The 72,089-nt window shown below is 34.1% G+C and overlaps 3 protein-coding genes and 1 long non-coding RNA gene across 9 annotated transcripts; 3 read left to right on the forward strand and 1 right to left on the reverse strand.

Annotated features, from left to right (window-relative positions):
- The first annotated feature begins 17,117 nt into the window (after positions 1 to 17,117).
- Positions 17,118 to 19,895, forward strand: LOC100787523 (probable E3 ubiquitin-protein ligase RHC1A). 4 transcript variants are annotated; one of them, XM_006575092.3, is made up of 3 exons: positions 17,118 to 17,526; positions 17,608 to 17,656; positions 18,675 to 19,895. In XM_006575092.3, the coding sequence occupies exon 3, from the start codon at positions 18,776 to 18,778 to the stop codon at positions 19,703 to 19,705; it is 930 nt and encodes a 309-aa protein (XP_006575155.1). In that variant the 5' UTR covers positions 17,118 to 17,526; positions 17,608 to 17,656; positions 18,675 to 18,775; the 3' UTR covers positions 19,706 to 19,895. The 4 variants fall into 4 exon arrangements, with proteins under 4 accessions (XP_006575155.1, XP_003518992.1, XP_040863145.1 ...); XM_003518944.5 differs by lacking the exon at positions 17,608 to 17,656 and having other exon boundaries at positions 17,254 to 17,526; XM_041007211.1 differs by lacking the exons at positions 17,118 to 17,526; positions 17,608 to 17,656 and adding an exon at positions 17,761 to 17,783.
- Positions 19,896 to 23,148: 3,253 nt separating this feature from the next.
- On the forward strand, positions 23,149 to 24,591 carry LOC106796084 (uncharacterized). The gene is made up of 2 exons (XR_001384972.3): positions 23,149 to 24,069; positions 24,195 to 24,591. It is a non-coding gene; the product is annotated as an uncharacterized lncRNA (long non-coding RNA).
- A 23,007-nt stretch (positions 24,592 to 47,598) lies between these two features.
- On the reverse strand, positions 47,599 to 48,781 carry LOC121174153 (uncharacterized). Its single transcript, XM_041012794.1, has 7 exons — positions 48,641 to 48,781; positions 48,487 to 48,554; positions 48,289 to 48,383; positions 48,109 to 48,193; positions 47,875 to 48,002; positions 47,706 to 47,796; positions 47,599 to 47,629 (listed from the first exon to the last, which is right to left on the reverse strand). Exons 1-7 carry the CDS (start codon positions 48,779 to 48,781, stop codon positions 47,599 to 47,601), a joined length of 639 nt encoding a protein of 212 aa, XP_040868728.1.
- A 1,307-nt stretch (positions 48,782 to 50,088) lies between these two features.
- On the forward strand, positions 50,089 to 58,279 carry LOC100786981 (uncharacterized). 3 transcript variants are annotated; one of them, XR_005890383.1, is made up of 7 exons: positions 50,141 to 50,698; positions 52,196 to 52,233; positions 53,540 to 53,620; positions 53,697 to 54,068; positions 54,553 to 55,237; positions 56,695 to 56,905; positions 57,954 to 58,279. XR_005890383.1 is itself a non-coding variant. In XM_014767570.3 (6 exons), exons 1-6 carry the CDS (start codon positions 50,488 to 50,490, stop codon positions 56,763 to 56,765), a joined length of 1,458 nt encoding a protein of 485 aa, XP_014623056.1. In that variant the 5' UTR covers positions 50,141 to 50,487; the 3' UTR covers positions 56,766 to 56,948. The 3 variants fall into 3 exon arrangements, 2 of the variants coding, with proteins under 2 accessions (XP_003518991.1, XP_014623056.1); XM_014767570.3 differs by lacking the exon at positions 57,954 to 58,279 and having other exon boundaries at positions 56,695 to 56,948; XM_003518943.5 differs by lacking the exons at positions 52,196 to 52,233; positions 57,954 to 58,279 and having other exon boundaries at positions 50,089 to 50,698; positions 53,508 to 53,620; positions 56,695 to 56,948.
- The last annotated feature ends 13,810 nt before the right edge of the window (positions 58,280 to 72,089 follow it).

Consider the following 72,089-nt stretch of genomic DNA (forward strand, 5'->3'; position numbering starts at 1 on the left):
CCTTTTTGATGATGACAATCAAGTGATTTCTTTTCAACATCATCAAGATATGCATGATTCACATTCTCCCCCTTTTTGATGATGACAACCATTATCCAAGGCTTGATCTTTTTGACATCATCAAAATCTTCATGATTTACATTCTCCCCCTTTTTGATGATGACAACTACCTGTAGGTTAGGAGCAACAACAAAAAAATATCTATTTGCATATAGTTTACTCCCCCTTGGTTTTGCAATGTTTGCTTATATGAGACAGTTGAAGATTTCATATTTTTCATATATAAAAAGTTGTCTCATAAAGAATAGATAATTTTTCCTTACTATTTTATCTTTTATCTTTCTCTCCCCCTTTGTCAACATCAAAAACAAATCATGAATAGAGAGGAGAAAAATGTTACCACTTGTTGCAATGTATAAGAATCAAGTGATACCAAAAGGCATTAAAATAATAATTCAATATTAATCAAGCAAAAACAAGTACAATAACACATCAATCAAAAAATACAATCAATCAAACACATAATCAAAAGCAATCAACAAAACACAATCAAAAACAATTATTAAAGACAATCAACATAACTATCAATCATAATCATCAATGACAATAAAAAAATTTAAGCACAAAACAAGCATTAAAACTCAATCAAAAGTTATCAATCATAGACAAAAATCATCAAAAGTAATCAATCAAAGACAAGTGACCTGTCGGTATCATTTGATATTACTTGTTGGGCTTGTTGATCAAGTGGCCTTTGCTTGTTGTCTCCATAAATCACATATTCACTATCTTAGGGAGAAATATGAATAATCTTTGATGCATGCCATGTGTTTGGAGAAATTGCTATCATTGTATCGACTTTGCTCTTCTACGTTTTCATAGTCTTTCATCATGATACTCAGACTTATGATTTTATTCTCTGAATCACTTGAAGAATTTATGACATATCTTCCCAAGTGATGTATCCTTTCTTTTCTTTCTTCTCTTTGAAATTCCTTTTGTCAGATTTTTCATTCTTCTTTTGAAGATAGGACAATTGAATCTCATGTGCCCATAATGATCGCATTCAGCATTTTGGGGCTAAGGAAGAATCTTCTTCTTTCTTCTTTCATCATCATCTTCTTTCTTCTGTAGTTTTTTTATATGTAGTTGCATTTCTCTCTACCATTATAGGAATAAAGGAATCAAATTCAATGGCTTCCCATATCTTTAAATCTATGGCTTCTTTAAAGATCTACATTCGAGTTTCCCAATAATGATAACCCTCACCATTGAACATAAGAGCCTATTGATAGAATTACCCTCAGGAAATGGAAAGTTGGATGAGGTCATATCTATTCTTGAAGTTTTTAAACTTTATACAATAATCCTTCTTTGATACCACTTGTTGGACAAGTGGCCTCGGATATCTTAAGAATGGGGGATTGAATTAAGATATCACAGACTATTCCCCAATTAAAAATTCTACTTTTAGTTTAACCCAACAACCCAAGATTCCTTTTAAACAAGAACTCCTAGATAATAATGCAAATTAATCTTACTAAATAGAAATAATAAGCAATAAACAATAAAGGAGTTTAAGGGAAGAGAAAAAGCAAACTCAGATTTATACTGGTTCGGCCACACCCTTGTGCCTACGTCCAGTCCCCAAGCAACCCGCTTGAGAGTTCCACTATCTTGTAAAATCCCTTTACAAGTTCTGAACCACACAAGGACAACCCTTCCTTTGTGTTCAGATTTCTTTACAACAAGAGATCCTCGGTCTCTTAATCCCTTTTGAGAAATAGAAAGAAGAGAAGAAGAAATCTCTCTTGAAAGAGATAGATTGTACAATTGAGCACTCAATTAATTCCTTATTGAATTGCAAGTGTGTTGGCCAAGGAATTCATAAAAGGATAAAATGATTTTGCCTTTTGAGAGGATAAAACTTTTTGTTATGAAAAACTCTAAGCAAATTCGTGTTCCAAGTCACATATAAATAGACCTTTGATGGCCATGTAAAAACCATTTGAAAAGTTGTGACTCTTGGAAATAATTTTCTGAAAATCTCCTCTGGTAATCGATTACAAGACTTATGTAATCGATTGTAGGCTTTAAAATTTGAATCAAAACGTTTAGTAACTACTGGTAATCGATTACCATCCATGTGTAATCGATTTCACAGTGTAAAATTTGAATTCAAATTTCTAATAGCTGTTATAAATCATTTTGGCCACTGGTAATCGATTACATCCTCTAGTAATCGATTACCAGAGAGTAAATCTCTTGAAAAGGACATTTTAGCTTAAATTTCTTGGCCAAACCTTTTGCAATTTCAATTTGGAATTCCCTTCCTAAAACACTAGAGATCTTCTTGATGTTGTATCTTGTATTCTTGGATTTTTGTCTTGAATTTAAACTTAAAAAGCGCATTTTCATAAGGCATCAAAACATCACGATCATATGGCATCATCAAAACATCAAAGGCAAAGTCTTTGCTTCTACATAAGGTGTCATACAAAAAAGCTTGGATGGCGAAACAAAAAGCCATTGCAATTGAATATGGTGATTGGGAAGAGTCATATGCGAAACTTTCGTCGTGGCTAACACACATGCAAAATCATTCTCCTAGATCCTATTTTCAAATACTACATGACGATTTTATTGTTGGGAATAGAGTTAGTCGCGAACACCGTCAGTTTCATAGAGTATTTTGGACTTTTGGTCAATGTAAAGAGGCTTTCAAGTATTGTAAGCCAATCATACAAGTTGACGGCACACATTTATACGGCAAATATCGTGGGACCCTCTTAATGGCCACATCACAAGATGGAAATGGTGGTATTCTTCCTCTAGCATTCATCGTGGTCGAAGGTGAAACGTTAATAGCGTGGTCATGGTTTTTGGCACACTTGCGTGAACACGTCACAGATAAAAATGGTATTTGTCTCATATCTGATCGTCACACGAGTATAAAGTCTGTTGTGGCTAACGAAGCACTTGGTTGGCAACCTCCCCACGATTATCATGTTTACTGTGTCTGACACATAGCAAGCAATTTCAATCGCAAATTCAACAATGCCAAACAAAAAGAAATGTTGAAGAAATTGGGTAAGATTTAACTTATCATGGTCACGTTAATTTAAGTTTCATATATACTTAAAATTGTTGTTGCTAACTAATTTCATGCAGGCTACACTCCTTCCAGGCATATTTTTTATCAAAATTTAGAAAGATTTCATCAACTGAGTCCAGCCATAGCAACATGGATTGATCGCATTTCAAAGGAAAAATGGACCATGGCCTATGATACAGAAGGGCGTCGATATGGCCACATGACAACCAACCTCTTTGAATGTATAAATAAGGTATTGAAGGATTGTCGCAACATATCGATAACAGCATTAGTGAAATCAACATATAGTAGGTGCCGAAAGTACTTTGTTGATTGTGGTCACCAAGCCCAACGAAAATTAAATGAAGGACAAGTATATTGTTCTAAGATTGTTAAAGAACTTAGAAAAAATCAAGAACAAGCTTGTTCGCACATCATTCGTGTCTATGATATCTAGTCGATAAGGTTTGAAGTAGAGGAGACCTTCAATCCTATAACGCAATGTGGCGGACAAAAGTGGGCAGTTAACTTGAATGGTCATTATTGTCAATGCAGAAAGTATTTTGTGCTTCACTATCCATGTTCACACATTATTGCAGCTTGTGGTTACGTGAGCATGAACTACTACTAATATATAGATGTTGTTTACACAAATGAGCACATCTTAAAAGCTTACTCCGCAGAATGGTGGTCTCTTAGGAATGAAGCGGCAATTCCTCCTTCTGATGACGCATGGACACTTATCCCTGATCCAACTACAATTCATGTGAAAGGTCGGCCAAAATCAACAAGGATAAGGAATGAAATGGATTGGCTCGAACCATCTGAGCACCGACAAAAATGTAGTAGATGTGGAGCAGAAGGGCGCAACAGGCGTCAATGTCAAATGCAATCTGACCATGGGAGTTGTTCATTTAATTGATTTATGTATGTTAGACAAGTGACCTCAGATATCTGAGACAAGTAACTTGTATTGGTTGAAGTTCTCTTGAATGTATTTAGTTTGTGGTGTTCAATGAAATCGTTAGTAACATTAGTTATTTTGGTTTGTGTACTTTAGTTTTTGTTAACATTATTTATTATTATATTTTTATGCCCGACATAAACTGTATCCATTAGTAAGCCTTCATAAACTGCATACGATAGGTTAAGTGTCAAATTCAAATGAGAAACACACAACAACATATTTAAACAGAGACATGAAAATCATGGATTATGATGTCTGTGATGACGTGAGGATGTGCCACATGGTCGATCCCATCTTCGTGCTTGCCTATCAGGATTTCTTCTGCCCAGATGTCTCCCTGCTTCTAGTTGGTCAGCCTCAGCAGAAAATTGGTAACGCAAACCAACACCTAATAAGTCACCCATATCAGGTATTGCTCCGGGTACATTCCATTGCGTACCTAATGGGGCATTAGGTGTTGGAATTAGGGCACCATGTTGCTGTGAAGGGGTCATAGTAGGCCATGAAAAATTAGGATGTGTTTTTGCAATACCACCGAACGAATGTTCACTTGCAGAAGTATCAGTGTGATGACCTTCGAAAGGATACTGATACATCTGTGTCGGATACTGACAAAAATGTTGGTGGTGTGTAATACATTCCATGGCCACGCTCCTCCATTTATTGGGAATATTCTTCCGCTTTGATAGCCTTCCTTCGTCTGCCTATGCCTTGAGTTTCAACACTTGAGTGGAGAATATGAAACTGTTGAGTTGGAAATTGATGCTCTGTTGTTGGATCATGTGACACAGGCTTAGTGATTCACTCTTGCTCTTCCGATAAAATTGTTATTTTCTCCACATAAGGCACGAGATCATCAACTGTCCATGTATTCCTCCCTTGTGGAGACACCATGTACTGTAATGTCTCCGTAACTTCAGCCTGCAATTATTAGGGTGAGCAAATTAATGGCCATGATTTAAAAAAAATTTTGAAGTTAAATATTCAAAAAACAAAAAAAATACCAATGTAGTTGTGTTTGCATTTTTAGGGTCAACAAACATCTTTGTTTTTCGCCTATTCCAAACCACGTAGTCGGAGTTAAAGCTCAATAGGCCCTCTTGTTTAGGATAACTGTCGACCCTAAAATTAGCTCGATTGTTCCATTGACTGATCATTGGGGCGAACAGTTGCCCCCAATTTTCATATTGTTTTCCTTTCAGCGTTATGCCATGAATATTCAGGGGTTGCGAAGGACACCCTGGAATTGGTTATTGCATTCCAAATTGTCTCAATACTCTATCGGGTTGGTGTCACTCAATAACTTGAAAACAAATTAGTGGCACCACTGCACACCACGCTACACTTCCAACCAAACAAATTGGAGGCAACACTAACATAACATTTGTTGTGTAAGGCTCCCACAGAAACTGCATATAACAACACACTTGTTTATTTTCAGTGAAATATGACATATTATTTATTATTTAAGCAATACATTAACATGTTGTTACCTCATGTCGTTTCATAATATCCAATTTGGATCGAAAAACTAACAAATCATCATTGCCGATATGTTGATTTCCACGTCGTAGCCACCTAAAAAAAATTATCAAATCATCATTGTCGATATGTTACATTATTAATTATTTTCAAATGAAATCTAATTTTTTAAATGACTAACCTGTGTCCGAGTGGTTTATTTTCTATTACAGGAGGAGTCCTCTTTGGAGCCAAACTTGTGCGTCGTTCCCATGCCCACATTTGTATTAAGATGCACATAACTCCGATTGATTTAGTTTTATAATCGGTGGTACTGCACATTTCTCTATATAAATAAGCAAGAACGGAAGGTCCCCATGCATGCGTGCTGCACTCTCTAAAGTCACGTAAAAATTGCAGGTACCTTAGGAAAACTTTGCTACTGCCTTTGTCAACAAATAGGACATCTCCTATGAATTTAAGGATCCATGCACGGGTAAACCTTTATAGTTGTTGTAGGTTACCGTCATGGTTATTTAATTATGGAAAATGGTGAGCCAACTAACTTAATTTAATCGTACTACCTTGAAGTTCACCTTCTTGTGGTCTGACTCCTAACAATTCTTCACATAAATCAGCCCAATCAAGATTTGTTGGACCAATTAATGGTGACCCATCCACACGGAGACCTAATAAAACAGAGACATCTTGAAGAGTAATAGTACACTCTCCGCATCTCATGTGAAACGAATGTGTTTCGGGCCTCCATCTTTCAATCAAGGCACTAATTAATGTTGCATTTATTTTTAAGTATCTCATCTTCATAATCCAGTAAAAATCATATTGCCGAAGTAGAGGAATAATTTCCTCTGGTATTTCTTCTTGACCTTGATACGTGGGGACAGCTCGTCTGATGTGTAATTTTCTGTCTTCTTCCCCATTCCAAATATGTTCTGAAACATGCTTAGCTTGCATCCATAAAACGTCACCATCAATTGGACCAGACTTAATTTGTATATTTGATGAACATGACGAGGAAGATGTCATTGATACTGCAAAATAAAATATAATACAATAAATTGACAAAAAAAATTACATAATTTGTACATAAAATAAAAAAAATTACGTACATTAATAAAAACTTAATTAAATATATATACAAAATAAATTTAAATATATTCTACATATAAATTAAAATTTTGGATCAAGTGGCCTCGAAATAATTAAGAAGGGGGGTTGAATTAATTATTAATGTGTCTTGACTAATTAAATATTATCCTTCTTCATATTACTAGATTCAATTAGGCTTTTATTACTAAGTTAAGAAAGTAAAGAACAGAAATAATAACTTAACCAAAAGTAAAAGCGACAATTGAAAGTACACAGCGGAAATTAAAGAGTGTAGGGAAGAAGAAGACAAACACAAGATTTATACTGGTTCGGCCACAACCTATGCCTACATCCAGTCCCCAAGCAACCAATGGTTCTTGAGATTTCTTTCAACCTTGTAAAATCCTTTACAAGCCAAAGATCCACAAGGGATGTACCCTCCCTTGTTCTCTTTCAACAACCAAGTGGATGTACCCTCCACTTCAACTGATCCATAAGAGATGTACCCTCTCTTGTTCTTAGTATAAAAACCCAAGTAGATGTACCCTCCAATGTGTTAGGACAAAGAATTCTCAGACGGTTAGTCCTTTGAATCTTTGTAAGGGGAAACAAAAGATATCTCAGGCGGTTAGTCATTTGAAATCTTTTGTTTAAGGGGAAGGGAAGAATCAAAAGAATTCTAAGGCGATTAGTCCTTTGAATTTTCTTGGAAGAAGGAGAAGGGAGACACAAAAGAACTCAGGCGATTAGTCCTTCGATTCTTTTGGCAAGAGGGAGAAGGAATGAAGAAAAAGAATAGCACAAGTTTTTGGTCAATGAACATTTCTTGAAAGAGAAAGTATTGAACAAAAACTTTTAGAAAGATGAAGAGAAATGAATCAGAAAGTTCTATAAAAACGTTATTGAAATTCATGCCATGGTCACATATTTATAATCATTTGATGACTCAAGTTAAAGTTTGTGACTCTTTGGAAATTTCTTTAAAACTAGTCACCTTTTAAAAATTGTGACTCTTTTGAAAACTAGTCACTTAAAAAGTTGTGACTTTTGAAAAAATCTTCAGAAACAAGTCACATTAAGAATTGTGACTTTTGGAAATTTATTTTTCGAAATCAGACACTGGTAATCGATTACCATTATAGTGTAATTGATTATGCATCAAAAGATGTGACTCTTCATGTTTAAATTTGAAAATCAAAATGTTTAGAAACACTGGTAATCGATTACAAGTATTGTGTAATCGATTACACAAGTTTAAAATGATTTGAAAATGTTTTATCACAAGTTGTGACTCTTGAAATTTGAAATCTAACGTTTTAAAACATTGGTAATCGATTACATGATTATGGTAATCGATTACAACTTTGTAAATCAGTTTTAGTTTTGAAAACAATGTTGGCTACTGGTAATCGATTACTACATTCTGGTAATCAATTACCAGAGAGTAAAACTCTTTGGTAAAAGATTTTGTGAAAAATTTCTTGTGCTACTCAATGTTTTGAAAAAATGTTTTAGTACTTATCTTGATAGAGTCTTCTCTTGATTCTTGAATCTTGAGTCTTGAATTTTGATCTTGATTATTCTTGAATCTTGATTCTTGAAACTTGATTGAATCTTGATTATTCTTGAATCTTGATTCTTTGAAACTTAATTCTTGAAGCTTTTTGATTCCTGATTCTTTGGAACTTGCTTAACTCTTGATTCTTTGGTATCATCAAAAATAATCTTGGAAGATATTGCTTCCGCATAAAATACATGCAAACACAACTTTAAATAAATAACAGAATATATATATATATATATATATATATATATATATATATATATATATATATATATTTGAATAAAAAAATATAAATATATTATACAAATGACAAAATTTAAATATATTCTATAAATAAATTAAAATACATGCAAACACAAATTTAAATAAATAACACAATATATATTTTAATAATATAAATTAATATGCGAACAAAAATTTTAACAATATATATATATATATATCAAATTATTACAAACTAACGTACCATATATTTGAATAATAACTTAAAATGCCTAAAACAAATAAGAGAACACAAAAAATATTAACTACGTACTAAGTTTGAGAAGAACAATATGGGCGGGAGAACACGCAGCTCACAAGCTTTTTGCAACCACCAAAACATAACGTAACAGCACCAAATATAAATTTAAATAAATAACACAATATATATTTTAATAACAAAAGAAAAATTTAAACAATATATATACCAAATTCATACAAACTAATGTACCATATATTTGAATAATAACTTAGAATACCTAAAATAAATATAGCATCCAAACTTTATAATACCTAAAACTGAAACAAATAATTTAATTATGACCAACAGAAAAAATAGAACACAAAAAATTTTAACTGCGTTCCAAGTTTGAAAAAACCAAATATGGGCGGGAGAACACGCACCTCACAAGCATTTTGTCACCACCAAAGCGTAACGTAACAACACCAAACACAAATTTAAATAAATAACACAATGTATATTTTAATAACAAAAGAAAAATTTAAACAACATATATACCAAATTAATACAAACTAACATACCATATATTTTAATAATATCTTAGAATACCTAAAAAAAAATATTAACCTACAAATTATTTGTGTTAATATATATATATATATATATATATATATATATATATATATATATATATAACATAGAATATCTAAAACAAATATAACATACAAACTTTATAATACCTAAAACTAAAACAAATAATTTAATTATCAAGCAACAGAAAAAAAATTAATACAACAAATATTAACTACTTACCAAGTTTGAGAAACCAGCTCAGGCTTTTTGCCACCAGCACAAGCTCAACAAGCACCAACCACCAGGAAATTCACCAGAATACGCAATTGTTTCCATTCATTCGTGTATGGGCGTTTTATAGGGGAGAAGCTTATTCCGCCACTCCCACTTGCGAAACCCTTTCTGAAAAGGTTTTTGGGAAAGCTTGCTTCCTATACGCTGCTACCTACGTTCAGTCTGCATGCATGCGCGCAATGTAGGCACCTTTCTTGCCAGAAGTAATGGCGAGATACTTTCAAAGCAAACTCGCCAGCCATGTTAGTGAAACCACCCTAAACCACTGCACCCCTACTCTGCCTAGTTGCCCTAGCCTCACGTGTTTCGCCAGTGCTGCTGGCTAGACCCACCTCCACGTCACGTGTTTCGCCAGTGCCAAAGGCGAAACACCTCCACGTTAGCACCATCCCGCCAGTGCCAATGGCGACTCAGTTGTATCGCCAGTTTCATTGGCGACATCCATTAGAAAACAGACCCCCCTCGTCAATAGTTTTAAAACAGACCCTATTTGGGAATTAGTTTGTAAAACTAACCCCATTAGGTCAATTTTCCGCCTCATGACACCTAAACATTCTTAGTGGAGAATCTTGGACTTGATCTTGGATTAGTGGGCTGAACCATAGCTAAAATTCACTAATCATAATTAGTGAAATTTTGACTCCACAAATTCAATTTCAAATTCAAGTGAAATTTGAATAGAAATTCAAATTTCCCTCCAATTTTGTGTGATATTTAGGCTATATATAGAGGTCATGTGTGTGCATTTTTTCAACTTCGATCATTTGAGAATTATACTTCAAAGTTCAGACCTTATTTGAGGCACACAATTTCATGCCCATTCTCTCCCTCTCCCTCCACTCATCTTCTCCTACCTTCAAGCTCTTATCCATAGCTTCCTATGGTAGTTAGCTTCTTCTTGAATCATCTTCTCCTTGAAGTGACATCTCCAATCATCTTTCTTCTATCTCCACTTTGCTGCCATTGATCTTCAAGAAGCAAAGGATTCCATTGATGAAGAAGATCCAAGCCCTACAAGCTCCACATAGAAGCTACATCACATTCTCTATGTCCAAGATGTAGAAATTTGCTAGAAAAATCAAACATTAACTCACACAAGCACATCTTCAAGGACTCCAAGTAGAAGTTCGACACTCCTGTTGGCTAACTGAATGACAACACTAGTTGGTTTTAAATCACCAAGATGTAGTGATTTGTAAACTAATGTAGTCTTGACATTAATTGATGCTCCCAGGTCAAGCATGGCATCTGTAAAAGTGCAGTCTATGATAATGTAAGGGACAGTGAAAGTGCCAAGGTCTTTGCACTTTTCTGGCAAGGTAGATGGTGCAATGGCAGAAACAATTTTGCTCTATATAAGTGCAGGAACATTTCTGCCCATCTTCACTTGCTCATTCCCCTTTAGCTTCCTCTTATGGGTGCACAAATCCTTCAAGAACTTTGCATATTTTCAAATCTATTTGATGGCATCCAAGAGGGGAATGTTGACTTCCACCCTCCTGAAAGTCTCAAGAAGATCAAAATCAAGCTCCACTTTCTTTGCAGGAATGGATCTAGAAGGAAAGGGCAGGGAAATCTGTTTTGGTGCAAATTTTGTTTTGGCACCATCATCAATTTTGGCACTAGCATTTGTTGGATTTAGAAGCTCCTTGCCACTCCTCAAGGTAATAGCACTCACATTCCCCTTTGGATTAATGATCATCTGTGCAGGAATGTTGTTAGAACCTTGTTGCTGCATCTGGTTAACAGTTGTAGTTAACTGTCCAATCTGAGTCTGAAGGTCTTGGATGGTGGCATGCACATTTTGTTGAAATTGAATGTTGTTGGTTGTCATTTGTTTCATCAGCTCCTCCAAAGAAGGTCCATAACTATTCTACACATGTTGGGTAAGTGTAGGTTGTTGGAATTATTGTTGTTGTTTGAATAGGGGAGCTTGGTATTTGCTGGTGGAGGGTTGGTATTATTGTTGTCTGAAAGGTTGTTGCAATGCCCTGAAATTTTGATAATTGAAAATAAATGTTTGATGTATTTCTTCATTTTCTTGTATTATTTGATTAATTTTGATTAGTTGAAGTGTTGTGTGAATTATTCTTGTGCAACTACTTGGTGTGGATGTTAGGTTGTGTGGAGTTTGATTAATCTGTGTTGAAATTGTGAGATTTCAAAATTTACCCAAAACTTGTTTCAGTAAAACCATGATTGCGGACTCGCTAACCATTGGATCACCTTCAAACATGGACTATATAGGTTTATAGCCCAAGTTTGCATGTTTTGACCATTGGGATTTGCGAAATAACATCTTTGGTCAGCTCACTTAGCATGACCAGCGCGCTAAGTTCAATTCCACCTAAAGGAAATAATTTGCTCAGTGCGAAATGTCGCGCTCAACTCGAAATTTCACACTTTTTTCCAAAAGTTGAATTTCGATTAGCGATACAAGCTGTAGATTATAAATATGTCCATCAATGCAAGAAAATGTGTTTTTCTTTCTCTTTTCCCAAAACCCTCGCCCAAAGCCCTAACCCACATCCTCCACCACCCATAACCACCGGCGACCGCCACAAGCTGTCGCTGCTTTCTATAAGACCACCGAACAAAGAGGAACACTTTAATCGAAGCAGAATCTTCAAAACTCACCTCAAGGATTTGGTAGAGAATGAAGCTCTCAACCCTCCTTTTGTGGTTTCTTCGAGGTAACTGTGTGTGTTTGTTATAAAATTGATGTGGAATCAAAAACACCATTTTAATCCCTTTTAAATTTGAGTGGATATTTGACCTCAAATGTTAAATTCCACCCTGTCTTTGAAATATATATTGAATTGTCTTTGATTTGGTATATAGAGCTCTGCGTTTAAACTAATGGATGTGAACATGAGAGATCTTCAAACGACGCAGAGAGGAGCTAACAAAGAGATATCGATAAGTGAGAGGAGTTTATTATTTGTTTACAACTTTTGATACCATAGTTGGGGTTAGGGAACCCAATTATGGAGATGTATATCTATCCTTATTGCATGTTGGTTTTCAAGAAAAATTGTGTTTTAAACTAATGGGATGCGAAATAGTTTCTATTAATGAATGAAAATTGTGAATGATGTTGTTGTTGTAATGATTGGAATTTTTGGGAAAAATCTTAATTACAGAAGAGACTCTGTCCAAAATTTTGTATTTTTTCTTTCGTTTACTTCTTTATTAAATTTTAAATGGGCATAAGCCAAAGTAAAAAAAATTACATTTGACATTATGATTACTCAAACAAAAACTGCCAAGCCCCAACTAACGATCATAAGCCAATAAATGGGAAAATAATTACACGGTAGAGTAAAAAATTAACGCTACGATTGACAAAAGGAAAAGGGTTCATAGTGAACCCTATGTGTTGCAACAGAGAATAGGGACTTTAAACACGGGTGCCACCACGCATTGGTGGCGGTTAGAGGCCAAACACGTGAGTGAAGGCACTACACAATTATGGTGGTTTTCGTGGTGGTAGAAAATGCCCGCGAGAAAGAAAGAATCGTGTGTGAATGCTTTCGCAACAATGTTGTCGCAGACCATGCAAGTGTCATTCTTGGGCATATTCTTGTGTCCATTGATGGATGCGCAAAGCAGGATGCCAACACACATATCACCCCCATTTTTCCGTTGTTTATGCTTTTTTTTTCTATCAGTGCAAAATTAAGGAACCCAAAAATGCTAATTTCATATTTTAGATCTTAATGTTTTGTACTAGGATTTGGGTGTTTGAGGGTTGTGGTGCACGATTCACTGTCGAACAAGAGTGGGACTCGGAGCAGAACCGGGTTGAGTTTAAATTTGATTTTTTTTTCTTCTTACTTTTGGTTAATTTTGAGGGAGTTTTTTTGTTTTAGTTTTGAGTGATTAGTTTGTTTCTTCTTTCTTAGTGTTGATAGTTTTGTATTTTGATTTAAATTTCTTGCGTGTGTAGTTAGTTGATGGAAATTGAAAAATAGAAGTAATCCAATTTATGGCCGCTAAAATTACACACAATAGTTACCTTTAAATAATTATTGAATAAGATTTTTAGGGGTTTTAAACGCTCAAGAATTATATTTAAATTGCCACAAATCGTAACATCAGTAGCAAAGCTAACTTCATCAATGTGTTGTAGAAGCAAGCTTCATGATGATGAATCAAGATGATTCAAGTAGTTTTGATAATGACAAAGATGATGACAAAAAGCCCAAAGAATGATTTCAAGATTGAGTCAACAAGTTCAAGATCAAGTTTAATTTCAAGTTTCATGAGAAGAAATCAAGAAGATTCAAGAATCAAGAGAAGTTTGATTTCAAGATTCAAGAGAAGATGAATTGAAGATTCAAGAGAAGAAATCAAGAAGACTTCACAAGGGAAGTATTGAAAATATTTTTCAAAAAACAAACATAGCACAATTTTGTTTTTCAAAAGAGTTTTTCTCAAAATTCTCTAAGTTACCAGAGTTTTTACCCTCTGGTAATCGATTACCAGTGGCAAAGTTTGATTTCAAAAGCTTTTAAGTAAATTTCCAACGTTCCAATTGATTTCAAAATGGTGTAATCGATTACAAGATATTGGTAATCGATTACCAGTGTATCTGAACATTGAAATTCAAAATCAATTGTGAAGAGTCATATCCTTTCATAAAAAGCTTTGTGTAATCGATTACATGGTTTTGGTAATCGATTACCAGTGACAAGTTTTGAATGAAAAGTCAAGAGATGTAACTCTTCCAATGGTTTTCAGGTTTTTTTCAAGGTTATAACTCTTCCAATGGTTTTCTTGACCAGACATGAAGAGTCTATAAAAGCAAGACCTTGACTTGCATTTTAATTAACTTTTCCAATTTACTTTTGAATATTTTTTTCTTCTTCTTCTTTTGCCAAAAGCTTTCTGAGTTTTCTGGTATCTAAACTTTGATTCACAAAAAACAAAAGTGTGTTATTCATCTTTTTCATTCCCTTCTCCCTTTGCCAAAAAGAATTCGTCAAGGACTAACCGCCTGAATTCTTTTTGTGTCTCTCTTCTCTCTTTTTCCAAAAGAATGAAGGACTAACCGCCTGAATTCTTTTGTGTCTCCCTTCTCCCTTTTCAAAGAATTCAAAATGATAGAGTCTGAGAATTCTTCCCTTTCCCTTAAACAAAAGATTTCAAAGGACTAACCGCCTGAGATATCTTTTGTTTCCCCTTCACAAAGTTTCAAAGGACTAACCGCCTGAGAACTTTATCTTAACACATTGGAGGGTACATCCTTTGTGGTACAAGTAGAGGGTACATCTACTTGGGTTGTTGTAACTGAGAACAAGAGAAGGTACATCTCTTGTGGATCAGTTCAAGTGGAGGGTACATCCACTTGGTTGTTTAAAGAGAACAAGGGAGGGTACATCCCTTGTGGATCTTTGCTTGTAAAGGCTTTTACAAGGTTGAAAAGAAATCTCAAGGACCGCAAGTCGCTTGGGGACTGGATGTAGGCACGGGTTGTTGCCGAACCAGTATAAAACTCTTGTGTTTGTCTTCTTCTTCCCTACACTCTTTAATTTCCACTGTGCACTTTAATTATCGCTTTTACTTTTGGTTAAGTTTCTATTTCTGTTCTTTACTTTCTTAACATTATAGTAAAAGCCTAATTGAATTTAGTAATATTAAGAAGGATAAATTTTTAATTAGTAAAGGTTCATTAATAATTAATTCAACCCCCCCTTCTTAATTATTCCGAGGCCACTTGATCCAACATGTGCAAGGACTAAATCCACAAATTGTTTAAAGTATAAGGACTAAAATTACACTTTGCAAGTAGGTGAACTAAATTCATGATTGACTAAAAGTATAGGGACCAAAAAACATATTTTTTTCCTTTCTTTATTATTGACTAAAATTTATTAGAAATCACAAATTTTGGTGGGTCTCACTATTCATTTAATAAGTTTTTCTCCTAATTTAGAAATGAAATCCATATGTAATTTTCAAGTCAATAGTAGATAGTGTTAAAGTAAAATATTGCTAACATTCCTCTAGGAAATTAATATTCTCAATCTAAGATTTTTGAAAAACTTAAAAGAATACTCCTATCAAACACTTTCTTATAATAATTATCTTAAAAACCATATTATCATGATTTTTTTGAAAAAATATTATCATAAATTCTAATTGGTTGATTAGGTAAAATAAGTTATACACTTAGAAATTAAACTCATAAATTTATTAAGAGTAAATTGCATTAACTTCCTAGAGGGTTTTTAAATTACACACAATATCTCTCATTGTTTAATGTTTACAACAACCTCTTTTGTAATATATAAGAGGTTTCAGTGTAATATACTCAAACATTAACGAGGGTCAGTGTCTTGTCCCACCCGTTAAAGACCTAATTCGTGAAGCCCACGTTTCATATGGATCAGGCAAGTCCGGTCCACTAAATAAATGATCTTATTTTTTTGGTCCGCATCCTGTCTTCGAAGCTCATGGATAAACAGGTCAATCCAAGGACTCAAATGAAAATAAAAACACTTTTAAAAATAAAAAATTATTAAATTAAAATATTTTTTTCTTCATTTTTTTAAGTTATGAAAACATGGAAATGGAAATGAATAAAAATAAAAATAATATAAATATAAGCATTAAATTAAATATTAAACATTTAATTCTAATCATTGACTTATTGTCAACATGTTTAAATGTTGAAGTACACACACACATTGGTCTCAGAGATTAAACCTCACAAGTTTCATAGACTAGGCCCAAAATTTGCTATAGCTAGGTATGTTTAAAAAAAGAGATATGTTACTCACACGATCCGCGAGCTTAACAGGTCAATTCATGAACCTTGACTCGTACACCCACCCTTATCCATTACGATAGAGAGCACCATGTATGATATAGTATTTTTCAAACAACTAAATGGTTTATATAACTTATAAGGGGTATCAAATGTATTTTTAAGGAATTATGAAGATAAGTATAATAAGAGTAGATAAAAACAATAAGAGTTTGTGTAATTTTACTATGTAAAAAACTCATATACAAATACTTAGGGTGTGTTTGGTTTGCATTTTCATTTTCTGTTTTCATTTTCTGAAAACTGTTTTTATTTTCAAAATATTAGAATTCTAAAAATATGTTTAGTTTGACTTCTTGTTTTCTACTTTCAATAAATAAAAATACGCATTTTCAAAAGGAAATGTATTTTTATATTTTTTTTAAAATTACATTTATTGTCACCGCATTTTCATTTAACCCAAAATGAGGTTTTTGGTTTTAACTGAAAACACTGAAAACGAGATTTTATTGTTTTTAGTTTTTGGTTCGTTTGGGAAAATATTTTCACTGAAAATGAAAATAAAAATTCAACCAAACATATTTCTATCACCATTTTTTATTTCTAGTAAAAATGAAAATATAAAACAACCAAACCAAACACTCTTAATTACTTTGTTATTGTTTTCTACAAATAGAATCAGAGTTTCACTTTAATAGGCATGCAGACATTTATCGTATCATTTATCATATTACCAATGTGAAACTCCAACTCTCATTGGAAAACACAAGTTTTGTCCTTTTACATATTTCATACATAGTTTATATAATTTACCTAATCATTCAACATATCAATTGAGATAAGGTTGTTTCAGCTTAATTGAAGATCTTAAGAAATTTGATTCCTATTATATAACTGTGTTCAATTTATAGAAATTTTTTTTATCTCTCATAATTATTATATTCAGCTAAAACAAGATTATCATTAATGTTATTAAAAGAAAATAATACATAGAAACCAACCACACTATGCAGACGCAGTAGGACTGTAGAGGAAAGAATGAAGCATGCGGTGCCAGCTAAGCTGTATGTCGGTTCCTCCTCAATAATCGTCTTTCCCTGCCCCATGCCATCATCCAGTGGTTAGGGTTGGAGAACTTGCCCTCACTTTTTTCTTCCTTCTTCACTCTTAGTCTCACTCACTCACCATTCACCATTGTCCTTTGCATCGCTCTAAGCAACACGTCCTTTTCTTCACATATTCCAGTGTGGTACGCTGTTTTCTTTCTTTTCTTTTCTTTTTTTCTGAAAAGCCTTAGCATTTTATTTTGTTTGTCTTTTGTTCTCATTAGCTGTTCTGAGATTCGGAGAGATGGGTTTGGAAGAAGCTTCCAGAAACTGGTGCGTTCACACTTCCCCATTTCTCACGAAGAAGCTAAAGATCTTACTTTCTTCACTTGTTTTTTAAGTTGTTTTTTTCCCAACATTTGAAGATTGCAAAACAAGATTTTCCCCTCAACCTAAATCCGTAATTCTTTTCCTCTTAGTGTAAAATAATTAAATAACAAACACATTTAAAACCAACGGAATCTGGGGAACTTTCCAAAACTATTCCTTACAAACAACAACGCATTCTCATCACTGTGCATGTAATTTTACATAATCATAGTTTTTTTTTCGCCAATAATGCTTAGTTCTTCACAGTTAAAACCATCTTATTATGTGCTGTTTTACTTTTAACAGAGAAATGATATGTATGCTAGTTGCATCTAATTTAATAACTATGCATGCTTCAAATTTCCTTTACCATTGTAAGTTCAATTAAAATTTCAATTTTGTATTACTTTTGAATCTGGTAAATGAGTTGTTTGTGCTTGTGTCCATTGTTTTTGCTTCTTAGGTGGTAAGTCAAAATGAATAAGTTTATTGTAGGATTGGAAGCATAGTAGTGTGTAAATCTTCTTAAATTTGGGGAATCTTAAGTGGAAGATTGATGATTACTTATTATAATGGAAATAAACAATATAGAAGGTTTAAGGTGAAATGTGTGAATCCATCTATACTTTTTTTACTTATGTCTATTCCTTGTCATTTTAGAATGTTTGCTTAAGAGTTACAAATCAGAGATAAATTTTATAGATGTTTCTTATATGAGCGTTGAAGCTTGCAAGTGATTAATACACTACTTCATACAGACAATTAAAATAGTATTTTGTTGTGCAGAGCAGCATAGCATTTAGTTCAATTGGTGTTTAATGTCTAAATATAACTGAGCCGAATGACATTGTGTGATCCATGAAGCTGATCTTATCTAGTAGGATAAGGCTTTTGTTGGTAGTGGTGATGGCGTTTAATATCTAAATCTGAGTGATATGATGATATCCAATGTTCCTTGACTGTTATCAAATTTCTTTTGCAGTATATAAGTCATCATGCTGTTGTGACAGTTAAAGGTAGTGTGGTGTGGGGAAGGAGCCTAGTGATTAGTTGTTTGAGACCACTAAGGAAGTGAACAAGAGGATGTCAAACAGTAGGAACACTCATTGGTGTTATAGTTGCAGGAGGCCAGTTTGGCTGGGACGGCGAGATGCGGTTTGTCCTAGCTGTAACGAGGGATTTGTTCATGAACTTAATGATATGGTGCATGTTAATCCTTTTGACTTATTTGAAATGGACAACAATGAAGAACGAGATCAAAGGCTTGGACTCATGGAAACATTCTCTGCCTTTATGAGGCATCAAATGGCAGATAGGGGCAGAAGCCATGACATCAGGGCGCAAACAGATTCAAATCCTGAACACAGTGCAGGGTTTGCTCCTCTGTTGATCTTTGGTGGCCAAATACCTTTTAGATTGTCTGGACATGGTGGCTTTGAAGCTCTCTTTAACGGGGCACCAGGAATTGGTCTAACACGAGGTAACACAGGCGATTATTTTATTGGTCCTGGACTAGAAGAACTGTTTGAACAGCTTTCAGCTAATAACAGGCAAGGTCCCCCGCCAGCATCAAGATCATCAATCGATGCAATGCCTACCATTAAGATCACGCAGAGGCATCTTCGATCAGATTCACATTGTCCAGTGTGCAAAGATAAATTTGAAGTGGGGTCTGAAGCAAGACAAATGCCATGCAACCATTTATATCACTCGGATTGTATTGTTCCATGGTTGGTCCAGCATAACTCCTGCCCCGTTTGTCGTCAGGAACTGCTGCCACAAGGATTGAGTAGTAGTAACCGCAGCACAAATGGTAGAAGTAGAAGTGCAAGTTTAAGTAGTAGTGGTAGGGAGAGCCATGGAAGGAGAAATCCATTTTCCTTTTTGTGGCCTTTTCGTTCTTCTCATTCTAGCAGTAATGATGAAGCAACAGGAAGCAGCTCACCGACACCAACTATCCCTGAGAACAGCCATCATCATCATGCAGGGTATTCTGGGTGGCCATTTGAATGACTTAGTGTGAGTAGAACATTTTCTTTTGTTTATTAAATCTGCTCCTGTTGATTGAAAAATCTTATGGACTGATGCTGCTTGCTTGGGGTGAAAACGGTTTGAGACCTGAGTCTACCAGTCTGGATTTGCTTTCTAAAGTTGTGAACTATTTTGTATAAATGGTTATTTATGCATAATTGTTTGAATCTAATATTCAATATAACAAGTTTTCTTTGTTTAATAGATAATATATCATATAATCTTGAACAAGTAACTTTTAAGAAAAGCTTATAGTTAATTCTTTTGATGTGAATTTTGTTTAAAATGAATTTGGGATAAACGTACATTTGGGATAATTCTACCAGTCTTGTTTACATTCCCATAGGAATATCACTTTCCCACCCCTCCTCATGGGAACATAAATGTTGAAAAACATTGTAAAAAGAAAATTGTAACATTCCCAGGAATCAATAATACCTAGGAATGTTTTTTTTCAAAACTTGTCACAAATATGGGAATATTAGGTGGTCCTAGGTTTCAGTGTTTATTTTCTGTTTTCATTTTTCATTTTCTGAAAATAATTTTCATTTTCAAATTTTCAAGATTTAGAAAACATGTATGGAGAAGAAAGTGTTCTAGGTGTACTATGTTTTCACTTCTTCAGAAAAGGCTGAAAAAGAAAGTGTTCTAGGTGTACTATGTTTTCACTTCTCCAGAAAAGGCTGAGAAAACGTGGATTTGTTGTTTTGAGTTTTGGATTTGTTTTTGAAAATATTTTCAGAGAAAATGTCTTCTAAATTTTAAGCAAACATTTCTTCTAAATTTTAAGCAAACATATTTCTTTGTAAATGAAAACAGAAATCACTCAAATCAAGTGCTATCTTATATTCCCATCTCCACATTCCTGGAAATCTGTTGAGATTCCGTGAAACAAATGTTGTTCCCTAGTTTTGCATTAGTACTCTGATCTACTCGTTGATAAAATGTGGTTAGTCTTCTTATCTATTGAGAAAATGTTATCAACCCCTAAAATCAAGTTATGTGAAAAATGCATAATCAAATGAAGGGACTTGACCTTTCTAATATTATTCAAAAGGTTGATTTCCTCCATTTCCATTTAATTAGACATGCATTTTTCATACAACTCAATCTTGTTAGGGGATATTACACTGATATTTTTTAATTGAGAAATTAAAAGATTAACCCAAAATTAATGGGTGGAGGAAAAAAATAGGTAGGAAAATGAAAAAATCGATTATTATTCCACCAATATTTTGATCATTTTCATTCTTTATGATGTGATAATCACACATGTGTATCTAATTGGTTGTGACTCGGACACTTAACGTATCAATCATCATTTTCAAGGGCATTATATAACACAAGCTAATAATAGAGAAAATTAATTGATTGATAATTAATAATTTTATATATCATTTCACTATTTCATTAATTTTAGAGACTAGTTTGATTGATTATTATAATTCCATAAATTAAATTAGCAATTTATTCTGTAAAAACATATTGAATGATTTTTATATTTTTATTTTTAATCAAAAATATATTTTAAACGTTTTTTTTTATAATGCACTCGTAATTTCATGATAAAAAATCTCTACTAAAAACCAGAACACGCTTGACTATTTTATTATAAGTTGTGAGAATCAAAATTCGTTTTACTATTTTAATGAAAAAATAAATAATGATTTTTTATCATTAGGAATCAAAGATATCAAGAAGTTTATAATAATTCATTCACTTAATTTAACCAAATGAGTTATACTTTCATAATAAATTAATAATGAATTACATATTATTTTAATGCAATTTTAATTAATACTGACACTTATATAATTTTCAATATCTACGTCAGTTTCTGCATATTATTCAAGGACTTTTATGTAATGTATATATTGCATGCACTATAGCTTGTCTATTGTGTAAAATTTTACCCACCATTGCAAGTTCAAAGCTTAAAGTTTTTTCATTTAGAGACAAACAAATTAAGTCGCTCGTTCACTTATTAAAGTATTTAAATTTCATGTTAGTTATTGTATTTTTAATGTAGTCCCTTCATGTATTGATTTTATTATCTTCGATGAAATGATATAGGCATCTTTGAGTTAAAAAAAAGTTAAATTAGTTTGCACATCCCCGAATTATTTGATAATTTTTAATTAAGTTTTTAATAAAAAAAATCAATTGAGTCCCTAACTTATATTTTTTTTTCTTTAATTAGGTCCTTGTTAAATATGTTGACTATGGTCAATGACAAATTTAATTAAAAATAAACAGAAGTTCAGGGCCTAATTGAAAAAAAAAATTTAGGAACTTTTCAAGGACATGTTTGAGTAACTCTCTAATTCGATTCAACTTTCACTATATTTTTTCAAGCTTCTATACACTACTTCTAAATCTAGTATTGTCAACTCTATATATTTGCACATAGTATTCTTACCTCTCTAGATCACTATTGTCATATCTCTACTCTAGTATTCTCACCTTTATGGTTCTAAGCTCATTATTCTCAAACCTCTTTAGGCTCTTCAACAAATATTCTCAAACATTGGAAATGTTAATTCCTTGACTTACAAGATTTGTTTGGACAGAACTAATATACTCTTTCTAAATACATTCTTCAAGTATCTATTTTTTTTTATGATTTTTAATTTTCTTTTAGGACTCCAAGGACTCCAAGGAATACCAACAATGTAAAATTAAGTTACTAAATAGAATTAATTTATAAAACAATTAGTTTTTTTTTATCTGGGGAAATAGAATATAGTGTTAGGAAGTTTATGTTTATAATAACTTATGCATTATGATCAACCAACCGAATTAAATTCTTTGAGTGAATCGATCATAATATGAATTAGTGAATTGAGATTGTGAGAAAATAATCCTCTTTTCATTAAAAAAAAAAAAGGAAATTGAGAGAAAATCTCTTCCTTTCTCATGTGAGTATACAATGACAAAAAAAACATTTTTTTCTCTCTCTTGGGTTTTCTATCGGATTGATAGTGATGATTTTTTTCTTCCTTACTTGTGTAGAAAGATAACGTCTTATGATTATTTTTAATTATCATTCTGTTAAAATTATTAATGTCATTATCATAAAGTAACAATGATTAATTTAACTTGCTTTTAAAAAATAAAAGATTAAATCAAAATTTTTAGAAGATTAAAAACCAAATTGAATCTAATTTGAAAAGATAAATAATTAAACGGTAAATATTTATTTTGATCCTAAAAATATCAACCGGTGATACTTTAGTTATTAAAGGATAGAAAATTTAAATTTAATTTTTAAAAATAAAAAATATAATAAATTAATCTTATTGTTAATTTTGTCTGTTATTTCTATAATGTATGCGTATGTGACATCTTTAGACTAAAATATCATTAGAAAGAGTTTCACCTGTTGCTTACTTAGCAGGACTAAATTGCCAATAAGTTTTGTTTTCCTTACTAATTGGTAAAAAAAAAATTTATTTTCTCTTTCTATTCCTCTTTCTCCAAATTACCCTTCTCTCTACAACACATTCCACACCAAACGTCTTGCTGCCACTACGGACATTCCAAACCATGAGTAATAGAGTACCCCCATTAACACCGACCTCAATCACATTCCTATGTACCACCTTCCCTTGCCTCAACCAAATCGCTGTCCCTCGAAGGTATTGATAAAAGATAGTCTTCCCATACTTCCGCTAATTCTCCTCTGACACCGCCTCCTTCCGTCGTCGTGTTTTGTCGCACCATGGGCGGAGGCCTCAGCCGCGAAGTCTGCCAGTGGTGTCACACCATGGAGGCGCGGAGTGCGCGATATGTCCAGAGGAATTGCAAGATGGCGAAAGATGAAGATGATTCCATACTGCAAGCACGTGTTCCACCCGCTTCTCTTACCCAAACCAAACTTTCAACCTTGTGGTTCGAATCGCGATTTGTGCTATCGTGGAGTTATTCACTGAAGGAACAAATTTGTGTTGTTCTTCTTTGACTCAATTCGATTGCGCTATTTTGCTCTAATTGTTGCTATGGCTTTTCTTTGGATTTTTTATTTGAGAGGGCTTTGCTTCGCCTGATTCGGATTTATTTGATTTGCATCCTCAATCACCTGAAATATTTGGATTCTATGTGCGCTAAGATTTTTGCAACGAAATCAACTCAGAGATGGGCACTTAGCGTCCGACGAGAGGTTGGTGTTGGCGGTGAGGGACAACAAATTGCATGAGGCAGGGGACAGTCTTTTCTGAAACTGTTTACCGGATAGGGAGAAGAAGGTATTGATGATTGTGATTCCGCTTCAGGTTCTGGCTAACTTGGCTTCCGTTGTGATTGGGGAAACCGGACCTTTTATCAAATATTGGGTTACTTGGAATCAGGTGTTTTTGCTTGTTGATATTATCTGTTCTGTGCTATTATTTTCCCTATTGTTTGATCTATAAGGTCTGAGTTGGGGGATCTAAAATTAATTGTGTTGTGTGAACGGTTAATTTGTTTTGGTTAGGTTCTTGTGTTAAGAGGTGTGGTTGGAGATGGGGGGTTTGCCAGCGGCAAAGGTGGAGATGACGGAGCGGTGAGGCGGAAAGAGTGACAGTGGTGGAATGCTTGACCGAGAAGAAGAGGGATAATATGGGAACGATCAATAATAATGGCCTGCTGTAAAAAAAAAAATTTAAAACCATCAATATTGACAAATTACTCCATCGTGAATTAGCTGACAAATTACTCCATTAGACTAGTCAATGTCGTGGCAACTAATTTGCACACATGGAGTGTGACGTAAGTTAGTCTTATACTCTTATGTCATGGTACAAACACCTTAGAGTATAAGGAAGAGAATTAAGGGTATGATTAATTTATTGTATTTTTTTACTTTCAATGATTAAATTTAATTTTTTTTTATCTTTTAGAAATTAAAATGTTATGTGTTGATTTTTCAAGGATCAAAATGAGTATTTGAGATATTTTTGGGTTCAACCTTAGATGAAGTTATAGGCTATCACTTATTATTTTATGGGTAATTGCTTTGGACATTTAGTATTTTTGTTGGAACATCCAGTAACACAATGTAAGGACTAAAATGTCTTTTTTTTTTTTTCGGATCGATGATCTGTATGATTCATATGGATTGACGATCCGCATGATTCATACGGATTGACAATTCGTATGAGTTTTTTTTAACTCATACACATGAATTATTGATCCATGTGAGTTTTTTTAAAAAAAAATAATAATAAGAAAAACAAAAAAAAACTCATAAGAATTGGTAATCCGTATGAGTTTTTTTAACTCATATGAATTGTTGATCCGTATGAGTCATACGGATTATCAATCCGTATAGTCATACGGATTGTCAATCCATATGTTTTAATTTTTTTAAAATTATTTTTTTAGAAATTTTTTATTCATTTAATTTATTTACAAAATTTGATAATTAAACAAATTTGATATTTAATTAAATGGTGTATTTAGATGTTTATTATAATGATTAAAAATTAAATAAATATGATATTTAATTAAATAATGCATTTAGATATTTTTTATAGTAATTGATAATTAAATAAATTTGATATTTTTTTACATATGTAAATACTTATTAAACCTATGATTTTTATTTATAATTTATATATGTAAACAAATTAATTATTAGATAAAAAATAATCATCACAAAATTTATTATGTAAATTAAATATAAATTAGAATTTTTAGTGTTATATATAGCGACACTATTTATTTATAACATAATGAGCCTATTAGTTCAGTTGGTTTGAGTATTTTATTAATAATGTGAAAGACACAAGTTTGATTCTTGCTTGAACCATTAATTTTAAATTAAATCGTAAATTATATTTTTGAAAAAAAAATGGATTGACAATCCATAGGCCCATATAGATTGACAATTCGTATTAGAACTATGAAAAGGTAAAATTGGAATTGCACATTTTATGTTGGGTGTACTAGCAAAACGATGGGTGTCCCTAGAAATTTCCTATTTTATGTGGACTTGGATTCATGATGAGGATTTTGTTAAGGCTTGTAGGCCTTGGGAATTTATTAGAGATAGATGGAAGGAATACTCAAGAAGAAAGGAGGAAATCAATATTGGTTGGGAGCCTCCTACTGTTGGTTGGATTTGTTTGAACACTGATGGGGCGACTAAATTCCATTATGATGTTTCAGGATATGGAGGTTTGTTCAGGGACCAGGGGGGAGATTGATTTGTGGTTATGCTAGACATTTAGGTAAGGGCAATGCTTTTGTGGTAGAATTATGGTGCGTTTTGTAGGGGCTTAAGGTGGCTCAGGAGAACCATTTTACTGAATTGATTATCAGGATGGATTCTCATGTAGTAGTAAAAGCCATTAAGGGTAATAGAATTAGGAGTACTGGTGGTTGGAGGTTGGTGCAAGCTATTCAAAGAATTTTGGTGGCCAATCCTAATTTTAGTGTGATGAGCATCTTTCACGAGGGTAATAGATGTGCAGATACTTTGGCAGATTATGTCTGCACCATAGAAAGGGTGATTTTGAAGATGCAACAACAACCTTCTTTCTTGAGGCAACAATTGCGTAGGGACAATTTAGGAGTTTAATCTCCCTATCTTGTTTTATTGTAATTTTTTCCTTGGGTCTTTTTTGCAAAAAAAATAGTATCATTTAACCTAACTCTAACTTTATATGGTTACTAGTCGGTAACCCGTGCATACACACGGGTCTTTCGCTAAATGATTTTCGATGGAAGAATAAAAAGAAAGATATTGTAAAAAGACAAAGGGACTAACATTCATATTAAAGAGTTCTATATAGTAGAGTAGATTGATTGCCAAATTGATAGAAGATAAACATAAAGATGTTGGAAACAAAGGTAACTAACATTGTTTTCCAAAATAACAAAATAGGTTGAATAACAATTGTAAAACCTAATCTATGTCGTTGTCGTCCCAATCTATTGCACGTCTAATAACAACTTCCCAGATTTTTTCAACACGCCTATAGTAGAATGACAGTTCATCTCCATGGCTAAAATCACCTTCTTGAAGGAATTTATACCAAGGCTGAGTGATATACTTATCACCAATTCCCTTGTCAAGCACAACTACATTCCATTGTAGTGGAGGTCCGAATCTTCTCAGGATTGTCATGTGGTCACCACAGTGGATTAGGCATTCTGTGACAGAGGGTGGAAGTTGCTATAGGGAAAAAAAAGAGTTAGGCATTGAAATTAATATTTGTATAGAAGATATAAACAGATATGAATATTTTACCAGTGGATATGGTGCCCTTAGCATTGATTGGGTGATTTCATAGGTCCAGATATGTTTCCTTGGCGCGCGGCGTCTTTTGCATGTTTGCTAGTGTAATGGTGGAGTGAAGTGGAGGTCAAATTTTGAGTGGCGGTCACAGGCTAGGAAATTTATGATCACTGATTCATAAATCTGCAATTCTGTCCTCAGTCTTGTTAGGCCATCAGCAAAGAAAAGTTTTCCCTTGTGTTGCCTGACTTGAATTTCGTAGGTGGCCCCATCATATTTAAACTCAACAATTTCTGGATAATTTGGTTGCCATTGCCGTTAATAAAAACCTGGTATTTCTATGGCATCCTGAAGGGGAAAAAGTGTTTTAAAAAGGAAAAACAATATGAAAAGAAGCAAAAGAAAAAGTATGGAAAGGAAGAATTTGATTTTACTTTGTCACAATGGAACGCAGCTTTAAATTGCAATATTAATGGCTGCCTGATAGCAGGGAATCTCAACTGCAGTGCAATGAAAAAAAAGTGGAGTTAGCATTTAAAGAACATGTATATTGACCAATTTAATTGTCTGCAGCTCTAAATTGGGGTGTTGCTGCAATGTAATAGTAATTGGATTTAAGAGTTCTAAATTAGGATAATCAAAATAACATAAGAGAAGATGCATATAATATAACACCTAAGAAATTGAATCCAAGACATGAAATAAGCAATACAGAACATGTGTAATTCATGCAGACTAACGAAAGTAAAAGATCAAACCATGGGTCAATGGATTGAAGCATGGATTAAATGGAAGAAAGTTTGAAAAGGTAGAATCAGCATCATAAAAAGAACATAACAGATGATGTATATAACTGAACAACTCAGAAGCTTAATATAATACTTGGAAATAATGGTAATAGGACGCTACAAAATTTAATAGGCACTTAAAAAGTTTTAACTTAATGTTCTTTCTGTTTTGTTTAGGCTAGAGCATAATCGAACAGGATACTGATAGGCTGTTTTTGCGTACATGCATGATTCAAATGTTATTCTAGATGACATGCTACCTAGGGTCCATTGACAGTGGCAATATAGTAGCATCAGTTTAAATTATTGGATAATTTTCACCACTCGTTAGCAATGAAGAAAACTAAATTAATATTTAAAGAATTTAATAGTGTTGGTGGTGTTAAAGAACACTTATTTCTTACTATCTATTTAACAATAGAATATCAGAACCACTGGAACAGGTTTTTGAATTAGTATCAACAAAATGTCAAAATAGAACATGCATTGCCATAAAAAGACAACATGAATGCAAAAAGTGTGAGGGGCAAAAATGTGGATTTAAACATTGCTGATATCTAAATAGTAAGGTAGATGATAATGTAGTATGTAAGAAACCTAAGACAATGGGTGCAAATAAATGAAGTAGAAGCTGGGAAAAATGAATTAAGGGTTTGGCACATGAAAGAAGGTAGAGTGAGACAATCATGGATTCAAAGCTAGAATTGTTCAATATGTCTGTCCTAGATTGCAATTGCAAAAGTCACAAATACAGATGGCAAGATGTTGAATTTTGGTTCGGGATATCAATGAAAAATCTAAGCAAAGGCAAGGAAAAAATCACGAAATGAATAGACATGCAGTGAGGTATTGGGTTTAGACTTACCTTGCTTGAGGCAGTTGATGAAGCGGAACTCATGGTGCTAGTTGCTTTGAGAGAATGATTTGCTTAGAATTGAAGTGGAGGTGGTAGAAAAAGGAACAATGGTTTAATGATGTGAGGTAGTGGGTGATGGAAGGGTCATTGCTTTTTGGTGGTTGTAACTGGCGGCAAGTTAAGTGGTTTAGGAACTGTGGAGCATTGAATGTTACATGCAAAGATTGGACGTGAATGAGCAGAATAATGAGTATGAAGGTCTGTGGTGGTGGAGGCAGGTGAAGAGGTATTTTTATTGTTGAATATAACAAAGATTTTGACACAATTTTTTTATTGTTATAAATATAATTTCCATTATCAAATGAATGACATGTCTAATGCTGAAATCGATAATGATTTGGCAGAGATAATATTTTCCAAGGGCAATTGATTATCTAACAAAAGAGAAATGGTTCTACTAAAAGAATAATAATAAGTGTATTATCCTAGGAAAAGAGCCAGAATAACATATAGAGTTCATTTGCTGAATGGTAGTATTTAAATTGAGATAAGCATTTTAGTTTTCTTTCTTGCAATTCATGAAAGAAATGGTTAATTTGGAGTTCATGAAAAGGGATGGAAATTTAAAATGCAGCAAATAAGAAAATGCACTTCATAACAGAAGAGTGGTTATTTGAAGTTGATGAATTATAGATTGGCTCATTTGATGATGTTTTAACTGTATATCAGAGATCATATGAGTAAGAAGCAAATACAGTTGTGCATAGAATTAAATTTGGAATCGCAAATAAATTGGATTTACCTTTTAATATTTGTAAAGACCTCTTTGAAAACCACATTCGTGGTTGAAGTCATTTTTTTTTGTTCTGATCATGTATTAAAATTCGAAGTCCTTTCTTTGACTTGACCCTTGATAATGCAACATATAATTGGCCATGTGAAAAAACTGGTTTTGGCAAGTAAAGTCCAACTGAAGATATGGATTGTCCTTGGGATTTATTAATTGTCATTGCATAAGAAAGCATTATTGGAAATTGTCTCCTCAATAGCTTAAAAGGCCATGGTAACTGTGAAGGCGACATAGACATTCGTGGGATATAAACATTGTCGCAACCTACCCTTCGGCGGGAGGGCGACGCGTGACTCGCGGGATGCGTGTTCCACGAAAGGAATACGCGCGGAGTCGCCACCAACGTTTATTTGAGGAAAACGTCGGAAAAACCGGAAAAGACGCGATCTACGAACTTTTAAGTGAAAGGTTCGGGAGTTGTATTTACGCACGGGGAAGGTATTAGCACCCCACACGTCCGCCCCAAGGGACGGCAGCCTTTAATCGAATGTGCAAACATGACTTTGATTTTTTATGTTCCCTTTTTATGTCTCTATATCCTTTATACCCTTTTTATATTTTCTCTTTTTGTGGTCGACAAGGGTGTTTCCCTTTGCTCCTACGTATTCCTCAATTTGGGATGAGAAAATCAGACCTACGTAGTTCTTTTTTATCAAGTGATTCTTTTTTACTTTAAGAGGTGATCATTTTAAGGCGTTGGACCTTAAAAATGATCCATTTTACTTAGTGAGAAAATGAAATGACAAACTTCAAAAGCCTATTTTTATGGACGAGCTTGACTAGGCGAATTGATTTTAGCCTTTAGTTTCACTTTAGTTATTAATCAATTCGATTAAGAATGAGAAATCCCAAAGAGAAAACGTCCGATTGATTTTCCGCTTTATTTTACTAAAAGATGTCTTTTTGATTATTATATTATTTTTTACCCTTTTTTGATTTCCAACGTGGTTACGGCACGACCGAACGGTCGGAATTTATTTTAACCGAAGTTAATGGATAATACAATTCAAACGTTCGGTGGAAATTTATTTTATTTTTAAGTTAAGCGAGAAATGACTTAAGTAAAATGGCTTAAGCACGTCAACAGGGGGTATAAAAAGTAAACAAAACGAGAATAAAAATGCACGAAACACAATGTGGACCACTACGGGTACATAGAATGAATCGAAAAGCTTGGTTCGAGGTACTTACCCGTTGAAGATCGAAGAGCGATGAAGAACGAATGAAGAACGTCGAAGAACGGTTGAAACCTTTGCGAAATTCTTCACGGAAAACGTTACGGAAACGTTTCGGAAGCGCCTCGGCTTAGATTTTCTTCACGGAAACGATTTTTCCAAGCAAATTCGAAAGAGAGAGAAGTGCCAAAGGGGCTGAACCCTTTTCTTCTTCACTTCCTCCCCTATTTATAGCAAAATAGGGGAGGTGGTTGCCGCCCAGCTCGCCCAGGCGAGCTCAGCTCGCCCAGGCGAGCCAGGTTGCTTCCTCCAGAAGCAACAGCCTTCTGGAGGAATATTCTGGAGGGCCCAAGTGGGCCTGGGTGCTATTTGCACCCCCATTTTTACTAAGTACACCCCCTCTGCTTTTTTTGGTGATTCTTTTTTCGTAAATTTACGGAAACTTACGAATTTTGTAACGATACTCGTTTTCTTTCCGTAATGTTACGGAACCTTGCGGATTACATAATCATCCCCTTTTTGACTTACGGAATGTTACGGAACCTCACTTAATTATGCAACGATGCTTCCATTTGATTTCCGGTGTGTCACGGAAACTTACGAATTGTGCATCAATATTTTTTTGGTTTTTCGGCATGTCCTGGAATTTCAGAAATTGCCTAATGATGGGTACCAAGCACCTCACAAGGACCAAAGAAAGGTCGCATGTCATCAAGCAAAGGTCCCCGGACGAAATTAGGGTATGACAAACATGATCTCCGATATTTGTCCTAGAAATTATGTCAGCTACAATAACATGTTTTGCTAGTCTTGTGACAATTAACCTAGTACCGTTACACAACCCTTGAGTTTGGTCTAAGTTCCTTAATAGCATTATAGGTGTTCCAATTTTGAGTTTGAGACAATGATTGGGTAAGCCAGATGTTGTCAATGAATTAAGAAATTCAGTTGTGAGTGAGCGGAAATGACAACTTTCAATGGTTTCGGATTTGTCAACTGAATCACAGCTTAGATAGCTAATTGAGTTCCTTGATGGATATTGCAAGTTGAGTCTTCAAAAACTGGAACTGAAATTTTGAATTTTGAATGTGCAGTTCTACCTCTAGGCAATAACAGAGAAGCTATGCCGCTAGAGGCAACCATAATTACAATTTTATTGTCAGCTCTTAGTGAACTTGCAAGTGTTTTCCAAATGTATGTTTTTCCTGTACCTCCATATCCATAGAGAAAAAATATACCACCTTCATCTTTATTAACAGCTTCAACAATCTAGTTGTAAATTGATGTTTGTTCATCTGGAATTATCGATATGTGGTGTTAGATTTAAAGAAAAATGAATCGAGTTGAAGTACTAATTTCTAGATGAGAAAAGCTAAGAAGGAAATGGACATAATAATTTTTAGAGGGGTAAATTGCTTTGTAGTTAATGTACCTGTCATCTGAGAAAATAGATGTTCAAACTCTGATCTAAGTTCTTGATTGTTGTAATTGAGTTCAGCTAATATAAGGCTATTGTCTAGATAGGTTGGACAATTCACATCTTCTGGATATGGCATTGAAGGATAGTCTCTAAGCGATCTTTGATTTGCTTGCAACAGTTCTTCAATTTCAAGCAAGACCAGATTTTGAAGAGTCCTATCATCAAGTTGTAATGCTAATACACAAAAGGGAAAAAAGTCAAATTATGTGTCGCATCAATATTCATTTGTGTCATGGGAAATTAGCACTAACCTAGACTTGCTGATGATTTTTTATAATTATAGACAATGTCATCAGCCATCCAATGCCAAGTTTGGTCCCAAACTTGTTCAGGTTTGTTCATTGTTGCAGTTAAAAGTAACAACACAAATAGCTTTCTTATATAATGTGCTGAACCCCAGTCTTTTGCTTCTTTGATTGCCTAATGAATTCTTTATCATCTTGCAAAAATCTCATAGCAAAACATGCTTCTTTAAATGTGGGATACTGAACATTATCAACTGTTCTTAAATCCTCAAATGAGGTAGGTCCTTTACAAACAGTAAGCATCATTCTCAAGTAAAATAATTAGCCTGTAATTGGTGGGACCCATAGTAATCTACCAATGGTGTAGCCTTTCTTCCTAAGGTGCCAACATCTTTTCTTCTTATTGTATAGAAACTTAGAAACAAATTCTGCATAAGTAAGATTTCTTCCTTCAACAGAATTTTGGTTGGTGTTCATCCATGAAATAAACTTTGAATCAGAGATACTTGGCTTAGACAATACATCATCAATATCATCATGGTCTTCGTAGAGAACACTATGTTGGCCTGGAAGATGGAAGTGCAATCTTTCAACAGCAGGTTTTCTGCCATGTATTGGAAACCCAAAGATTCTCCAAGTAGATTCACAGGGACATATGTATCTGTTAGGAAGATAGATGTAGCTGTTAAAACAATGATGGTCAGATAAATTAGAGATTAATTTTTAATAATACCTGCAATCTAGATATTCTTTGATCTCATCATAATGAGTGCTACCATTGTGAGTTTAATCATTATCTTCATGAATCAAAACAACAGTTACTCTATCATATCCCTTGTTGATGTACTTAAATAAATATTTGATATAAGTGCTTTGGTTACACCATTCAATATTGATATGTGCTTGGTATTTTCTGAGCAATCTTCGATTGTAAGGTACAATATACCTGTTATCAATTATAACACCATTTTTCTCAATTGTGTGACCATTGTTTCTTTTATGGTAGACCGGAAAACCATCAGCATCTAAAATAGTATGCGGCTGGAACATTTTGGGATAGAAACGACTGCACTTGCCTTCTTTCATGCATGGAGATCCAAGGTTTGAAGTTCCACATGGGCCATGAACCATATGGTTTTTTTACTAATGAATGCAGTTCTGGATCATCTTGCTGTGAAGGTATCTCTGCTGATATAATTTGATCAATTTCATCCGAGGATGGGTATTTGTTATCAGGATGTAAAAAAAGCAACAAATGGACATGAGGCAGCCCTCGTTTTTTAAATTCTATTGTATACATATCTACAATTTATTAGTAAGACGGTTAATAGACAACAATTAAAGTTATTAGATATGGTTGTGTGCTTAATATTGACAGTGCAAAATAACAATCTCACACATAATATAAATTCACCAAACTTAGAATCAACTTACATGCAATAACTTTCCCTAGCATCTGATTCTTTGTCAGGTCCATAAGCATTTGTTCATACTTTAGTTTGAAGACCCTGGAGATTATGTCTGGTCTATCTATTGCTTTCAGATTCAACGAATTCAGCAATCTATGGATTTCAGGCCAGTTTGGATTGCAGGTTAAAGTAATAAATAGATTTGGGAAGCCCACATGGCTACATATGGTCATACCATCAAAATAAAGTTGATCCATATAGCGGGGACTGCCAACAAAGGTTGAAGGCAAAATAACTCTTTTACCTTTATTTAGGCCTTTCGTGCTTCCATCATCCAATGACTGTTGTAAGCTGCAAAACTTGTCAACTCGAAGTTTTTTTAGGTTGTTTTTGATGTAAGAAAGCCTTTCTGATTCAACCATAATATACCCCTCAACAACAAATTGTTGAAATAGTCTCCTAGAATTCAAAAAAGTTTTTGACTCATTTGATCTGCATTGTAGCCTGTAAGAAAACCACTCCCTCATTGTAAGATGATTTCTTTTCCTTTTCTTACCATCTAGTGCACTGCTATGTAGGATATCAGGTCTATATCCATCTTCCCCGTAAGGAAATAGGAGAGGGTATTGTAGAGCTAGATAGCTAGAATGTAATTCATGGATCCTTTGTAATTGTCCATGCAGAGTTTCAATAATAATATCTCTTTTTGAATATGCACCAAAATCGCCTACTATTAGCGCTGCAACTTCTGGAACAGTAGGTACATTATATGTACGACCATCTTTTTCACGATTAGCAATCAATTTCAACTTGATATTATCCACTTGACCATCTTGCAATCTATCTCTCGCCATCCTGAAAGTTTTTGCATGCACGTTGTATTCATCCAGCATCTCACTAAGTTGTGAAACAATGTGCCCTTGAATTTGATTATGTGGACTGCTGAGCAAAGTAGACAATTATATATATGATGATTGCAAGATTAGCAATGCAGAATAAACAATTGAAATCTGTTTAAATGTAACATTCTTCATGGATGTTGTGCATTTATAATAATAACAATGAAAGAGTAATTACCTTATTGCATTAATCCTATTCTGCACTTCATTTTCTGTGTCAAAGATATACAATTGTGCAAATTTAGGTTCTTTCCCAGGCATTGGTAACATGCTACCTATTCTATGACATGGTTGACCTTGAATTTTTATTGTAGGAGGTCCTCTTGAATGATTAATTGATTTGTCGAACTTAATACCAGTAGAAGTAAAGGCAAACATCATGTTATATGTCCTTATGTTCTGTTGGTAATTTTTACTATCAGATGTATCATGATCATACAAAAGTTGGTAGAGATATTTAGGTGGATTTTGTAACAATGGAAGTTCAACTTTGCTACCTCCACAACATAAACTGAATCTTGGATTTATAGTTCTTTCACGTTTTGAGATTCTTTCATCATACCACATATTTGCATTACAGTGGCTCCATGTATGAGTTGGCCACCAAGATCAGAATACCCTGAAATTGTTTAATGACATATGGCAAAATGATGTTGGCTATTGAAAATGTTTTAGGAAAACATGTAAATTGGAACACGATAAACAAAAGCAGTTATGTACAATGCAAGGTATTCGAGGCTAAGCTAATAACATAGTGTTTATGAATATTAATTGTTACCTTCTCTATTAATTGCAGGCTCATTAGCTGAGGACATATAGTTTTGATTTTCAGGTGAAGAAACTGAAGCAGAGCCTATGAAAATTGCATTTAGATCAGATTATAGCATTATAATCTTGAGAATTAATTTGATAAAGTAGATTTTGATTGGTACCTTGTGTTGATTCAGAACTCTCATCCTCTGATGAATCACGAATATTAGCTAAAAAAGTGAATTAAATCGAAGTTTAGTGGAATCTATTTAATGTGGAATGGATTCCCATAATATTGAATGCAGCTTACAGCTTGGTTGTCTTTGTGTGAAAAAAAATGTGGATATTGTATTATTAAATCAATAAACAAATTACAATTATTAACTGTAATTTGGAAGATAATATTTTGAATTGCTTACAATCAATATTCTGAGCCTGATCATTAACTTTGTGCTGCCTGGTACCTTTTTTCTTTATCCTGGTTTGTGCTGTATCACTATGATTTCCATGTTGATGGTTATCCATGTTCTTGATGCTTGTTGTTAATCTTGACTGAGTTATAAAATTTTTAGTGATTTCTTGTTGGAATGTTACAATATATGGTAAATTAAAATTCCAGAAGTCCATGGACATGCACAAAAGAAATGCTATTCCCACTCAGACCAAGACATAACTTGAGTTGTTAACTAAAATGATCAATGTTGACAGCTGGTTAAATGGACCATACTTTCATAAAAATGATTAGACATGCATGTATAGCCATGGTTTTGGCGGCTGCATTAAAACTTGAAAAGTAAGTAATAAACAGTAAGCATAAGGAAAAATACTAAAATTATGAATGTTGATCGCTAATTAAATGCACAAAAATGATTAGACATGCATTTATAGCCATTGTTATACCTATGCTTTGGCGGCATCGATAAGAAATATGATATGGAAAATGTTATGGATGGAAGAAGTAGGATGTCAACCTAAGGAGAAATTGTTTTTTTACTTGTGTTATTAATCGTACATCATATTGAGAGATATGATGAAAGATGGAGTAAATTTATAAAATATCCGATTCTGCATTTGTCAAAGTTAGATCAAGGCAAAAATGCCATCTAAAATAATAAATGATGCTAAACGATGATTGATAATAAATAAACAATTTATTAGATATCATTGATGATCCAAGATCATGTTTCTCAAAACTTGAAAGCTGATACTTTTGTCTTGGCGTGTATATTCTGTTGTTAGAAAATTAATCAGATATGAATGCTAGTTTAGTTGTCATGGTGATCGATATTTCGTTATAATTATTTCTAACATTTTAGTTTGTTTCCTGTGAATACTTTGTGCTGAGACAATTAAGGATGTACACCTTAAAATCAGATGCTTTAATGGCCCTCTAAAACTTTGATTGAAATTTAAGTTATCATCATTGTGAAGAACATGTTTTCTGAATTTTCTGTCTAGCAATCTGTGATTTGTATTTCCAAATCTTACTTGTTCTATCTCTCACGATATATTTGAATTCATAACATTTGCATAGGTATTGTATGAACTTTGAGAATTTGTGGAGTTTCTTGAAACATGCCTTTATAACCATTAATATAACCATGCTTTGTCGATATTTATTTTAACAATTGAACAAATAAGGATTTTGAAATATAGTGCAATAGTTAAGGTGACATCGCATAAACTACAGAACTAAAATCCCAAAATACTTGGATACAAAATAAGATTCAAATTTTAACAAAAGTTGTGATCAAAGTTTTAAAGAAACACCACGACAACAGAATTAAAGGTAGGAGCCAATTTACAATATACAAATAGCAGGGCAAAAAAAATTGTTCAGCACAACTTGCAAGCAACCAAATGCACTAAATTGTGCCATATTTTTTTAATTTGTTGGATGAAAGCTGTGCATGTGAAATTTGAGAGGTCCCTGCTTCATCATCACAATCTTGAAATGCCTGCCGCTTTGTAGGTGTCAACGGGAGCCCAAGCAGTGGATCATGGTTTGCTGTCACAGACACGGATTGTTGGATAAAACAAATAACAATGAATAAGTTGAATACTAAGTTGAAAGTCATGAAGTGTCAAAATGGAAGAGTTGCAAGAAAGATCATATTAAAAAATGAGAGTGATGATCAATACTCATAGATTCATGTTGGGTAGAATGATTGGAATCAGAGACTGGGATATTGATTTTTCAAGATGTCTGAATAAGACATACATTGATGGTAACACAACCCATGCAAAAGAAATAAGTATGAATAGAATACATAGTTATGACAATAGTTAATGTCAAATAACTTGCATTGAACAGTACCTCAGCATCAGCTAGCATATCCATCACAACATTTATTAAGCTTGAGTCAGTTGAACACTTCAAAACAGCAGAATTCCTGAACTTGGGTTGCACCTTTATCTTAAAAGCAAGTTCATAACCCAACAGCTTATCAAGTGCTTGGGGTGAAGCATTTAAATCAACATCACCATCCTTGTGCAAAGAGAATAATTGTATCACACAAACAAAAAATAACATATCAAAGATAAAGAGTTACTTTTGAATCCAAAAACGTACTTCAATTTTAAGCTTATTAACTGCATCAGCTGATTGACCAATTAATTCACTGCATTCACGGTCCCAAAGCAGGAATTTTGTGCTTTCATCTTCGTGGTTGATCATCATCTCAAGCCTATACATGCTACCATATGTACCAACAGTGTAATTGTGCCAAAAGTTACACAAACAATTTCCTGTGTGAACACAACATACACATCAAATGCTAAAAAAACATCAGATGGTTGGGGGTAAAGAATTAAAATCTGTAAGATGATTATTTCAGAGATGGTGTTAATCTCAACAATAGTCTTTGCCTCAGCCTTTCCAAAGAATGATTCCTTAGATGATAATTGGATAGTGTTAGACAAGTGGCCTCAGATATCTTAAGAAGGGGGGGTTGAATTAAGATATTCCAAACTATTTCCCTTAATTAAAAATCTATTTCACTTTTTAACCAAGTTATGAATTCCCTTAATGACAATCTTCTTAAATATTAATTCAAATGAAACAATTTGAATATGAATATAAAGCAATAATAAATAAAGGAGATTAAGGGAAGAGAAAATGCAAACTCAGTTTTTATACTGGTTCGGCCACACCCTTGTGCCTACGTCCAGTCCCCAAGCAACCCGCTTGAGAGTTCCACTATCTTGTAAATTCCTTTTACAAGTTCTAAACACACAAGGACAATCCTTCCTTTGTGTTTAGAATTCCTTTACAACAAGAGACTTACAGTCTCTTAATCCCTTAGAGAATGAGAAGAAGAAGAAGAACAAATCTCTCTAGAAAGAGATGGATTTTACAGATTGAGCACTCAAATAATTCCTTAATGAATTGCAATTGAATTGGCCAAGGAATTCTTAAGAGGATAAAATGAATTTGCTCTTTGAGAGGATAAACACTTTGTTGTTCTTAAAATCTCTTAGCAATTTCGTGTTTAAGTCACATATATATATAGACCATTGATGGTCATTAATAAAGCCTTTGAAAAGTTGTGACTCTTGAAATTATTTTTCTGAAAATCCTTTCTGGTAATCGATTACAGTAATTGTGTAATCGATTACAGCTTTTAAAATTTGAATTAAAACGTTTACTAACTGCTGGTAATCGATTACCCAAATTGTGTAATCGATTACACAGTCTAAAATTTTGAATTCAAATTTTTGTAGCTGTTATAAAACGTATTTGGCCACTGGTAATCGATTACATCATCTGGTAATCGATTACCAGAGAGTAAAACCTTTGAGAAACACTTGTTTTTTAATTTAAATCACTTGGCCAAACATTTGCTAATTCAATTAGGAATTCCCTTCCTAATATTCTAGTGATCATCTTGATGTTGTGACTTGTAATCTTGAAGTATTGTCTTGAATTTTAATCTTGAAAAGCCCATTTGCATCAATTGCAACACATCATCATGATCATCATCAAAACATCAAAGCCAATTGCATCTACAATCTCCCCCTTTTTGATGATGACAATACAATACCTGAAATCAAGATTCAAGCAAGCAACAAACAATTGTATATAGACAAAATGTGCATGCGTTTACTCCCCCTATATTTCGGAATTCATGATCACTTGATTTCTAAGTTTGTTAAGCTTTTTCTACAACCTTTTCTCCCCCTTTGGCAACATCAAAAAGCCAAAGAACTCGGAAATCAACACAGATATGACAAAAGAGTAGAAAAATATATAAACATCAGAGTATAAAACACAAGAAGCCAAACTCACAAAGAAGAAATAATCAAACCAGAATTCAAATAACTGAAAATGTCAACAACCACAAAACATCCAAGACTGAAATTTAAAAACCACAAGATAAATAAGTAAAGTACTTAGCATAATAATGTAAATTCTAAGAAACTAAAAGCCAAAATACACGGCTTATAAAAGATAAATAATCAGAAACTAATATCTAAGAAGACGGAGGTGGTGGTGGAAGATCGAAACTCTGACGAATGTATCCGACATCCTCTTCAAGCTGTGTAAGACGAATGTCCATACTGGCAAAACGTGAATCCAACGAGTCGAAGCGGTCACCAACATAAGAACGAAGACCCCATAATTCGGAGAGGACTTCATTCATGAGTGCAGAATCTTGAGGAGGAGGTGAGGGAGTACGTTCATCTTGAGGAGGGAGTGCATCCTTCTTCAGCCATTGTCCATTCCGATCTTTACGATACCCAAAGGAGGTCACTGCACCAGCACCAATTGCAAAGGAATGCTTGACTTGAACAAAGGGTTCATCATCAAGCGGAATTTGAAAATGATGCAAAAACAGAGTAATCAAATGTTGATAAGGAAGAGGTGCATTGGCCCGTAATGCCTTATGCATTCGGTACCGAACCAAATGGGCCCAGTCGATCTGACGACCGGTAAGAAAAGCCCACATAAGAATCAAATCCTCCTCAGAGGCTTGTGCTAAATTTGAAGACCGAGGAAGCAAAATTCTAACAATGATATAATGCATGATGCGATTATCAAAAGTTAATGACCCGGCCAACAATCTACGGTCATTTCAGCTTGATCATTGCAGACCATGCGACGAGCATCATGACTCGAATAATCAAATTTCCAGTCATCAACAATGGTGCCCTCAAAAGGTGCACCTTGACTGGGTAAATGAGTCAAAGAAAAGAAAAGTGACTGATCAATGACCATAGAAGTACCATGCACCTCAGACATAATAATACCATCCTGAATTTTTAAACTGCAGTAGAAGACCTTTACAAGTTCAGGATAATATGACAATTTTAATGACATGAAATCAACAAGACCAAAATTTTGAAACACTTGATAGCAATCAAACTTTTCATCATTAAAGAACTCTATGTCTAGGTACTTAGGGTCTAAGATTATTCTAGAAGAAAACTGAGAAAGGTACCGTAGACGTTGATCATCGGATGAAAACAGTGTTGATGATCTTGGAGATGACAAAAAAGGAGGAATAGGTGCTGTGGGTGCTCCGGATGGGCCGTGACGGCGATGGGCAGCAGCGGTAGCGGTAGAGGATGATCCCTTTCTCTTCTTTGATGGCTCTGCCATTTTATGAAGTTTTTCTGGATTTTGATCGGTGGAAGTGAAAGAGGAGTGAAAAAGAGGAAGATTGGGCTTTACGGGACGTGATTTGGTGAAGAATTGAGTGAGAATCGAAGGTTTGAAGTTCTAGGTATGGAGGAAAACGTGGAGGATGCTTTGGCTACGCAGCAGCTCTGATTTCGTGAGTATTTATAGAAGATGACGCATTGTAATCGATTACAGGTATTGGTAATCGATTACAGGCCCAATAAGCCTTCTGGTAATCGATTACAGGATGTTGTAATCGATTACAGGCTGCCTGTTCATGTGTAATCGATTACACTGGATGGTAATCGATTACTAGAGCCTATCCTAGGCTAGTTTCTTAAGAGAATATCTATATTTGTGCTCAAATACATCCTATATGACTAATTTTCACTACTAATACACTAAATTCAATCATTCAATTATTATATACACAAGAAATCATAAATTCTATCATAAAAACAAGAATTTAAACAAGATCAAACAAAATCATCTACAATCAAAAGGTAAGAGTAAATCAACCAATCAATCCCTATTTTTCTAAATCTCTTACATCTAAGAGACCTAATTCTCTTCTAATAGAGAAGAACACTGCCTTGGGGAGAGGTTTAGTGAAAATATCAGCAAGTTGATTCTTAGTATCAACAAATTCTAATACACAATCTCCCTTTAGGACATGATCTCTAAGAAAGTGGTGTCTAATCTCTATATGTTTAGTTCTAGAGTGTTGAACTGAGTTTTTGGATAGATTTATGGCACTAGTATTATCACACTTAATAGGTATGCGATCAAGAATGATGCCATAGTCAGATAATTGTTGCTTCATCCATAAAATCTGTGCACAACAACTACCGGCAGAGATATACTCCGCTTCAGCAGTAGATAAAGCAACACTGTTTTGTTTCTTACTATGCCATGAGACAAGAGCCGATCCAATAAATTGACAAGTTCCACTTGTACTTTTTCTATCAGTTTTAGATCCGGCAAAATCAGAATCAGAATATCCTATTAAGTTACATGTTGAATTCTTAGGATACCATAATCCTAAATTGATTGTTCCTAATAGATATCTCATGATTCTCTTTACTGCACTTAAATGTGATTGTTTGGGGTTGGATTGAAACCTAGCACACATGCATACACTAAACATAATATCAGGTCTACTAGCAGATAAATAAAGAAGAGATCTGATCATACCTCGATATTGTTTTATGTCTATAGACTGACCAGATTCATCTTTATCTAAGTAACAATTAGTGCTCATCGGTGTAGACATGTGTTTTGCACTATCCATCCCAAATCTTTTGATCAATTCCTTGCAGTATTTGGATTGATTGATGAATATACCTTCTTGAGTTTGCTTGATTTGTAATCCCAGAAAGTACTTTAGTTCTCCCATCATTGACATTTCAAATTCACTTTGCATATCAAGGGAAAACTCCTTGCACAATGAATCATTAGTAGATCCAAAAATTATATCATCAACATATATTTGAACCAACAAAATATCATTATGCTTTCTCTTTATGAACAATGTGGTATCCACTTTACCTCTGGAGAAATCTTTTTCTAGAAGAAAATTGCTTAATCGTTCATACCATGCCCTAGGGGCTTGTTTCAAACCATAAAGAGCCTTTTGTAATTTATAAACATGGTTTGGTTTATCAGGAATTTCAAAACCAGGGGGTTGTTCAACATATACCTCTTCTTGAATTAAGCCATTTAGAAAGGCACTCTTAACATCCATTTGATAAAGTTTAAAATTCATTATGGATGCATATGCCAATAGAATTCTAATGGCTTCTAATCTTGCAACAGGAGCATATGTTTCTTCATAGTATATTCCTTCTTCTTGATTATACCCTTTTGCTACTAACCTGGCTTTATTTCTAATAATTATACCATGTTCATCTAATTTATTTCTAAAAACCCATTTTGTTCCTATGATAGGATAATTTTCAGGTTTTTCTACTAATTTCCACACATTATTTCTTTCAAATTGGTTTAATTCTTCTTGCATGGCAATGATCCAATTATCATCTATTATGGCTTCTTTTATATTTTTAGGTTCAATCATGGATACAAAAGCCATATTATTGCATAAATCTTTAAGAGAGTGTCTAGTTGTTACCCCTTTTGAGATATCACCAATAATGTTGTCGAGGGGATGATCTCTTGAAGTTTTCCATTCTCTTGGAAGTGCATCATTGGATTTGACTTCTTCTGGAGGATCTTCATTGTTTCCTTTGTCATTTCCTTTGGAATCTTGTTCATGAATGTTCATATGTTCTAAATTGTTCATGAATGTTCATATGTTCTAAAGAATCTGCAATGTCATCTAGCATATTCTTTCTTGACAATATAGCATTAGATTCATCAAAGGTAACATGAATGGATTCCTCTATATTCATAGTTCTTTTATTATATATCCTATATGCTTTGCTTTGTAATGAATATCCAAGAAAAATGCCTTCATCAGATTTTGCATCGAATTTTCCTAGATTATCTTTACCATTATTAAGTACAAAGCACTTGCAACCAAAAACATGTAGATGAGAGATATTAGGTTTTCTACCATTAAATAACTCATATGGGGTTTTCTTTAAAATAGGTCTTATCAAGGCCCTATTCATGATGTAACATGCAGTATTGACAGCTTCAGCCCAAAAATACTTTGGAAGAGAAGTATCATTTAATAAAGTTCTTGCAATTTCTTCCAATGACCTATTTTTCCTCTCAACAACTCCATTTTGTTGAGGGGTTCTTGGTGCAGAAAAATTATGTTCAATACCATGTTCATCACAAAATAATTCAAAATCTTTATTTTCAAATTCACCCCCATGATCACTTCTAATGGATGCAATCTTGAGATTTTTCTTGTTTTGTATGACTTTAGCAAGTTTCCTAAATGCTTGGAATGAATCACTTTTATGTGTAATAAATAGTGTCCAAGTATATCTAGAGAAATCATCAACTATAACTAGAGCATAGTAATTTCCTCCAAAACTCATGGTTCTAGATGGACCAAATAGATCCATATGCAATAACTGTAATGGTCGAGTGGTTGAAACAACATTTTTAGGTTTGAATGAGACTCTTGTTTGTTTGCCCTTTTGACATGCATCGCATAGTTTATCTTTTTCAAATTTCAATTTAGGCAAACCAACTACTAAATCTTTTGAAATTAACTTATTTAAGTGATCCATGTTTATGTGAGCAATTCTTTTATGCCATAACCATGGATCATCATCTTTACTAAGAAAGCAATGATTGTTTTCTTGTTTTATGCTTAAGTCTATCATGTAAACATTATTGACTCTATGTCCTACATGCTTTATATTAATGTCATGCTTATGTTCTATAAGACATTTCTGAGAATCAAATGATACTAGATAGCCTTTGTCACATAGTTGACTAACGCTAAGCAGGCTGTGCTTAAGGCCTTCAACAAGTAGAACATTTTCAATGGAGTTTGAAGAATTTGTACCTATTTTACCCACTCCAAGAATTCTACCTTTGTTGTTGTCACCATATGTTACATGCCCGCTTTTCTTTGGAGATATATATGTAAAATTTGATGCATCTCCAGTCATATGTTTTGAGCATCCGCTATCTATGTACCACTTCTTTCTCAAAGATACCTGCATAATCAAGTTTTTGACTTAGGTACCCAAATTTTATTGGGTCCTTGCATGTTAGTATAAATTGAGGATCCTTTTGGGACCCATATCATTTTAATGTTATTGTAATTTTTCTTGAGGTAGCAAGTTGATATGCCATGTCCTCTTCTTCCACAGTAAAAACAAGTGATAGAATTAGAATTACATTTTTGTGTGGAAGTGGAAAATTTTTTATGAACCTTTTGTTGTTTTTCTGATTTATACCATAGTCCATTTTTATTAGACACATATCTTTGTTTACTTAATATAACATTTAAATTATTTCTACTATATGAAAATTTTGCAAGTGAATTTTTCAACTCTTTAATTTCTTTTACATATTTATCACAACAACTACAAGAATCTGTTATTTTCTTGTCATTAATAGTGGAGATATTAACTTTTTCATTTGTTTTAGAGATTGAGACTTCATTTCTAAGAAGATCTAATTCTTTGTTTAATTTCGAAACTTCATTTTCTAAATTTGAAATTGTTTTCTTTGATGATGAAACTAATTTTGCAAGTTTAATTGATTCTTTATGCAACTCAGCAAATGCATCTTGCAATTCATCAAAAGAAATAGATAAGTTGTTTGAAGATGTTACCTCTTCATCACTTTCGTAACTTTTGGCCATAAGGCAGAGATTTATCTCTTCATTTTCAGAATCTTCAGAGGATTCCAAATCATTTTCATCCCATGTGATGTATGCTTTCTTCAGTTTCTTTTCACTATGATTTTTCTTTTCAGATTTTTCCATCTTTTTCTTGAAGATGGGACAATCAACCCTCAGATGTCCAGGTTGATTGCATTCAAAGCATTTTAGAGTAGAGGATGAATTTTCTGTCCTTCTCTTTGATTTAAAATTTGGTCGCCTCTGATTTCCTCTTACTTTAAGAAACTTGTTGAATCTTTTTACAAAGAGACTTAGATCATCATCATCATCTGGATCATTATCCTGATCACTTTCTTCTTGAATTGAGGATGATGCTTTAAGAGCAATTCCTTTCTTTTTCTTGTCATTTTCTTCATTTTGGTGCAATCTCAATAGTTCCATCTCGTGTTCCTGCAACTTACCAAATAAAGTGGCAAGAGACATGTTAGAGAAATCTCTTGATTCAGAAATAGTCGTTACTTTGGGTTGTCATTCTCTACTTAAACATCTTAACACCTTGTTTATAAGATCCTCATTTTGAAATTCTTTGCCTAAGGCTGCTAGATGATTTACTATATGTGTAAATCTCTTTTGCATACTCTGAATATTTTCATTTGCATTCATTCTAAATAATTCATACTCATGAGTTAGTGCATTTATCCTAGATCTTTTAACATCTGTAGTCCCTTCATGTGTTAATCGAAGAGTGTCCCACATTTCCTTAGCACTCTTACAATTTAAAACCCTGAAATATTCATCCATTCCTAAGGCAGATGTTATTATGTTTTTGGCTTTTAAGTTGTATTGTACTCGTTTTCTATCCTCTTCAGACCATCTATCTCTAGGTTTTTCTATGGTTATGCTTTCACTTGATGAACTACCATCTATTGAAACTCTTTCTACTGTGGTGGGTATATAAGGCCCTATTTCTATGGCTTCCCAGATATTTAGATCTATTGCCTCGATAAAAATTTGCATTCGGGTTTTCCAGTAGTGGTAACCCTCTCCATTAAAGATTGGAGGTCTATTGATAGAATTCCCTTCCGGAAATAAGGAATTTGCTGAGGCCATCTTTTTCTTGAAGCTTCTAAACTTTATACAAGAATGAAGCTCTGATACCACTTGTTAGACAAGTGGCCTCAGATATCTTAAGAAGGGGGGGAGGTTGAATTAAGATATTCCAAACTATTTCCCTTAATTAAAAATCTATTTCACTTTTTAACCAAGTTATGAATTCCCTTAATGACAATCTTCTTAAATATTAATTCAAATGAAACAATTTGAATATGAATATAAAGCAATAATAAATAAAGGAGATTAAGGGAAGAGAAAATGCAAACTCAGTTTTTATACTGGTTCGGCCACACCCTTGTGCCTACGTCCAGTCCCCAAGCAACCCGCTTGAGAGTTCCACTATCTTGTAAATTCCTTTTACAAGTTCTAAACACACAAGGACAATCCTTCCTTTGTGTTTAGAATTCCTTTACAACAAGAGACTTACAGTCTCTTAATCCCTTAGAGAATGAGAAGAAGAAGAAGAACAAATCTCTCTAGAAAGAGATGGATTTTACAGATTGAGCACTCAAATAATTCCTTAATGAATTGCAATTGAATTGGCCAAGGAATTCTTAAGAGGATAAAATGAATTTGCTCTTTGAGAGGATAAACACTTTGTTGTTCTTAAAATCTCTTAGCAATTTCGTGTTTAAGTCACATATATATATAGACCATTGATGGTCATTAATAAAGCCTTTGAAAAGTTGTGACTCTTGAAATTATTTTTCTGAAAATCCTTTCTGGTAATCGATTACAGTAATTGTGTAATCGATTACAGCTTTTAAAATTTGAATTAAAACGTTTACTAACTGCTGGTAATCGATTACCAAAATTGTGTAATCGATTACACAGTCTAAAATTTTGAATTCAAATTTTTGTAGCTGTTATAAAACGTATTTGGCCACTGGTAATCGATTACATCATCTGGTAATCGATTACCAGAGAGTAAAACCTTTGAAAAACACTTGTTTTTTAATTTAAATCACTTGGCCAAACCTTTGCTAATTCAATTAGGAATTCCCTTCCTAATATTCTAGTGATCATCTTGATGTTGTGACTTGTAATCTTGAAGTATTGTCTTGAATTTTAATCTTGAAAAGCCCATTTGCATCAATTGCAACACATCATCATGATCATCATCAAAACATCAAAGCCAATTGCATCTACAGATAGAACCTGAAAGCTGTGTACTGCCTTCACCATGGGATTTAAAAACTCACCGGGCCTCAATGCCCAACTCTGCAAGCCTACAAATATAGAATCAACAACAAAAGTAAGACAAAAAATGATTAACACATATTACATAGTACATACAAAAAATACCGTTCATTGAATTCTTGAATCTCCATCACCGGTTGGTTAATAATTAACTTTGAAGCCTTGAAATAATTGCTGACCGATGGCGGATAAGATCCTAAATCATTTAAAAAACAGAACGATAACATGGAATAGCATAAACAGAAGAACCAATAAATTGAAGATAAGGATATACCCCGAGCTTCCTTTATTCTACCATGGGTCAATAGAACTGTAATTGGGCCATCACCTTCATAATCATCTAAGAACTTTAAAAACTGCAAGCAATAATCATCCCACAAAGTGCAAGATAGCAATTGCTGGCTATCAGAAACAAATAGTTATGAGACAATCAGTTAATAATAATGTAATCATACCCACAACTTGACAAAGCATATGACACAAATTGTTACCAAGTATCGAACTTTACCTCAAGTCCTTTAGTTTAAAGACTACCCTTCTACCTTTTCCTGAAACTTGGCGAAAGACAACCTCCTCCACAACACCAATAACATCTAAAGCAAGTAGGAAAATCAAGGAATGTTATTTTATTCCAAAAAGAGCAGAACTTTGAAAATAAACTCAATTGCAAAAATATAAGTTAACATACCAACCAATGGCCCAGGTTCAAACTGGCCAGCCACAACATCCGCAAATCTAGCAAACCTGTATTTTCTAAAAGGGACGTCGTCTAGAACACACTGCCTTACAACAGTAACCCCAATAAACACCAATTTAAATTGGTGATCACAGACTCTGTACTGACCGTTGTTTTTTAGCACTTTAAAATTGTGCATGACATAAGTACAATTTTCCTTCAAGTCCATCTTTTTTGACTTGTTGGTCTTGTTTACAAACAGCATGGATCTCATCACCCTGGATTGCGTTAAAGTTACAACACAATGGCCTGAACAATAAGTAATAAATCTACAAAAAAAAAAAAACACAAAATTGAAGCATACATCGGAGTCCACAAAAACCATCTCAGCTTGCTCAGATTTGTTAGGCGTGCCAATAAACCATAGATCAGTGATCCTCACACTAAGTTTAAGAGTTTCTTTTGAGTCATCGATGTTTTTTATCTTGTCTGGAGAACGTGCCATAATACTGGAAAAAAATGCAACAATGCCGATAATCTTGCAAGGAAGAAGTTAACAACAAAACAACCATGAAAAGAGAAACACGATAAGGTAAGAAAAAATCCAAAACCTCGTTCGACACAGAAAAATGAAAAGCTAAACATTACAGATTTGGTCAAGAGGAAGAAACCTATAATATTGTAGCTGCTCATGGTTATTTTGGCCGATTGATCTTGATAAGCTAACATGCAAATCAAAACCTCGTTCGACACAAAAAAATGAAAAGCTAACATGCATGTAAGAAAACACACATGAAAACAGCACCAGAACAGAACAACAGAAGTAGCACGAACAGACAAACACGATAAGCAAACATGCAAACCAAACATCCTCCAACAGAGGAAAATAAAAAAATAACATGCATGTAACAAATCAAACATGAAAACAACACCGAAACAAAAGCCAAAAAAGTGAAAAGGTAACATGCATGTAAGAAAAGAGAAGCCAAAAAACGATAAGCTAACATTCAATGTAAGAAAACATACATCAAAACAGCACGAAAGAGAACCCAAACCTGGTCTGTATGTGGAAAGATGAAAAACAAAAAACCCAAACTGAAGCATGACAGATGAAATGAAATGGAAGAGATTTTTAAAAAACCACGTAAAGAAGCAAACGACAGCACATGCACAATCTGGAAAATCAAACACGTGTAAAAGACACAATTTGGAAAATCAGACACGTGTAAGAAGCAAGAGAATGAGAAATGAAAGGGCTAAAAGACCAGAAAATCAAGGAAATGGACAGGTGTCACAATCTTAGGTAGGGATATTTTAAAAATTTTCAAACACTTCTCTTTTATAGATAATATATAGATAGTTATTGAATAAAGCAACTTTATAAAAAAAAATACCCTTAAAATATATTCATTTTTTTTCTTTCTAAAAAATAAGATATCCTAACAATTGAGAAGACACGAGGGTAATCCTAAAAAAGTGTTCAACTCCTTTTCTCATAAATGTTACTCTATTCACATAGTCAAAATCAAATTCTATCATTTACTTAAAAAAAAATCTAAATTACTATTCACTTGTTTCACACCTTATCACAACAAATCCATCTTATCTTTCAACCTTGTATCATAAAAGCTAAACTAAAAACCAAATTAGTAACAATTTCTGCCATGCTAAAAACATGATCACTCCTTAGTCCTTACAGCACCCTATATTTAATGATCGGGTAGCACGCAATTTATTGATTGACAATATGGTGTTCAAGTCCAAGTCGTGTTTTTTTTACAATAGTCCAACTCGTCTATTAAAATTTGAAAACAAATTAAAATTAGTTCTACACTACTACTATCATTTTTTCTTTAAAAAAAAAAAACGATAAACCACCACCACACCACTCTGGAAAAGTCCTGTCACTTTTACACCTCACTTCACCTCTTTCTCTTTCCTTCCTTCTCTTCTTATTCTCCAACCTTCCTTGAAACTTAAAAGTTCAAAGTTCAAACCCTAAACAAAACTATTAATTCCCCCATCAACCCCTCTTCTTATCATCATTATTATATTCAAATATTAATAAAAACATTACACACAAGCATACTCAAACTCATTGTCTCTTTCATTTTTTTTTCTCAACTTCTCTCTTTCTTTCTCTGGCTCTTAAAAATGGGCACACCAAACCCAACTCAACCAAACGATGGGCCCTGACCCACTCCGCCGGCAATGGGAAAGCCCGGAGAAGACCACCTCTCTCTGCCCTCCGCCGAGGATCCGCGGCGGAATGCGGCGGCGGCGTCTGGATGCGCCGTGGGACTCCGATGCCTCGTCGTCTTGCTTTTCTCGGTCGCGGTTTTCCTCTCCGCACTCTTCTGGCTACCCCCGTTCGCTCACTTCGCAGATCCCAAGGATCTGTATTTAAATTCAAAGTACAAAGGTGGGTTGTTAATCGTTTTTGGAACAAATTTTTGATGTTGTAGTTTCCACTAATTCGCGGTTAACTTTATTTATTCAATAGTTTTTATTTTAGGAAAGCTTTTAATTGAGAAAAAAAATGACCGTGGAATTAATTGGTGGATCTGTTTCTAATTTTCTGTAATTGTTTTAGAAAATAATATTGTGAGGGAAAATGTGGAGTATATAGGTATTTAATTTTTAATTTTAGGTTTGTTATAAAATTTGTTAACATTTCCGCGTGTCGGCAAAATAGAACGGTCCATTGCGGTTTTTAGTTTTCGTATTTTTTTAATTGACCGATAAAAATGATTGATATTTGTGGGGAAACGAGGAGATTTGTTTGTTGGATCGTGTTTTGATGTTTTCTTGGTTTAGGACATTATTATTATTGTTATTATTATTATTATTATTATTATTATTATTATTATTATTATTACTTTCCTGTATTTGATGTTGTGGACAATAAGGAAATGCTTTTGCTATTTTCGAAATATAATTAGAACTAATCGCAATTTTAATTTTAATGACTCAAAGAGAAATTATATTAAGGGTGCACCTGAATACAGTAGTTTCCCAGTTTTAGGATCTGACACATTAACACAATCGTATGCGTTGTTGTGAATTGTGGTTTTCTTATGGGAATTTAGATCTTAGAATTTTGAAGTTTTTTTTGCTTTTGAGGAGAAATTTCTTTAAAAGTTGGCTATGTCCACCATAGCCACTAGTTGCTAGGTGTAATTGCTACTCCATTCATATTGATACGAGCACTTAATCTTTCCCCATACGGATATGCTTGATTTGCATAAAACGCTTCCTATTTGTGCAAGAATGAATGGAGGTGTTGTAAGTGATTACTTGAATAACTACAAGAGGAGGTAACAGTGGAAATGAAAATTCAACAATGAGGCTTGTTTGTTTTCTGTTCTTGAAAATTGTTTTCTATTTGATAAGAGTAGTTTTTAAAAGTTATTTTCAAAAGTAGTATATCTTCTTCAATTTTTGAAATTAAAAAATCTGATTATCTTTAAGTTATTTTGATTTTTTTATTTTCAGTTCTGTTATTCATATTCTTCCTTCTAGTATTCCATATTCTTCCACCATTCTTACTATCTAAAAATTAGTTTTTGAAAATTGTTTTATAAAATGTTTAAAAAACTAAAATAAAAAAAAAAACACAATTAAACACACCCTAGGTGGTTAAATACTTGAGCAGAGAAAAAGTAACGGTGGAGGCAGGGACATAGAAAATAAAATTAACAAGAGGAACATGACAATTTTGTTGGCTGATGCAATATCGGGGCAGTTGCATTGTAATATATGTTCTGTAAAAAAAACATTGGAATATATGTAATTCTAAATGTATTTCTTTTAACAATCTACTCTATCTTTTTGCCTAATGCTTTTGCCTGGAATGTCTACAATATCCGACACAATATTTTCATATATGCTACAACAAATTTATTTTCTTGTTGATTAGGGAAAGGGATTCAGACTAATCCGGAGTTCGGTTGGGAGGTAGGTAAATCCTGACCAATAATTGTTTCCGCTAAGGATCAAACTCGAGTACTACTCAAATGATTCAACCTTAACTTCAACACATTAATCACTTGTGTCCAATCACTTGGTAGTAATGTTACTTAAAAAGTATATATAATTTTGATTAGTAACTCCTACCAATATGATTTTTTTTGTGCAGTGCCTGTAATTTGCTTTATTTTATTGTTTTGCAAATTCTGTTCCCAATATAAGAGTAAAGGAACAAGTCAGCCGCTTGAAATGTGTTGGCACTTGTGCTGTTTGAGTTGAGAAATTAGATATTTTGTTTTTGTTCTGGATATGGTACTTTAATGGCTCAGACAATGGAGTTTAAAATTTGATTATGAGGTTTAAAGCTATGGATATAAATTTCTTTTAGTTTAAGCTATATGGAATTATTAGCACTCAACTGAAAGGTCTCCTCTTGTTTTGTTTTAAGCTTTCTTTTTATGGTTGCCTACAGTTTTTATGTCAGTTTCCTACTTTACTTTTGTTTTAAGAGCTATTTATTATATTGTGTTGGAAAGTCTCACATCAATTGCCTCAATTACTATGGTGCAGTTTAAATGTTTGTTGAGCAATCAATTGATTTAATTTTAAGATGAAATCTAACACATTAGTTTCTGGCTTCCTGCACATGTTACCTGTCTTTGGTGACTGATAATTAATACTTAATGCATCTAGAAATTAGAAAGAGGTCTTCTTATAAATAGGGGGATGGAAGGAGTAATTGATAATAGTATTAAAAAATATCCTTTGATCACATTAATATGCTTACTACATATTGTAAGTTAAGATAAACTCAAGATTGAGCAGCCATACATGGTATTCAGTTTTTATTTTGCTAGCAAAATCCAATTATAATAACATTCACTCTTAAAATTGACAGGTTATCTCTTCCAGTTTGGTATTGGCACTATGGTGCATTATTATTTTCCCGTGTCTTTTGACATTGTTGAATGTGGTACTCAGTCTGATACATTTTAACTGAGAGGCATGTGTTGCCATTCAAAATGTGCATGTGATGCAACATTTTATTATGAACCATTGAATGTTATCTTCAATTTTGTGATATATGAAAATGACTTTTAAATATTTATTTGTAAGCTTCTAACTCTCAAATGTTACCATATATCACATATTATGTTATATATTATACCATATGATTTATATGATACAGGGGGCAATGTAATTACTGAAATAATCATGATTATCTAATCTTTTTACTTAATGACAATGTTTTACTTTTCCAGATCATGATATTGTTGCAAGCTTTTATGTGCAGAAGCCAGTTTCTTTGCTAGAAGACAACATCTTGCAGCTTTCTAATGACATTTTTGAAGAGATAGGAGCTCCCTCTACCAAAGTACCTCCCTCAATAGTTTCCTTTTATGAACTTTATCAATATTTGATATTGATATCATTCTTATATTTTAAATCAGGTGATCATCTTGTCTCTAGATCCCTTACCACGGTCAAACACGACAAAAGTGGTGTTTGCAGTTGATCCTGATGGTAAATATTCAGAAATGTCTGCAGCTGCCATTAGTTTGATAAGAGCATCATTTAAATACCTGGTTATACGCCAATCATATCTCCAGCTCACTACATTCTTGTTTGGTGTTCCCTCCGTTTTTGAGGTGCTGAAATTTAAGGGAGGGATTACTATCATTCCACAACAGAGTGTGTTCCCTCTGCAAACAGTGCAAACATTATTCAACTTTACTTTGAATTTCTCCATTTATGAAATACAATCAAATTTTGATGAGCTGACAAGTCAGCTAAAGTCTGGACTACATTTGGCACCTTATGAGGTTTGTCATTATTATTTCTCTTACTGTTTTTTGTTGTATGGCCTTTGATTGTAATTATTTTATGTCCTGTCTATTCTAAAGTTCAAATTCAGTTCTGAAGTCTAATCTGTCAATACTGCTATGTTCTTGGGTGAATTACTCTATGTGGATTCTGTCGTGGGATCTTTGTCAATTACTAGTGAATCATGTTTGAAGTTAGACTCTAAGCAGAAAGAATAATAAAGATCCCACAACTTACAGTCTAACATCAAACATGATTCTTAATACTTCTCCTAATTGTTGATTTAGGAGTAGCATGAAAAGTAAGCAAACTTCCATGTGTATAATCTTTATTTCATGATGAGAAGACCATGTGTATAATCTTTATTTCATGATGAGAAGAGTATCCTATCCCTTCATAATATACATTTACTTGTTCTTAATAGTTGGAAGATTTCCAAACTGGTCACACCAAGCTGATGTGGTTTTCCTTGTTGGTATGCAGAACTTGTATGTCATATTATCAAATTCTGAAGGTTCTACAGTAGTTGCTCCTACTGTTGTCCAATCATCTGTCCTACTTGCAGTTGGGATTCCACCATCAAAGGAAAGGCTAAAGCAACTGGCACAAACCATAATGGGACATCATTCATGGAACCTCGGGTTGAATAACACTCAATTTGGTAGGGCTAAGCAGGTTCGACTTTCATCGATCTTGCAACACTCCCTTCATGGCAGTGGTGGTAGTGGCTCGCCTTCCCCTTCCCCTCTGCCTTATCCCCATCATCACTACCACCATCATCATCACCACCAAAGTCACCACCACAACACCCATGTATTTCCTGAAACTTCACCTGCACCTACACCTACAACTGGGGAAGGTGCTACTTTACACAATTTTGGTGCTCCAGCCCCTGCAAGAAGTGTGCCTGCCCCAGGGAGAAGTTCTTATGCTCAGCCTCCTAATTGTCGATTTGCGCATGTAACACCTGCAGCTCCCCCTACTACTGCTCCACACTATCCTGTTGCCTCACCATGGGTTGGACCCCCAGCACATGGCTTTGATTCTTCGGTTCCTGCTTTGAGTCCTTTACCAAATGTAGCATTTGCACATGCTGAACCCCCTCCTAAGAATGAAGCAGCTGCTGAGCATCTGAACTCTCATTTTCATGGACCATCACCATCTTCATGTAAGTATTTTTAATGATAATTATTTGCATGAGCTAACATTAACTCTAAATTAGAGGCAACTTGTTTTACAAAATATGTTGCATGCCCATGTTTTAATACTATTTACCAATTATCCTGGTATTAAATGTGTTGACCTTACAATTTACTCTTAGTTTATAAAGGAGTTAAAAATGGTTAGCTTGATGAAGTTGAGCTTTCAAGGGATGTAGGAAAAGGAGGAAACTTCTCATTGTGTATAGGCTCAAACTAACACCTCGGCATATGTTTTGAAAAAGTTCTTTCACTGTTTTGCATTTAAGCACACTTTCATGCTAGGGTCATGCAGTGTATGGACTATATAGTCTACTACTTTGTTTTTGTTTATATTTGCCCTATGTTTTTTCTCCGATCAAAATGTCTTCTTCCTGAAGACTGGCACAGACTCAAAATGGAGGTTTCTAGTTCTTCAGTATTAAATTGACCATTCCAACATAATCTTTGACTCTTGAGAAATGCATTATATTCTTTGATACATTCTTTACTATTGAGTGAATTTTATGACGGTAGCTCAAGTTTTCTTACATGAAATTCATCTAAAAAAGAGTGAGTTGGAAGCTACTAAAAAAAGGTGTAGGAAAAAGTATGCTACTAACCTCTAGCTCACTTGTTCTTCCTTATGTTTTGATTATTCCCTTCGTGATTGCCTCACTTTTTGAGACTTCAGGGTTTCACTGTATCTGGGTATTAACTATACTTGCAATGAACAGAATGATTGTTTAAGTTCTTAAGAGTATATATGTTAACTCATTATATATTACCACGGTTAAGAAAATGGTACTAGATTAGCCGGTTGAATTAAAAAAATCGGTGAACTGGTCTGGTGTTTAGTTCATTTAAGTCAGAACTGGTTGATTTCGTCACTGGTCTGGTGTTTAGTTCATTTAAGTCAGAACTGGTTGATTTCGTCACCTGCAGGAACCGTTTGAAATCCTATGAAAACTAGTAGACAACCATAGAGAACTAATTGTTTTCTTATCTTTTAAATTTTTGCACTCTTAAAATTTTTTGTTCAATAAAAAATATTCCTTTAACCTAATAAAGGCTGAATCTTTGTTACAAAGGTTATGCAAGACTTTTAATCTTTTACTATTGACTTTACGTTACAATAAAAAATATTCCTTTAACCTAATAAAGGCTGAATCTTTGTTACAAAGGTTATGCAAGACTTTTAATCTTTTACTATTGACTTTACGTTACAGGATATATAATATGGCCTTTTCACACGTTTAAAATTTTATTTGACTATTTTTATTATTATTGTGTTAGTTTATATTATATAATATTATATATACATAATTAATTATTTTCCATTCAACGATGAAATATGGTTTGATCTAGTTGAATCATTGAACCATAAACATTGTATATGACCATGATAAAATATTGATTCCGTTTTACTGACATTTTGTTTTTGCAGCTTCTGCAGGTTGTGCTGGGACTGTCAAATGGACATCTTTAATGTTTTTAGTACTTGTATTACTAGTATAAACAAGTTCTGAAAGTGAGCTATAAAAGGTGGGTGAGCTAGGCAAAGGCTGGCTTCACATCTGGAGTGGATACAAGTTATCATTAAGAGTGTAAATAGTTGGACGAATTCTACCGGGCGAAAGTTAAACATTTTTTGCACGGTACGAAAGTAAATTTGGGTCGTCAGATCATTTCAGTTTTAAATTTACGGTTCAGATATTTTTTTTTCTTTTACTCTTTTTGTTTCTTCTTTCTGGACTTAATCCTCCATCTCTGATGCAAATTTGCACCCCTTTTCTGACCCTAACCCACCTCTATTAAACCTGCACCACCACCACACCTTCGTCAATCCTTTGCAACCACCACACCTCCGTCAATCTCGCGTCATCACTGCACCTCCCTCAATCCTTTGCAACCATCACACCTCTGTCAAACCCGTGCCACCACTACACTTTCGTCCATCCTTTGCAACCACCAAAGGCCTTCATCGGTTGATTATCTTCGTTGCGTCGGAGAGGCAAAGTACGAAGAGGAAGGAACGGAAGCACAAAGTGGAAGGCACAGAGGCTCGCGTTTGGTTTTTTTCTTTAGAAACAAAATTGATCTGGTATCATGAATTTTGATTTGTTGTATGATCTGGCTTGGGGTAGTAACGGTTTTATTTTTCATATCTGAGAAAGGTGGGTTGTGTTTTATTTTTTTTCCAATGTGAGAAGGGGAGGTTGATGTAGTCGTTGTTGGTTTGGAAGGGTGTGTTGTTTTCGTGGTAATTGTTGTCGATTGTGGATGTGTTGTCGTCATTTTGGCTTTGGAAGGAAGAGTTGTTTTTGGTGGTGTCATCGTTGTCGTAGTTTGACTTCCTTAAATGATATTGTCGTGGTGGTTGTGATGTTGTCACTGTCGTTGGCTCTTGGTGGTGACGATGGAGTTTGGTTCCTGATGGTGGATGGAGGAGACGAAGACAAAAGGATAAAGTGGAAAAGAAAGAAAAAACAGAAAAAAGAAAAAATATTAACCTTTCAATATAAAAATCTAATGGTTGAAAAAAACTCATAAATTGTGAAAAATGTTCAGCTTTACATGGTAGAATTTGTCGAATAGTTGATTGAAAAGATCCAAGATCAAATGTACCCTTTAAAAAAAATTTGTAACAATTTCCCTTTTGGTTTTCGTGGCTTATAATTGATTTTGTATGGCTCACTATGCCAGCTAAAGATGTTGGCCCAGCTAGACAAGAAATATTCAGCTAGTGATGCAAAGGATCATATCTATGTTGCCATGTTGATGAGGACAAGGTAATGAATAAGAGTAAGGAACCTTTAGAAGGACTTGGAGGACTTATGGCAAGGGCTAAAATAAAGAAGGTCAAGGAAGCTTTTCAACAAGTGTTAACTATGCTATTTAAATTTAGGTCCACGTTACAAGTGGAGAAGTTTCGAATTGTCAATTGCACCATGTTCCAAGAAGAGTAGAGGGTGCCACTTTTGTTGAGTGATTTTATTAGCATTTTGTTAGTTGAAATAAAGGCTTAAACTTGTGTTAAAGTGACTGTCAATTCTCTTTGGATTTGTACCACCTATGGGCTTATTTTAATTTAAAGAAATTAAGGTTTAATAAGGTGAAAACTCTAGGATTGTGGCTGCCTTTTGACTGAACAAGGAGTTGCACAATTTTCCATATGTTTTTGTGTCTTAATTCTAGTTTTAATTAGGTATAATGACACCATCAATTGTTGTTATAAATTCTAGTTTTAATTAGGTTTAATGACATCATCAATTGTTGTTATTGGTGATCATTTCATCTTCTCACTTGTGTAACCAATTTGATATCATTCCTATTTATAGGCTGCACATTTTCTAATAAAAAAACAGACATTGAATTGAGTTTTAATCACCTTCTAAAGTGTGAGAGTGAATCTCCTTAGTTATTTGAGTGATTCAAGAAATTGGTTTATCAAGGAACATCACCTTGTGTGTGACACTAATTCTGGAGGAGTGATTCTTCCAACCACCTTCATTCTCCTTATCCATTCTATTTTCTAAATTTCATACAAGTAAAAAAAAAATAGAAAGAAAAACCTTTGAAGATCCATCCTAAACCCTTGTGCAAATGGGTTTACATCATTTTGGTTATCAGAGCTCCAGTTCAAGGGTTTTTCAAGACTGCTTGGGTTGAAATTTCTTGTTAACATCCTTCTAATTTCTTAATTGCCATTTTATATCACCTTGTTCATGCTATTTTTTTTTTTATTGAGGCTGAACCATTGCAAAAATTAGGCCTTTAATTTCTTATTGAAAAAAAAGAAACTTATTTTAAAAAAATATATATTTGGGTTGAATGGTTCATGCTATAATAACTTTCAAAAATTCTTGAATGTAATATAATTGATTGTTAGAAGGTTTGAATTACCAAATTATGAAGTTTAATTCCTTCAAAAAAAAAAAAAATTCCATTGTGTAGTTGCTGGAATTTTTTGTCCTTGTTCTAAGTCTTTGTTAGCCTAACCTTAAGCCTTTTCCTTGTCACAAATTGGTGGTTGAACTTTGTGTAAACTTTATCTTGAATTGCTTTAGAACTCAAGGAGAATTCTAGAGTGGAAAAAGACAAGAGTGTACAATTTTTTTAAGAAAAAGCCATATTTAAGAGATACAGTTGAGTGTGGTGAGGTTCTATTTTCTTTATAACTATTATTATTTTTATTTTGAACATGTCAGGTGGTGGTGAATATCAATTGGATGGGACACAAAGATTCTTGTTGGATGCTCTCAATGCTTAAATGCAAAGACTATTGAGAGAGAACAACGAGGAGTTGTATGAAAGAATTGAGCGATTAGAGAATCGTGAACGTCATGAGGAAGAAAGGAGAGGAGGAAATGGTGGTGGTCCAAGGCCAAACCGAATTGAAGGAGTCAAGCTCAACATTCCTCCCTTTAAAGGCAAAAGTGATCCGGAGGCATATTTGGAGTGGGAGCTCAAGATAGAGCATATCTTCTCATGTAACACCTATGAAGAGGCCCAAAAATTGAAGCTTTGAATTGCCTTCTAGTGTGAAAACTCTTTTGTAGGGATTTGAGGAGGTGTTTCCATCAAGTGTTCCAAGTAGGTTGCCACCATTGAGGGGAATTGAGCATCAAATTAATCTCGTGCCGGGAGCTTCTTTGCCTAATAGGCCAGCTTATAGGAGCAACCCTCAAGAGACCAAGGAAATCCAAAGACAAGTGGAAGAACTCATTGGTAAGGGATGGGTAAGAGATATCATGAGTCCATGTGCTGTCCTGGTAATTTTGGTTCCAAAAAAAGATGGTTCTTGGAGAATGTGCTCCGATTGTAGAGCTTCACACAATATTACCATTAAATATAGGTATCCAATACCTAGACTTAATGATTTGCTTGATGAATTGCATGGTGCTTGTTCTTTTCCAAAATTGATTTGAAAAGTGGTTACTATCAAATAAGGATTAAAGAAGGAGATGAATGGAAAACCGCTTTCAAAACTAAACATGGATTATATGAATGGTTGGTTATGCCTTTCGGTTTGACTTATGCACCAAGCAATTTTATGAGATTAATGAACCATGTTTTGAGAGAATTCATTGGTAAATTTGTGATGGTGTACTTTGATGATTGTAGACAAAGGATCAAGCTGAATGTTTTGATGATGCCAAAGGATCACATGCTTCTCAAAGCTTTAATCAAGACAAAGAAATTAAAGATATTCAAGATGGATGATCAAGACAGTCTCTAGAGTCTTAGGAAGGGTATATTAAATAGGAAGAGAATTCCTAACTGAAGTAGCAAAAGGTTTGGCCAAGTAATTTAAGTTAAAAAGTGTTTTTCAAGAGATTTACTCTCTGGTAATCGATTACCAGAGGATGTAATCGATTACCAGTGACCAAAAATGATTTACAACAGCTATTAAAATTTGAATTCAAAATTTGCATTGTGTAATCGATTACACATATATGATAATCGATTACCAGCAGTTATTGAACGTTTTAATTCAAATTTTAAAGCTTGTAATCGATTACACACATACTGTAATCGATTACCAGAGAAGATTTTCAAAAAATATTCTCAACAGTCACATCTTTTCATTTTGTTCTTGATGGCCATCAAAGGCTTACATATATGTGATATGAGACACGAATTTGCTAAGAGTTTTCGGAACAAAAAGGTCTTATCCTCTTAACAAGCAAAATTGTTTTATCCTCTTACAAATTCCTTGGCCAAAACACTTGTGATTCAATAAGGAATTATTTGAGTGCTCAAATTGTTCAATCTATCTCTTTCAAGAGAGATTTCTTCTTCTCTTCTTCTTTATTCTGAAAAGGGATTAAGAGACCGAGGGTCTCTTGTTGTAAAAGAATTCTAAACACAAAGGAAGGATTGTCCTTGTGTGTTTAGAACTTGTAAAAGGAATTTACAAGATAGTGAAACTCTCAAGCGGGTTGCTTGGGGACTGGACGTAGACACAAGGGTGTGGCCGAACCAGTATAAATATGAGTTTGGACTTTCTCTTCCCTTAAACTCCTTTATTTATTATTGTTTTATATTCATATTCAAATTGTTCTATTTGAATCAATATTTAAGAAGTTCATTATTAAGGGAATTTATAATTTGATAGAATTTTAATTGGGGAAATAGTTTGTAATATCTTAATTCAACCCCCCCTTCTTAAGATATTTGAGGCCACTTGTCTAACAAGTGGTATTAGAGCTTCATTCTTGTATAAAGTTCAGAAGCTTCAAGAAAAATGGCCTCAGCAAACTCCTTATTTCCAGAAGGAAATTCTATCAATAGACCTCCAATTTTTAATGGAGAGGGTTACCACTACTGGAAAACCCGAATGCAAATTTTTATTGAGGCAATAGACTTAAGTATTTGGGAAGCCATAGAAATAGGGCCATATATACCCACTACAGTAGAAAGAATTACAATAGATGGTAGCACATCAAGTGAAAGCATAACAATAGAAAAACCTAGAGATAGATGGTCTGAAGAGGATAGAAGACGAGTACAATACAATCTAAAAGCCAAAAACATAATAACATCTGCCCTGGGAATGGATGAATATTTTAGGGTTTCAAATTGTAAGAGTGCTAAGGAAATGTGGGACACTCTACAATTAACACATGAAGGAACTACAAATGTTAAAAGATCCAGGATAAACACACTAACCCATGATGATGAACTGTTTAGAATGAATGCAAATGAAAGCATTCAAGACATGCAAAAGAGATTTACACATATAGTAAATCATCTGGCAGCCTTAGGTAAAGAATTTCAAAATGAGGATCTCATAAACAAAGTGTTAAGATGTTTAAGTAGAGAATGGCAACCTAAAGTAACGACCATTACTAAATCAAGAGATTTATCTAACATGTCTCTTGCCACTTTATTTGGAAAGTTACAGGAACACGAGATGGAATTATTGAGATTACGCCAACATGAAGAAAATGATAAGAAAAAGAAAGGAATTGCTCTTAAAGCATCATCTTCAAACCAAGAAGAAAGTGATAAGGAAAATGATCTAGATGATGATGATGATCTAAGCCTTTTTGTAAAAAGATTCAACAAGTTTCTTAAAGTAAGAGGAAATCAAAGGCGACCCAATTTTAAATCTAAGAGAAGGACAGAAACTTCATCCTCTACTCTAAAATGCTTTGAGTGCAATCAACCTGGACATCTGAGGGTTGATTGTCCCATCTTCAAGAAAAAGATGGAGAAATCTGAAAAGAAAAATCTTAGTGAAAAGAAATTGAAGAAAGCATACATCACATGGGATGAAAACGATATGGAATCCTCTGAAGATTCAGAAAATGAAGAGATAAATCTCTGCCTTATGGCTAAAAGTTATGAAAGTGATGAAGAGGTAACATCTTCAAATAACTTATCTATTTCTTTTGATGAATTGCAAGATGCATTTGCTGATCTGCATAAAGAGTCAATTAAACTTGCAAAGTTAGTTTCATCTTCTAAGAAAACAATTTCAAATTTAGAAAATGAAATTTCAAAATTAAACAAAGAATTAGATCATCTTAGAAATGAAGTCTCAATTTCTAAAACAAATGAGAAAGTTCATATCTCTACTATTTCTGACAAGAAAATATCAGATTCTTGTAGTTGTTGTGAAAAATATGAAAAAGAAATTAAAGAGTTGAAAAACTCACTTGCAAAATTTTCTTATAGTAAAAATAATTTAGATGTCATATTAGGTAAACAAAGATATGTTTCCAATAAGGCTGGACTAGGGTATAAATCGGAAAAACAACAAAAGTTTCATAAAAACTTCTCTACTTCCACACAAAAATATAATACTAGTTCTATCACTTGTTTTTACTGTGGAAGAAAAGGACATGGCATATCTACTTGCTACTTTAAGAAAAATTACAGCAACATTAAAATGATATGGGTCCCAAAAGGATCCTCAGTTTATACTAACATACAAGGACCCAATAAAGTTTGGGTACCTAAGTCAAAAACTTGATTATGTAGGTGTCTTTGAGGAAGAAGTGGTACATAGATAGCGGATGCTCAAAACATATGACTAGAGATGCATCAAAGTTTACACATATCTCTCCAAAGAAAAGCGGGCTTGTAACATATGGTGACAACAACAAAGGTAGAATCCTTGGAGTTGGTAAAATAGGTACAAATTCTTCAAACTCCATTGAAAATGTTCTACTTGTTGAAGGTCTTAAGCACAACCTGCTTAGTGTTAGTCAATTATGTGACAAAGGCTATCTAGTATCATTTGATTCTCAAAAATGTCTTATAGAACATAAGCATGACATTAATATAAAGCATGTAGGATATAGAGTCAATAATATTTACATGATAGACTTAAGCCTAAAAATAGAAAACAATCATTGCTTTCTTAGCAAAGATGATGATCCATGGTTATGTCATAAAAGAATTGCTCACATAAACATGGATCACTTAAATAAATCAATTTCAAAAGATTTAGTAGTTGGTTTGCCTAAATTGAAATTTGAAAAAGATAAACTATGTGATGCATGTCAAAAGGGCAAACAAACTAGAGTCTCATTCAAACCTAAAAATATTGTTTCAACTACTCAACCCTTACAATTATTGCACATGGATTTATTTGGTCCATCTAGAACCATGAGTTTTGGAGGAAATTACTATGCCCTTGTTATAGTTGATGATTTCTCTAGATATACTTGGACATTATTTATTACTCATAAAAGTGATGCATTCCAAGCATTTAGAAAACTTGCTAAAGTTATACAAAACAAGAAAAATCTTAAGATTGCATCTATTAGAAGTGATCATGGGGGTGAGTTTGAAAACAAAGATTTTGAATCATTTTGTGAAGAACATGGTATTGAACACAATTTTTCTGCACCTAGAACCTCTCAACAAAATGGAGTTGTTGAGAGGAAAAATAGGTCATTGGAAGAAATTGCTAGAACTTTATTAAATGATATTTTTCTTCCAAAATATTTTTGGGCTGAAGCGGTCAATACTGCATGTTATATCATGAATAAGGCCTTAATAAGACCCATTTTAAAGAAAACCCCATATGAATTATATAATGGTAGAAAACCCAACATTTCACATCTACATGTTTTTGGTTGCAAATGCTTTGTGCTCAATAATGGTAAAGATAATCTAGGAAAATTTGATGCAAAATCTGATGAAGGTATCTTTCTTGGATATTCATTACAAAGCAAAGCATATAGGATATATAATAAAAGAACTATGAATATTGAGGAATCCATTCATGTTACCTTTGATGAATCTAATGCTATCTTGTCAAGAAAGAATATGCTAGATGATATTGCAGATTCTTTAGAACAAATGCATATTCATGGACAAGATTCTAAAGGAAATGATAAAGGAAACAATGAAGATCCTCCAGAAGAAGTCAAATCCAATGATGAACTTCCAAAAGAATGGAAAGCTTCAAGAGATCATCCCCTTGACAACATTATTGGTGATATCTCAAAAGGGGTAACAACTAGACATTCTCTTAAAGATTTATTCAATAATATGGCTTTTGTATCTATGATTGAACCTAAAAATATAAAAGAAGCCATAGTAGATGATAACTGGATCATTGCCATGCAAGAAGAACTGAATCAATTTGAAAGAAACAATGTGTGGAAACTAGTAGAAAAACCTGAAAATTATCCTGTCATAGGAACAAAATGGGTTTTTAGAAATAAATTAGATGAACATGGCATAATTATTAGAAATAAGGCTAGGTTAGTAGCAAAAGGGTATAATCAAGAAGAGGGAATAGACTATGAAGAAACATATGCTCCAATTGCAAGATTAGAAGCCATTAGAATGCTCTTAGCATATGCATCCATAATGAATTTTAAGTTCTATCAAATGGATGTTAAAAGTGCTTTTCTAGATGGCTTAATTCAAGAAGAAGTATATGTTGAACAACCCCCAGGTTTTGAAATCCCAGATAAACCAAATCATGTTTATAAATTGCAAAAGGCTCTTTATGGTTTGAAACAAGCCCCTAGGGTGTGGTATGAACGTTTAAGCAATTTTCTCCTAGAAAAAGAATTTTCTAGAGGAAAAGTGGATACCACATTGTTCATAAAGAGAAAGCATAATGATATTTTGTTGGTTCAAATATATGTTGATGATATAATTTTTGGATCTACTAATGATTCATTGTGCAAGGAGTTTTCCCTTGATATGCAAAGTGAATTTGAAATGTCAATGATGGGAGAACTAAAGTACTTCCTGGGATTACAAATCAAGCAAACTCAAGGAGGTATATTCATCAATCAAGCCAAGTACTGCAAGGAATTGATCAAAAGATTTTGGATGGAAAGTGCAAAACACATGGCTACATCGATGAGCACTAGCTGTTACTTAGATAAAGATGAATCTGGTCAGTCTATAGACATGAAACAATATCGAGGTATGATCGGATCTCTTCTCTATTTATCTGCTAGTAGACCTGATATTATGTTTAGTGTATGCATGTGTGATAGGTTTCAATCCAACCCCAAACAATCACATTTGAGTGCAGTAAAGAGAATCATGAGATATCTATTAGGTACAATCAATTTAGGATTATGGTATCCTAAGAACTCAACATGTAACTTAATAGGATATTCTGATTCTGACTTTGCCGGATCTAAAACTGATAGAAAAAGCACAATTGGAACTTGTCAATTCATTGGATCTGCTCTTGTCTCATGGCATAGTAAGAAACAAAACAGTGTTGCTTTATCCACTGCTGAAGCGGAATATATTTCTGCCGGCAGTTGTTGTGCACAGATTTTATGGATGAAGCAACAATTATCTGACTATGGTATCCTTCTTAATCGCATACCTATTAGGTTTGATAATACTAGTGCCATAAATCTATCCAAAAACCCTGTACAACATTCTAGAACGAAACATATAGAAATTAGGCACCATTTTCTAAGAGACCATGTTCTAAAGGGAGATTGTTTGCTAGAGTTTGTTGATACAAAGAACCAGCTTGCTGATATCTTTACAAAACCTCTCCCAAAGGATATATTCTTTTCAATAAGAAGAGAATTAGGCCTTTTAGACCTTAGTGATTTGGATAGGTAAAGTTTATGATTGATTGATTGTGTTTTGATTAAGTATGACGCTTATTTATGTTTAATTTATTTTACTTTTCTTGTCGATATAATTAACTCTTAAGATAGTATAAGTTTTTAGACTTAGAAATAAGTTTTCTTTTAGGAAAAGGCTATTGTGTTGTTCTGGTAATCGATTACATGAATACTGTAATCGATTACACTAGAACAGATGGCATGTAATCGATTACAGTATTCATGTAATCGATTACCAGTGGGCTGCCTCCAACTTAGAAATAAGCTTTCAATGCTCTTAAGAAAAAGTTAATCAATGCCCCCATACTTGCTTTGCCAAATTTTTCAAAATCTTTTGAAATTGAATGTGATGCTTCAAATGTTGGGATTGAGGCTGTATAGTTACAAGAAGGCCATCCAATTGTTTATTTTAGTGAAAAATTAAGTGGTCCTACCCTTAACTATTATACTTATGATAAGGAGTTATATGCCTTAGTGAGAGCATTGAAAACATGACAACATTATCTTTATCCCAAGGAGTTTGTGATCCATAGTGACCATGAGTCCCTAAAATACTTAAAGGGACAAGGTAAGCTAATGCCAAATGGGTGGAATTTCTTGAGCAATTTCCTTATGTTATTAAACATAAAAAGGGAAAAGGAAATATTGTTGCGAATGCCTTGTCAAGGAGGCACTTTTTGCTTTCTATGCTTGAAACAAAAATGATTGGATTTGATTGCTTGAAAGAAATGTATGAAGGAGATGACACCTTTGGTGAAATCTTCAAAAATTGTGAAAAGTTTTCTAAAGATGGTTTTTATAGATATGAGGGCTACCTTTTCAAAGAAAATAAATTATGTGTGCCCCAGTGTTCTACTAGAAACTTGCTTGTGTGTGAAGCCCATAAAGGTGGGTTGATGGGGCATTTTGGGGTCCAAAAGACCTTAGATACATTGAAAGAGCATTTTTATTGGCCTAACATGAAGAAAGATGTGCAAAAATTTTGTGAGCGTTGTATTGTTTGAAAAAAAGCCAAGTCAAAGGTAATGCTTCATGGTTTGTATACCCCTTTACCAATTCCGGATTCTCTATGGATTGATTTATCAATGGACTTTGTTTTAGGGCTGCCTAGAAGAAGTAATGGTAAGGATTCCATATTTGTTGTTGTTGATAGGTTTTCTAAAATGGCTCATTTTATTCCTTGTAGGAAATTTGGTGATGCTAATCATGTGGCAGATTTGTTCTTCAAAGAAGTGGTGAAATTCCATGGATTACCAAGAAACATTGTTAGTGATAGGGACTCCAAGTTCCTAAGCCATTTTTGGAGGACCTTATGGGGGAAGTTGGGTACTGTCGCAACCTACCCTTTGCGGGCGAGCGAGGCGAGGCTCATGGGTGCGTCTTCCATGGGAGGAAAATGCGCGGAGTCGCCACCAACGTTTATTGAAAGGAAAACGTTAGAAAAACCAAAGGAAACTGGTCATAAAGAATATTCCAGATTCGGGAGTTATGTTAACGCTTGAGGAAGGTATTAGCACCTCTTACGTTTGTCACAAAGGACAACAGCCTTAGATTTAGAGTTGTGTGAATCATGTATCCTAAACTTTTTGTCTCTTTTTATTTTTGAGGTCGACAAAAGCGGGGCTTTTGCTCCTACGTATCCTCCACCGAAGAGGAAATCAGACCTACGTAGTTTTTTTGAAAGAGGCGAATCAAGTGATTCTTTTTACTTGGAAGGTGGTCATTTAAGGCGTTGGACCTTAAAATGATCCATTTTACTTGGTGAGAAAAGCTGAGGCGTTGGACCTCTAACCATCTCACGAGGTCGACAAAAGCGGGGCTTTCGCTCCTACGTATCCTCCATCGAAGAGGAAATCAGACCTACGTAGTTCTCGCAAAAGGCAGTAAAGTGATGTGTTGATTTTATGCTTTTGAACGGTCCATGTTTAACCGATAAAAGCAAAGAGGACCGTTTAAGGCGTTGGACCTTAAAACGGTTTTTAGTGATTTTTTTGCGGACAAGCTTGATTTGTGAGTTGATTTTAACCTTAGTTTCACTTTGGTTATTAGTCAATTCCTTAAAGGAAACTTCCAAAGAAAAACGTCCGATCGATTTTTTTAATTATTTTATTTAAAGATATTTTTATTATTATTATGCTTTTTTTGGTTTAACCAAGGTTACAACGTGAACGATCGGTTAGATTTTGTTTTAATAGTGATTAAACGAGATTACAACACAAATGACCGGTTGAAATTCATTTTATCATTTATTAGGTGAGAAAACGACTTAAACGATCGGTTAAAGCTCGTTAAAAACAGAAGAAAAGAAAACCGGAAATGAACAAAATGAAGATGAAAGCTAAAAAACAAGAAATGAATTGAAAGTCTCGGATTCGAAAGCTTACCCGTTGAAGAACGAAGAACGAACGAAAAACAGATGAAGAACGGCGAAGAACGACGGAAAACCTTCACGGATTTGCTCACGGAAACGTCTCGGAAGCGTTACGGAAGCACCTCGACTTAGATTTTCTTCACGGAAACAATTTTTTTCACCGAAAACAGTTGAAATGCATAGCCAGGGGAGGGGAATAAGGGATCTTTGGAACAACCCCCTTTTGCCTTTTTATAGGAAAAAGAGGGAGGAGGTTGCCGCCCAGCTTGCCCAGGTGAGCTGGGTTGCTTCCTCCAGAAGCAACCCTGCTTCGAAAATACTCAGGAAGGCCCAAATTCAAAATTTCGAAAATTGCTATTTGCACCCCCCATTTTGAAAAGTTCACCCCTTTCTTTCGTAATTTACAGAAAAGTTACGGAAACATATAGGACTTGATTTTCTTCTTTTTTTTCTCTTTCTTCTCACCCATATTAAGTGAAATAAGCTTATTTAGGGTTATGAGAATTTTACGGAAGCATTACGGAAGCCCCGGAAGCCCCGAAAGCCATTTTTTAACAAAACGAGGGAGGTGGTTGCCGCCCAGCTCGCCCGGGCGAGCTAGGTTGCTTCCACCTTAAGCAAGAAAATGCCCAAAATTCTCTAGATGGGCCCAGATTTGAAAATTGCTATTTGCACCCCCAATTTTACTAAATACACCCCCTTTGCCCTTTTTGTTGATTCTTTTTCCGTAATGTTACGAAACTTTACGAATTACGTAACGATACTTGTTTTCTTTCCGTAATGTCACAAAACTTTACGGATTACGCAACCATCTTCTCTTTGACTTCTGGAATGTTATGGAACTTTACGGATTGCACAATAATGCTTCCTTTCGACTAGCGAAATTTTTTTCTTTAGAATCAAAATTGATTGGGTATCATGAATTTTGATTTTTTGTATGATTTGGCTTGGGGTGGTAACGGTTTTATTTTTCATATCTTAGAAAGGTGGGTTGTGTTTTATTTTTTTTTCGATGTGAGAAGGGGAGGTTGATGTAGTCGTTGTTGGTTTGGAAGGGTGTGTTGTTTTCGTGGTAATTGTTGTCGATTGTGGATGTGTTGTCGTCATTTTGGCTTTGGAAGGAAGAGTTGTTTTTGGTGGTGTCATCGTTGTCGTAGTTTGACTTCCTTCAATGATATTGTCGTGGTGGTTGTGATGTTGTCACTGTCGTTGGCTCTTGGTGTTTTCTTTCCGTAATGTCACAAAACTTTACGGATTACGCAACCATCCCCTCTTTGACTTCTGGAATGTTATGGAACTTTACGGATTGCACAATAATGCTTCCTTTCGACTACCGACATGTCGCGGAACTTCGCGGATTGCCTAACGATGGGTGCCAAGTTCCTCAAAGCGGTCATGCGAAGGTCGCATCCCACCAAACAGATGGTCCCCGGATGAAATTAGGGTATGACAGTTGCCCCTCTTTACTTACCTTTTATCGGAGATAGGAGGAAAGTAAATATAAGACAATGATTTCGTTCGTCTTAGTCTCTTCCGTAATTATCTATGATGATTCCTGAAGGCCTTCCTTTGCCCATCATGGGGATTTAATTGATCTTAGTTATAATAGTTCCAACCAAAACGATTTGAAATAATTGACTCCTGTCTCTCCTTTTTTCTCTGCACAACACAAAACAAACAAAAGATAACATAATATACACATATATTCAATTTGTGGGGCTCCGGACTTGATGGTGGAGGATGCATGAACAACGCTAGGCAATCAATTCATGGGGCTCCAGACTTGATGGTGGAGGATGCATGAACAGCGCTAGGTAATCAATTCATGGGGCTCTAAATAAGATGGTGGAGGATGCATGAACAGCGCTAGGCAATCAATTCATGGGGCTCCGGACTTGATGGTGGAGGATGCATGAACAGCGCTAGGTAATCAATTCATGGGGCTCTGAATAAGATCCGAATTTAGGACCGAATGGTCCACCGGGTTCTTTCACCTAAAAGGCGAACATGCTTTAGCAAGGAAAAAAATAAATCATTCACGAGAGCACCATATTTTAGAGAAACAATATACTTATGCCAAAATAGTTTTCCTTGTAACCGAAATGAAGGGTAGGATGTCAACGTTTAGCTTTTAAATGAACATTCAAGGGAAACGTCGGGTCAAACTGAAACTGGGAATAAAATCACTTATCGTGTATAAAAACTCACACAGGTAAGTGTTTTACCCTAATTCCAAACCATAGCTGCACCATGACTTTATTTTGCACATGATTTCCTATCGAGCCAAAAGATTACATGCGCGATCACGGATCAATAGGATTTTCTCGAGGGTAGTGTTTTTGGGGAGGAAACTGGGTGTTTCGGTCTTTTCCTCTTTGTTTATGTGGGGCAGGACATCGCCAGTTGGGAGCGACCGTGAATGGCAATCACAAAGGAAGAAACACTTCGAAATGGGTTTTCCCTTTGTCGGCGGTCATTTACCTCGCCAAAAATTTATCTGGTCCGAAGACCTTCTGTTCTCTTTCTTGGTTTCCTTTATTGATCGGGAATTATTCTGTTTTCCTCCGATCTTTTCCTTTTTACTTTCTTCCGATCTTTGATCGGGAACCTTTCTTTTCCTTTTCTTTTCTTTCTTTTCATTTCTTCCTTTTCTTTCTTTTCATTTCTTTCTCTTTTTTTTTCCGATCTTTGATTGGGAATTCGGGTTTTAGCATTCGTTATTCGCTCTCCCTTGGGGAGATTCTGCTGTCCTCTTCTTCGGGGGAAAGGATGAGGATTCTCTTCATGGGCCAAGGTTCAAGGTAGCTTAAGGTTGTGTCTCAACATGGTCTTTTCATCGTGCGTGCCAGATTTTGATATTTGGGGGCAAAACAAATTCATGTGTCAGGGTGTCGGTTTCGGGTTAAACTCCCATATTATTTCCACGAGGTGTGCATGACAATGATGATTTGGAAACAATGCACAAAATTAGTCATGTATACAACTAGGTGGGTACTCAAGCATCCAGCTTATGGCATTGTGATAGGCTTGGGATTTACGCAAGTAGACCCAACGTTTCCAAATTATGTTCTTTCATTGGTTCAAAGAATCCATCCATTCTTATCTCGGTTATTTTGGAAAATAAACTCTTAGCGTCAATTTCTTGTTTCCAAAAGATATGTTTGCTCTCTACGAATTATTTGTGCTTCCTATGACCATAACATGTCAACCTTCGAGGTCTTTCTTTCTCTTTTTTTTTGTTTCATTTTTTTCTTATGCATGTTTGCAAAAAACTATACATCCATCGCTATCTATGAGAAAAACTGTTTTTTTTCTCTGTACACCTACATTCCTATACACGAAAAAAAACTTTTTTCTCTATATACACACGCATTGAAAAACTCTTTCTCTCTA

This window comes from Glycine max, chromosome 2 (assembly GCF_000004515.6).
Source record: "Glycine max cultivar Williams 82 chromosome 2, Glycine_max_v4.0, whole genome shotgun sequence".
NCBI classification, from domain to species: domain Eukaryota; kingdom Viridiplantae; phylum Streptophyta; class Magnoliopsida; order Fabales; family Fabaceae; genus Glycine; species Glycine max.

Coding starts and splice junctions, on each gene's coding strand:
- LOC121174153 (XM_041012794.1), bottom strand. CDS start 48,781: ATGGCACGTTCTCCAGACAAGATAAAAAACATCGATGACTCAAAAGAA. Junction 48,555..48,640: donor TGGTTTTTGTGGACTCCGAT/GTATGCTTCAAT, acceptor AACGCAATCCAG/GGTGATGAGATCCATGCTGT. Junction 47,797..47,874: donor TAGAATAAAGGAAGCTCGGG/GTATATCCTTAT, acceptor TAAATGATTTAG/GATCTTATCCGCCATCGGTC.
- LOC100787523 (XM_006575092.3), top strand. CDS start 18,776: ATGTCAAACAGTAGGAACACTCATTGGTGTTATAGTTGCAGGAGGCCA.
- LOC100786981 (XM_014767570.3), top strand. CDS start 50,488: ATGGGAAAGCCCGGAGAAGACCACCTCTCTCTGCCCTCCGCCGAGGAT. Junction 53,621..53,696: donor TAGGAGCTCCCTCTACCAAA/GTACCTCCCTCA, acceptor ATTTTAAATCAG/GTGATCATCTTGTCTCTAGA. Junction 55,238..56,694: donor TGGACCATCACCATCTTCAT/GTAAGTATTTTT, acceptor TTGTTTTTGCAG/CTTCTGCAGGTTGTGCTGGG.